Here is a 70,018-nt window from a genome sequence, read left to right on the forward strand (position 1 = left end):
CCCAAGGTCCCTAACAGTGTGTCTTCTCTCAACCTTTCAGTGTCTTCTTATGCTTGTTTTATAACATCCAGGGATCCAGGGTTTTTAGTTGTTCTTAGCAAAAGAAATAGGGAAGAATACACCTTCCCAGAACATCGCTATTTTTTGAACAAGCTGTTCTTTCCCTTTTCTGTTTCCTTCTCAATGGCTGGCAGTCAGTAGAGTTTGGTGATGCCAGGGTACAAATTTCTCAGAGACTTCACTGTTCAAATCCCTGTAGGATCTGAATGGCTTTAGCTGATGTCTGGTTCTGGTCTCAAGACACTCACTGACTAGAAGCCTGACCAAGTGGTAAGGTTCCGGTCTCATGACTTGCCCATTCAATAACACTTCATGAAGTTATCGTTTTTCTTCCTGATATCTGTGTGCTCTTTCCTTGACCCTTGTGAGCTGCTGAAGTATCAGTGTAAGTGACCAGACTCCCCACCAGTCTTGCCTTTGGAGGAAAAGTATGGGAATGAGAATAACTGGATGGTAACACTAAACTACAAGTACTTTCAGATTGCCTTGTGCCTTTTTCAGCAGGCTGGCAGTTCTAAACTGCTTGGCTTTAATTATCAGCATTTCCTGAGAGCTGGATAGAGGGGAAGTTGTGGAGGAACTAACTATCTGATGTATAAGTCCATATACCGAAACTAAAAACTGACCGTGGGTACTCGAGTGTTCCCTCCAATCTGCCTCTGAGCCCACATTGTCCTTGTTCCCTCTTTTCCCAACTCTCCACTTTGCCATGCCTCTTGGTTGCCCTGTGAGTCACCGAGGGGCAGGGGGTGTGGCCGAGGAGGGTGAAAATCCTTCGCTGTGTTTCCCCTTTCACTCTCAGACGCTGCCAGGGTCCCTGAAGAAGGAAGACACGAGGAAACAGGTAAAAACTATTTTGCTCTCTTTTGCATTCGGCAAGCTAGCGTGGAGCAACTGCTGTGTGCCAGGCACAATTCTTGGGCCTGGGAGCACAGTGGGAAGCCCCCCACCTCTCTTGCCTGTGTTATAACAGGATACAGACCCCTGTCTTCGAGCATGCCCCTTGATGGGCTTGATGAGTCTTCTGAGAGTAAGATGGGTCACCAGATGCCCAGGAGGGAAGAATGGACTCAGGGAGGCTGGCTCTGAGGTCTTGTAAGGTCCTAAACAGGCCTGTGTTGAGCAGGCCACAGGTCTGGATAGCGTGGCCTTGTCCTGAGCCTTTGTGCCCAATGCCTATTGTTCCCCACCTCCACGCCCTACCCTGTCTCAGCAGCCTTCCAATTCCAGGCCCATGCTTCCACTTCTTATGTCCTGGAGACTGCCTGAGCTGCTGGGGGTGAGCACACAGCCCTGCTCTCAGAAGTGCCCTTTCCCACTCGTCCTGGTGTCCTCAAGCCATTCCCCCAAGAGGGCGGCTGGTGGCAGAGGGGGCACAAGGGTCCAGCTACTGGAGGCTAGTCTTTACCACAAAGAATGGAATCTAGCCCTTGCCACAGCTCTTATAGAAACTCAAAGGGGACCCACAGCACATCCCTCAAAACACTGACCCTGCAACCCTGCCAAGTTTTTCACGAGAAATGTAAAATCAGTTCCGTGGCTAAAGAAGTGTGAGCAATGGACTGTACTTTAGCCCCCATGTTAGGAGATGTTTGATGCGCACCCAGCTGATTAAAGGGATCAAAAGGACTCACAGTTGGGAATCTATTTACTTTTTTTAAAAAAATATTTTATTTATTTGACAGAGAGAGACACAGCGAGAGAGGGAACACAAGCAGGGGGAGTGGGAGAGGGAGAAGCAGGCTTCCCGCCGAGCAGGGAGCCCAATGTGGGGCTCGATCCCAGGACCCTGGGATCATGACCCGAGCCGAAGGCAGATGCTTAACGACTGAGCCACCCAGGCGCCCTTCTATTTACCTTTTTTAACCCAGTTTTTTTCAAGTGGATGTGGCCTTGAAGACGTTTTTGTGTGTAGCACTATTAGCACCTGCAGAGCTGGTGTCAGTTCTGCCTGGAAAGTCTGTCCCCATTCACAGCCCTCATCCCTAACCCAGGCCCGGCCCAGGCCAGCACAGGCACTACTCCTGGGGACAGACCCCCTTCCTGCTCAGCAAGCAGTCTAGCTTTCCCCACGCCGGGTACTGGACACCCAACAGCATTTGGCATGAGCCACGCAGCCTGAGGAGAGAAACAGCCCAAGGGGGTGAGGGGCCCTTGCTGGTGGGAAATGTTGGCTGGGCAGGTGGGAGGGGTGCAGGTCTGTGCTGAGACCGGAGACACACTCTGTCACACATCCTGCTAACTCTAGAGGGACCAGCACAGAGAGGCCCAGCCATGCAAATTGGGACTTAAATTTAACTCTCTGTAAATGTAACTCTATGTAAAAGTCTAGTAAGGTGGCGGATAAGCTCACTGATGTCTCCAGGAGAGACAGACGGGCCGTGGCTGCACATTGGGGGCCCTTGGACTGCCTCCAGCCTGTAGACAGGTTTGGTTTGGCCAGCACCATGTTTGTTGGTTTGTTCATTTCTGAAAGCAGGGCATTTCACATGAAAATCTGGCTTCTTACTTCTCCAAAAACAGTGGAAGGTCAGGCAGTGCTGAGCTCATGTTCCCAATTGGCAACAATTGGCTGGGACTGAGAGCATCATTGCCTTTACCTAAGACATGACCTCTGTCCCCACCTGGCCAATTTATGTTTTCTTCCCAACCCCCGGGCTTCTCTGAGTGGGATCCTTGGACCACATTCTCCTAAGTTCTTCCAGACCCCTCTAAATGCTCTCCTAGATTCACACTTAATTATTAGTTTCAGAGTAATTTTGTTCCTGGTCTTTAAAATCAAGTTTTGACCATGGCTCTGCCCTACATAAAACCCTTCACTAGTTGCCTCAAGGGGAGCTTCAAGTTACCCTGGGCCTGGGATTCATGGCACTCAGTGGTCTGGTGCCACTCAAAGCCTGAGAGCTGGCCAGGAAGTTTGTAAAATTATGGATGGATGGATGGATGGATGGATGGAAGGATGGGATGGATGGATGGATGGATGGATGGATGGATGGATGGATGGAATGAAGGGTGGATGGGTGGATGGATGGATGGATGGTTGGATGGATGGAAGGATGGATGGAAGGATGGAATGAAGCGTGGATGGGTGGATGGATGGATGGATGGATGGAAGGAAGAATGGATGGATGGATGGATGGATGGATGGAAGGATGGATGGAAGAAAGGAAGAAGGGCTAGGAAGAGAGGCAGGTTCGCTGTACAGAGTTCTTAGGCTGACAGAATAGACATGGCATTCCCATAAAAGGCCCCATGAACATCCAGAATTCACATCTTGCAATGCAACCAGATGTGGTCCTCCTGGGATCAGGGAAGAGGGGTTGGAGCTTGGTGGGTGAGCAAGAAAAGCCATCTGAAAGAAGTAAGCGACCAGATGGCTCAAAGACAAATTCTTCCCGGCCCAGGCTCCTGCCTAGACACAGCACCATGCATCTCCTCGGCCCCTCGCTCCTGCTCCTTGGTAAGGACTGTGGTCTAGGTTTGGGTTCTGGGATGTCTGTGGGAGCTGGAGGAGGAGGAGAGCTCTGGAGCAAAGAGTTAAGTGTTGGGGAGGGTGGGGACAAGCAGGGTATGTGTGTGCGTATACACCTCTCTTTGTGTACCTTCCTCTCTCCCTCTATCTTCAGAGGGGATTCTTTATTCATTTGAAAGCTCTTTATGTCCTTCAATAATGTTTTTTGATCACTGTGGTGGGTTCCAGAATACTTGACCTTCTCTGACTCATCTAAATGGAAGTTTGAGCACCCCCACACTCTCTACAGCTGGGATGGGGCCTGCGTCTGGATTCCCTGTCAATATGCAATTCAAGGGCCTAAGGATGATCTGGAAAACCTGATCTTGTACAGCAACCATGAATATGATGAAACCACCAAGAACTTCAACGGGCGCATTCTCTATGAGAAAACAAAGCCTTGGGGGGATCCTCATACCCCGGAGAGGGTTCAGTTCCTGGGAGACCAAAGATCCAACTGCACCATACGCATCAACCCTGTGTTTGAACAAGACAATGGCTGGCTGGGGCTGAGGTTGATAACGAAGACTGACAAATGGATGGAGAAAATAGACCTCAACGTCTCTAGTAAGGCCCTGGGGGATGGGGTCCTCTGCCTTGGCTTCAGGCAAGGAGGAAGGTGGGAAACACCCAACTCCTGGGACAGGGGTCGCAAACCAGACTGCTTGTAGAGGCCAGGCAGGAGGTGCCAGTAAGTGACCGGGGCATAACGAGACAATGGGGCCTGCAGCCCGAGTACTTGTTTCTCCTCAAGCATTGCACCTGCCCCTCAGCTTCCACCCATGCTGGAATCTGGGTTCCAGGTTGCCTGATTTTTCTTTCTTTTTTTTTTTTTTAAGATTTTATTTATTTATTTGACAGAGAGACAGCGAGAGAGGGAACACAAGCAGGGGGAGTGGGAGAGGGAGAAGCAGGCTTCCCGCCGAGCAGGGAGCCCGATGTGGGGCTCGATCCCAGGACCCTGAGATCATGACCTGAGCCGAAGGCAGACACTTAATGACTGAGCCACCCAGGCGCCCCCCTTTCTTTTTTTTAAAGATTTTATTTATTTATTAGAGGGAGAGAGGGAGCACAAGCACAGGGAGTGGCAGGCAGTAGGAGAAGGAGAAGCAGGTTTCCCACTGAGCAGGGAGGCTGATGAGGGGCTGATCCCAGGATCCTGGGATCATGACCTGAGCCGACTGAGCCACCCAGGTGCCCCCGGTTGCCTGATTTTTCAAAAGAAGATGGAAATCTTTGATTTGAGTGAAATCTCCCAATGCCTTAATGTTGGCGATTGATTCTAATTAGGCCTTCATGTCTAAAAGAGACAGGTAGGGGATGGCGTAGGGGGTGAATGAAACCTAGGCCTGGGACCTCCACCCCACAGCCTGTTTCTTCAGTGCGGGGGTTGGAGGGGTCTAAGCTAAGCAGCCCTACACTGCAATGAGAGATGTAGCTTCAGACCTGCAGTCCTAGGGTGGCCCAGCCCCGGGGATCCCTAAAGGAATGCCATGCTGGATGGCTCCCAGCACTGAGGCCATTACAAATGCAGGTTTGTCATCAAAGCCAAGAAAGGCATGGTGACCTAACCTGGTAAAATTCCCTCGGGGTGGGGCAGCGATCTTGAAAATGTTTAGAGAGCAAACATCAGGGAAGGAGAACGAGGTAAGTATAAAATATAAAATCCGATTCCTAAGGAGCATCAGCATTCACTAGACCTTTTAGAGAGTGCTTTGGCGGAGCAAAAGTGATTCAAAGCAGAGAAAGGCAGGCCCAGAGAGAGGTGGAAGGGACTGGCGAGGGGCTCCTGAGGGCTTCTTTGGGGGTGGAGCATCTACAGCCAGGTGTGAGAGGCTGGCACAGGCCCCTGGTCTCCCAGGCCTCCAGCTTGGCCCCTACTCTTTTGCAGAGACGCCCCTGTCACCTCACATTCAGCTCCCTCCAGAAATCCAGGAGTCCCAGGAAGTCACTCTGACTTGCTTGCTGAATTTCTCCTGCCCTGGGTACCAGATCCAGCTGCAGTGGTCCCTGGAGGAGCCTGCCGTCACCTCGACCTCCCTGACCACCAAGACTGTCTCCACCCAGAGCAAGCTCACCTTCCAGCCACAGTGGACGCACCACGGCAAGAATCTGACCTGCCAACTCTGGGACCCCAAAGCAGAGCGGATCCTCTCTGAGGAAACGGTGTTGCTGGATGTGAAGCGTGAGTGTCTCCCAGTGCCCCCAGCGAGGGACGAGGGTCTTGTCTCTTCTCCCCAACCCCTCAGAGCGCACCAAGGGTAGCGGGCACCTCCACGGAAGGATACATAATCGGTCCATGAACACCCATGGCTGAGAAAGGTCGAGCCGGGGCTGCGTCCCTCCACCACCCCTGTTGTCAGCCCCAGTGTTTCAGGGAACAGATTCATCTTAGCATCTGCTTTGGTCTAGAAGAATAACATAATTTAATATCCTCGAGCCACGATGTGAATTTGAGATCATGTGGTTAGGTTTACTTTTCCCCCTGGGTGGAGGGCTTGGGGTAAGAAATGTTTTCACATCATTGTTTGTGCCCCTTTCATTCATTCAGTAAATATTTACTACGAGCCTCCTGGGTGCCAGGCCTGTTCTTGCCCACTGAGGAGCTGGCACTGCCGCTGGGGAAGACAAACAATGACTAGATTAATAAAGAAATACCGAACTTAAGGGTAGGCAGTGATAAGTGTATTAGGAAGACGTAAAGCTGGGCTCAGAAAGAGGGAGGGAGGGAAGGATGGAGGCTTCTCTGAGGACAGTGAACTTGGGTGAAGGGAAAGATTGAGGCAGGCAGCTATTTGCCAGAAGATCCCAGGAAGAGAAAAGAGCAAGGACAAAGGCCTGGGGGTAGGAACTTTGTGCGCCTGCACGAGAGCAAGGGGCCGGAGAGCCTCAGCCCTGCGTCTGAGGGGCCCAATGATAGGAAAGGAGGGCCAAGGCCAGACCTCATGGGTGGCAGCAGGGTTTTGGATTTTATTCTGGGTGTGGAATCCACGAAACGGTTTCAAGCAGGGGAGTGGCAAAGGCTGATTGACGGTATCAGGAAGACAGCTGACTGCTGGTGGAGACCAGAACTCTGGGAACAGGTGGGGGGTGGTGCGTAGAGCAGAGAGACAAGTTAGGGGTCCGTGACCATCACCCAGGTGCTTGGACCAGCCCACCCTTGTTGATAAGGGGGACAGCAAGTGGCTGCCCACACTCCCACGCTATGTGTAGGCTGCTGCTTTATCTGAATCAAAGCCCAGCAACTTCCCCCCAGGTGACACCCCCTGAGAAGTCCCTACCCCCTCTCCTGCTGCCCCTCTGCTCCTCTAGATGTCCCAAAGTTGAAGATTGAGGTCAATCCCGAAGGAGCCAATGTAACAGAGGGAGAGTCTGTGACCATGACCTGCCAGGTCATCAGCAGCAACCCAGAGTTCCGGAGTATAGCCTGGCTCAAGGATGGGACCCGGCTGAGGGAGCAGGAGACACCCACGTTAACTCTGTCCTCTGTGACCAAGAAGATGAGTGGAGAGTACCAGTGTGAGGCCTTCAATGATCTAGGCTCAGGAAAGTCGGATGAAGTGGTCCTCCAAGTGTACTGTGAGCCTCCTGGGAGCTGGGAGGGGGGCAGGCAGGGAGTTAGCAGGGGGTGGAACCAAGGCCCTTGAGAGGTGAACAGAGGCCTCTGCTCACCTTCCTCCTCTGCCTCTGCACCTTTTTCCAGATGCTCCGGAACCTTCCAGGGTTGTGATCCTCTCCTCGCCAGTGAAGGAGGGAAATAAAGTAGAGATGACTTGTATGTCACTGGCCGATCCTCCTCCAACCAATTACACCTGGTATCACAATGAGATAGAAGTGCCAGGAAGGACAAGCATGACCTTCCAGATCCCAGTGGTCCTCCTCAGCCATGCTGGGCAGTATTCCTGCTTGGCAGAAAACAGACTTGGTCCTGGACAAATTGGCCAAGAGACTGAGTTAGATGTCCAATGTGAGTAGTCACAGGGCCTCTGGGTTCTAGCGGGAGAAGGAGGCAGTCAGACGGGGCACAGGAGATTCCTGGGTCCTAGCATGGGCGGCAGGCAGGGGGGTCTCCCAACATGTATGCTCCCTGGGCGGGTGCTTTGCTGCTGTTTCCGGTTGTATACCCAGCACCAGGACAGGGTCTGGCTCTTGGCAGGTGCTCAGTAGATGTCTGTTGAATGAATGAACTGCAAGCCGCCAGTGCCCCGTGAGGGACGCAGAGAACATGGTGCCACTAGGCAGTGGCTGAGTCTCAGAAGGGGGCCTGAAGTTTTCGAGAACTGGAGCAAAATGTCTCACTGCCTCTCCCTCAGAGGTCGGACCCTGTTTAACATAGTGAATCTTGTCTGTCAGTCGAGCCCAGGACCAAGAGAATCCCTAAGTTTGAGCCTTGGACCCTGGGATGTCAGAGTCTGAGCCAGATACTCTGATGGGGATGCTCGAATCCCGAACATCTAGACAGTGGGTGTGTGATGCAGCAGCAGCAGCAGGAATATTTCTGGAGCGTTTACTCCACTCTGAGTGCTTCATCTCATTTCCTCCTGGCTTTGAATCTATCAGGTTAGGTGCTCTTAGGAGCCCATCTGATGGTGAAGCAAACTGAGTCCCACGGCCCACGATCACTCAGCTCTCAGCCCATCTGGCTCCAGAGCTGTGCTTTTCCCTCCACCCCCCCATGAATGCCTGCACTACAGCAAACTAGCTCTGCGCCCCAGGGCCCTGCGGAGACCCACAGACAGGGTGCCTCTGCCGTGCATACACCACGCATTCTCTGCTTGAGCTCTGCTCTGACCTGTCGCCTCCTCCTGCCTCAAACCACAGCCATGGCTCCTGTCCTCACACAGATGCGAGAGGGAAGCCCGAGCCTTCCTTTGGTTAATTTAGGAATTGTGTGAACCCAGGGGATACGTTGGGGCGGGGGGCGGGGGTGTGGGTGGAGGAGTAAGCACTGGGAAAGGTAGTCTGGACAGCTGACTTTCCCTTGCCCATCTGTCTGGTTTCCTCCCAGATGCCCCCAAGGAGGTAACCACGGTGATTCAAAACCCCAGGCGGATTCAAGAAGGAGACACTGTGACCCTGTCCTGTAACTACAGTTCCAGTAATCCCAGAGTTACCCGATATGAATGGAACCTCCAAGGCTCCTGGAAGGAACAATCACCCGGGGTGCTGATAATTCAGAAAGTTGCCTGGGACGCCAGGCCGATCGCCTGCGCAGCCTGTAACCAGTGGTGCTCATGGGCTCCCTCTGTCAACCTGGATGTGCAGCGTGAGTGACTGGGCAAGGGGACCCAAGAGGTAGCCCAGCCGGGATACGGGCTCTCAGGGCGAGGGGACTGGGGCCTGGGCTGGAACCTTCACAGAGAATTGAGGGCTGAGAGTCTGGCCTTAGGGCCAGGAAGAGGGAAAGGGACCCAAGAGGTCAGCCTGAGGCCCTTGCTCTCCAGATGCCCCCAAGGATGTCAGGGTCCAGCAGATCACCCCCCCTTCTGAGATTCACTCCGGGCACCGAGTCCTCCTTGGATGTAACTTCTCAAGTAGCCGCCCCAGAGATGTCCACTTCTTCTGGAAGAAAAATGGAATCTTTCTGAAGGAAGGAAAAGAACTGAGCTTTGACTCCATCTCTCCAGAAGATGCCGGCAATTACAACTGCCTCATCAACAACTCCGTAGGACAGACCATGTCTGAGGCCAGGAGGCTCCAAGTGCTGTGTGAGTGAGTGGCTGGGGCTGGACACAGACAGAAGAGCCCGTGACCAGCTACCTGGATCCTGATTTTTCTTCTCCTTGTAGATGCACCAAGGATGCTGCGTGTGGCCATCAGCCCAAAGGACCAAGTGGTGGAGGGGAAGAAGGCAGTCCTGACATGTGAGAGCGATGCCAACCCTCCCATCTTCCAGTACACCTGGTTTGACTGGAATAACCAAAACCTCCACCATTATGATCAGATGCTGAGATTGGATCCTGTGAAGATCCAGCACTCAGGCGCCTATTGGTGCGAGGCGACCAACCAGCTCGGCAGGGTCCAGTCGCCCCCCAGCACCCTCACTGTCTACTGTAAGGCTCCTTCCCTCTCCTTCTCTGGCCCCTCCTTCTCCTTCCCTCCCTCCCCTGTCCTGTCGGGCAGCCCAGCCGGTCACTCTCAGGCACAGCGCCTGCTCCACACAGGCTCACCTGTCTTCCTCCTTCTCGAAGTCTCTCCGGACTCTCTCTAGGGCAGTTCCCTCGCAGGCCTCCTTGCCTGCCAGACATCCTGAGCTCCTGCTGGGTCCCTCTCTGTGTCTCTCTGTCTCACCCTTGGTAGCCTGTTTATCTTTATCTTTTGAGATTTCTGTATTTTTTTTTTAAGACAAGGCAAAATAAAATAGCACAAAAGGGTAAATAGTAGAAAGACACCTCTCCTTTCTTTCTCCCTGAGGACTCTACCCCTCCCTGAAGGCCTTCACTGCCAGCAGCTGTCTGCATCTCTTTACAGAGCTATTCTGCACACGCACAATACAATAAGTAGGTCTATGTCTGTACTCCCTTCATCACGCAAATCGCAGGAGAGCTTACATGTTGTCCTGGACGTTCTTTTTTCCCATGTAACAATACCACTCAGAGACTGTGCTATATCCGTGCATGCACAGGGTGTCTGAAGGGTCTGGAAACAATGGGGAAGTTATTTAATTGATTTATTGTACTTTTTCAGATTAAACTTGGAGCCATGGCTTTAGATTTAGAGGATCATGGCCTGCAAAGCTGGATGCCTGAACGCATTATTTGGAAATGCAACATATTGTATAAAAACCTGTGTCTGGGGTCTCCACTTTTGCAGACACCCTGGCAACCTGCCCCTTTCCCTCAGGGCTGCATTGTCGTCTTCCCGTGCATGGACGCAGCAAACCCGACCTACCCGGTGCTTCCCCACAGCCCTGCGCTGTCTCTGGCTCCGGTACCCCTGAAGGGCAGCTGCAGGATCAATTCCTACATGGAATTGCTGCATCAAAGGACACGTGATTTTAAGTTCTGATGAGGATGGCCGAGCGGCCTCTAAGGAAGTTGTAGCTTTTACTGCATGTCCTGTGTGTGCCTGTGTCTGTCACAAAACAGGTGCTTTCCTGAGAGTTAGCCCTTTCCTCCCAACGGGGTCCCAGTGGGCAGGGGCCGGCTTCTCCCTTTCTGTGCATCACAGCCCCTACGTGTGGAGAAGTTGCCCAGGCAAGGAGAGCGGCCGTGCAGAGAAGTTGAGGATGCCTCCCCGGAAAATGCTGCAAGGCAATGCTGGCCCGTGACCTGAGAGAGGCGGTATCCCCAACTCACGGTCGCTCCTTCCCCCACCAGACAGCCCGGAGACCATCGGCAGGCGAGTGGCTGTGGGAGTGGGGTTCTGCCTGGCCACCCTACTCCTGGCGTTCTGGGGAGTCAAACTTCAGCGAAGGTGAGCTCCTCCCAAGGCTCATGTCCCTTGGCTCTTCCTGATTCCTTCCCCGGAGTGACTCCAGTTGACCATCCTGGAGCCCCCAGCATGCCCACTGCACAGGGTCCTGTCCCCACTCCCCTGATCCTCACGAGTGGGGCTTTATTTCTTAGCTGGAAGAGGATACGGAGCCAGCAGGGGCTCCAGGAAAGTTCCAGTGGGCAGAGCTTCTTTGTGAGGAAGCAAAAGGTAAGATGGAAAAAGACCTGGAGGCAGACCCGGAAGTCAAGGGGAGACAAAGGGGGGTGCAGAGCACTGTGCGGGAGGTCGGAGGTCAGAGGCCAGGGGAAGGGGCCTCAGGTGGAGAAAGGAGTGGCGAGAACTGAGGCCTTGTCTCTCTCCCAGGTTAGAAGGGCCCCGCTCTCTGAATACCCCCACTCCCTGGGGTGCTACAATCCTGTGATGGAAGATGCCATCAGTTACGCCACCTTGCGCTTTCCTTTCGGCGAGACTGACACACCAAGAACTGGGTACCTAGTGAGGGTCTTGGGAGGGTGACGCGTGCACCCGGGGAGAGCTGCAGGAGGAAGGGCTCGGCTCCTGTCCCGCCTGCCCTCTTTGTGGCAGGCCCGTGAGCCAGGCTCCGCTCTGGGGTGCTCTCAGGGGCTAGGGGAGTTGGAAATAGGAAGAGAGTTCACGTGAAAGGCTTCATCTGCGGTCATCCATCTACCCTCCCTCAGAGATGCAGGGACCCTGGAGACAGAGGGACCTTCTCCAAACAGGGATGACACCGTCACTTACTCTGTTTTGCAGACGTGTCGAGCGGTAAGGGGGCAGGGCTGTGGAAGGAGGGGGTGCGGAGGACCTGGCCTCAGCTGTGAGTCCCAGATGGGAAGGACTTGGTGGCCTCCATGGTGGCAAGGGCTGGTGGGGGGGTTTTGCTCAGACACGGGTGTGGTCGGAGCCAGGGCAGCACGGCCCAGTCCGAGATGCTGACTGCAGCCAGCGTGGGGACAAGAGGACTCCTGCTCGGGCTCTTGGCCCCCCAGGAGGAGCCAGGGAGGGAACAGGCAGGGAACGCAGACCGGGAGGCCCGTGGCCTCACACAACGTGGCTTTCTCAGGGAGACTATGAGAACGTGCTTCCAGACAGTCCGGAAGACGAGGGGATACATTACTCAGAGCTGGTTCATCTTGGGTTGGGGAAGCGGCCTCTGGCCCAGGAAGCCGTGGAATACGTGACCCTCAAGCACTGACAGGCCAAACCCGCTGGAGCAGAGGCGCCGAGGGAGGGACTGCAGGGGCCGGGTGGTCGTGGAGATTGCCCCACCCCCCCGCTCAGTCGCAAAGCCACTCGGCCTCCCCTCCACATGCAGGCACACGCACGCATGCACATGCACATCACCAGTGATGCCTCAGTCAGCGCCCAGAACTTCGTATGTGGCCCAGAGGCAGGCTTCCTTCTCAACGATGGTAACCCTGACCCTCCCAAAGGCCTGCTCCCCGTCCGCTCTCTTTCCCATGGGGAAGGTCGTCTAAATACTGACCCTGCACTGCACACATCCCCCTGCCCCTCCCCGGCCACCTGCCACCGCCCACCCCCTCAAAACCCGTCCCCAGTGGGCCAGCGTCCCTGCTGGGATCAGCTTGTTACTGTATTTTTTTCTTTCCCTCTCCATTCCTATGGCCCCCTCACCCCTGCTCTGAAAGCCCCACTCACTCGTCCTGTGCCTAATTTCTGCCTCTGGGGCAAAGCTCAGGGAGAAGAGGGGCTGTCCTGCGCTGGGTTCTCCTCTGCGCATCAGTGAGGCATTCCATTACGCTGCTGCAGCCCCTGCCCTTGGGGGTCTTGTGGGCTGAGACACACACTGGTGTGGACAGATGTGTAACACACACAGAACTGCATAATAAAAATGGCTCAGATACCACTTCAAAGAACCCGTGAACGATTTCCAGTTTGTGGGGTCAGAGTGACAATGGGGAGATTTAGGAGGGCCTCGTGGGGCTTGGGGAGAAGGGAAAGGGGTTGGGGCAACCTCAGGGTCAAATCAGCAGACTGGGGAGTCCAGTGTCTTGTTGCAAAGGGTGCATGGCCCTGCAGCTGGACCAGCACAAGTCTGAGTCCTGACCCTTCTGCTAATGAGCTCAGTGACCAGCTCATCTGAGCCTCAGTTTCTTCATCTGCAAAATGGAGGTGCCACCGCCTCTGGTGCAGGCGGCTCAAGATAAGAAGTGAGGGACAGGGGCACCTGGGTGGCTCAGTCGGTTAAGTGTCTGCCTTCATCTCAGGTCATGATCCCAGGGTCCTGGGATCGAGCCCCGCATCGGGCTCCCTGCTCTGTGGGAAGCCTGCTTCTCCCTCTCCCACTCTCCCTGCTTGTGTTCTCTCTCTCGCTGTGTCTCTGTCAAATAAATAAATAAAATACAAAAAAAAAAAAGGAGAAGTGAGGGACAGTAGTACATATGCTGGAGTCACATTATCAGAAACCTGACACAACAGCCAAAAGTCCCTAAAAACCAGACTGCCATCTTGTCTGCCGCTCTTGAACAATATAAGAAGGGGAAGCCGATTCGTTCTCAAAAGTCCCGCTGCCAAGTTTGGTCACAACCCACAGTTGCCCAAGAACTTCTCGAAAGCCAACTGCCTTGAGAAACCTCACCGCTTTCCTCTCACCTACCGTCACATCACCCGTTCCCTGTCACGTTCGCTAACTCAGACTTTCCAGTTAAGTCCTCCCAGCTTCCCCGCCACGTCTCAGGTTTGACCTTTCCCCACCTATGCTTAGAAGCAGAAACACATGGTTAGTCCATCAGCAAGGGGATGTAAGTTCCTGGACCGTGGTGGGCGCTCCACACGTGCCACCTTCCTTCCCTGCCCTCCCTTCCCATCTGCTCGAGACCGGAATCTGCTTTCTGAGAAGACGATGTTCTGGTCATCCTTGGAATTATGCCAGAGTGAGGCACTTATTTCCCCACCAATCCACTTTGTCCCCAGTGTGAAGTTAGCATTTTTGGAGGAAGGGGGGACAGCAAGAACTGTCTCACGGAGAGGGTAAGGGTTTGGGCTTTCTGTCTCAAGAATGAGGTCCAGGATCATTCACCCATTCAACTGTTTATTCAGCAAACACTTACCAAGCACACGTCAATGCATCCAGCATAGGACATTTGTTGGGGTACAAAAAAGGAATGACATCATCCTCATCTTGGTGATCTCTAGTCTAGGGTGCCCAAAAGGTTTTAGGGCAGGGTCCCCTCTAAAGACCTGAAGGCAGCCCTGAACCTGGTGAGGCCTGGCCCGGGCTCCCTGGCAACCAGCAGGGGCCCTGCCATCCTGTCCGAGCCCAGCTGCCAACATAAACCTACTTCGTGACCAAATGACCGAGAGATGTGACTGTTAACAGGCCAACAGAGTTCAAACAACTCTGAAGCCAGGGCCTCCAGAATCCAGGCAGCCCTCCATGCAGCCCCAGATCTCAAGGTCCTCCCGTGGCCCAGACATCCGGCGGTTCATTCAACTACTGAGCCCCTACTATGGATGCAACAAGCAGAGGACAAAGCAGACAGAAATCTTGGGCCTCACTGACCAACATTTTAGCAGAGGGGCCAGCAAATCTGATGTCACGGGCTCGTGAGTGCTTAGGAATAAACACCATGCAAGATGAAGGCAGACTGGAGCAGGGGAGGGGCCCATTTGGAGAGGGTTCGAGGAAGGCCCTCGGCGGAGGTGACACTGGGCAGAGACCTGAACCACCAGAGGCGTGGGCCAAAGCAGGGATCTTGAAGATCCAACGTCTCCCTTCACGCCCTGCTTTTCTCCTCTTCCAAATGCTGGTTACAGGAGGTGAAATGGCCCTCCTTTTAACTTTTCCTCGGTTCTGTCAGTTTCTCAAAGATAAAATACTAAACAACAGATGGAAAGTTCTTCTACACTCCAAGGGAGGTGCTAGACGACATAGGTAGGACAGGGAAGGGAGGCAACCAAGAATTAGTTGAGCGACTGAAGTAGAAAAGGGGGATCCAATTATTTCTTTGGAGGCAATGGTTGATATGCTGAGAATCCCACACTGCCCTCACCGGAAGCCTGGTGGGGAGCACTTCTGGGAAACCACCAGCAAAGCTTGTTCGGGGTGACTTGGAATTTGGAAGGACATAGCGGCCTGATGACTGACACACGCACCCCAAAACAGAGAAGTCTGAAGTCCAGAGAGAGGCTGTGTTGTCTGTTTGAGGCAGAGACAGACAGGCAGACAGACAGACACAGGCATAGTCAGAGAGAGAGAGACAGAATCACAGAGACAGCCTGTGGCCATTTTAAATCTCACTTAAGTCTTCCTAGAGGGGCAGGGTGACCCCAGCAGGGAGGTAAACGGCTGACTTCTCAGAGGCCGAGAAGAAAGCTAAGCAGCCAGCTGGAGTCTTGCACCATCTGTGCTTTAGGAAGAGCTGCTCAGTGTCCCTCCAAGTGCCCCAGAGAGAAGCCCAGCACTTCAGCGCCACCAAAGGAGACCCGTCCCTTGTCTGTCCTCCTCCCCACTCCTGCCAGCACCAGAAGGTAGGGTCAGAAATTATTGTCTTCGAGCCAGAGGGGAAAGGAGAGGGAAAACCTTCTCCTCCCAAAACGTGCCCACAGCCTGTCATAGAGACAACACCTTGAAATGATGACTTCATCGTCCCACATGTATCAGTCACCAAATGGACATGGTGTGGGCCACCATAGTGTGTTATCTATGAGCAAGCGCGTAAGGCCAGGGCCTGCCCACAGGCTCATCCAGGAGGAGAGAAGACAGTGCCCAGAGCAGGTCTGAACAGGCTGGGGTGGGGTGGGATTGAGCTGTGTTCTGGTCGTCCCCCGACAACCCTGCTCCTTTAAGGGACTAGCTACACACTCCTCACGCTCACTGCCTAGGAAAAAACCCTCAGTGCTACCCTGTCCCCTTCCTGTGTTTGCATCATCTGTTTGGACCCTCACCTCCTGGCCTCAGCTCCTGCTTGAGATGCCCCATTAGCTGCTCACCCAGGCTACTGATGGCTCAGGCTAATGGCCCTGCCACCCCGCCCTCCTCTCTCTTCCAGCTCATTGCCCATCCCGGACACCCTCCCTCAGCCCAGCCAGGGGGACTCCTGAGCCTCAGAGACAGCAGGCAGCGCCAGGAGGTGAGTCCCCCTTTCTGTGGCTCCTCTCTTCATGGCAATTATTCCCACAAACTCCTCAGCTTACCCGCTTAGGGTGCCCCCTGGAGTTGGTTAAGGTCATTCCTTATGGCACTGATGGGACCTGGGTTACCCTTGGACTCTGCCCTGGCACCCCCCCCCCCTTCGCCTGCCCTTGGCCACAGCCTCCACCTTACCCAAATTCTGACATCCCTCTCCCCCCGCCCGGCTAGGAGTTGCCACCAACCCTCCACCAGCTGCTCTGCAGGCTTTCGGCTGTCCCTGTTGGGGGGAGGGGGGCAGCTGCTTCCCTTCCAGGCAATTGGGGGAGGGGAGTGGACGCAGTACTCTAACTTCCAGGCCTAGGAAAAACACACACACCATGGGGCCCAACTCTGTGCTAATTTTCTACCCTTTCTCTCCCCAGTCTCAGAAATCAGGAGGCCTTTCCTCTAACGGGACGTGCCCACTTCCGTTGTATTCTAAGAGAGGATATGGTGGAAAGAAAGCAAAGGACGGAGGGCTAGCCATCCTCACTTCGAACCCAGACTCACCTGCTCACTGGTACCACCTCCCCAGTGGGCCTCTCTGGTTGAGATAGTTGGTATCTCACTAGATGGCTTCTAATACCCCGAGCAGTCTGTGACCCCAGGAGCCCCTGACCCCCTCTCCAACCCCGCCCCAGGCCGAAGGGTGGGGAGCGAGTGGAGCTCAGGAGCGTGGAGGCCAGCCCCGGCCCCATGGACCTGCCCCCGCAGCTCTCCTTCGCTCTCTACGCAGCTGCCTTTGCGCTGGGCTTCCCGCTCAACGCCCTGGCCATTGGGGGCGCCGTGTCCCACGCCCGGCTCCGCCTCACCCCCAGCCTTGTCTATGCCCTCCACCTGGGCTGCTCTGACCTCCTGCTGGCAGCCTCTCTGCCCCTGAAGGCGGTGGAGGCCCTGGCCTTGGGCGCCTGGCCTCTGCCAGCCCCGCTCTGTCCTGCCTTTGCCCTGGCCCACTTCGCTCCGCTCTATGCTGGCGGGGGCTTCCTGGCTGCCCTGAGTGTCGGCCGCTACCTAGGGGCTGCCTTCCCCTTGGGCTACCAAGCGGCCCGGAGGCCACGCTATTCCTGGGGGGTGTGTGCGGCCATATGGGCCCTTGTCCTCTGTCACCTGGGGCTGGTATTTGGGCTGGAGGCTCCGGGAGGCTGGATGGACAATACCACCAGCTCCCTGGGGATCAACACGCCAGTCAACGGCTCTCCAGTCTGCCTGGAGGCCTGGGACCCAGCCTCAGCGGGCCCTGCTCGCCTCAGCCTCTCTCTCCTGCTCTTCTTCCTGCCCCTCAGCATTACAGCCTTCTGCTACGTGGGCTGCCTCCGGGCACTGGTCCGCTCAGGCCTGAGCCACAGACGGAAGCTAAGGGCAGCCTGGGTGGCCGGCGGGGCTCTGCTCACGCTGCTGCTCTGCTTAGGACCTTACAACGCCTCCAATGTGGCTGGCTTCCTGCACCCCAACATGGGAGGCTACTGGCGGAAACTGGGGCTCATCACAGGGGCTTGGAGTGTGGTGCTCAACCCGCTGGTGACTGGCTACTTGGGAGGGGGTGCTGGGCGGGTAACAAGTGTGGCAAGAACAAAAGGAGGGACATCCCAGAAGTAGTAGCCACTGCTGGGGAGAAGGGGCATGGAGCAGGAGAGCCTGGCTGCTTGTCCGGGCCCCTGGAGCCCGGAGCCAAAGGAACTGCAGGGCAGCCTGGCCTGGGAGCATCCTTGGACCTGCTTATAGAAAGAACTGAGCCTGGCAGAAGACTGCATCCCAGCTGGAGGGAAGAACAGAGGCCAGCGGCTAGGTCACAGAAGGAAGGTAAGCTTGCCTCTGTAGGCATCAGCACAACTCCCCACCTCTGCCTGTCCCTCTTCTCCTCCTGCCCCACCTGCCAGGGCTATGGAAGTTTTCTTCCAATCTAGAGGAAATGCCACTCTGATGATACACTTTGGGGGATGCTACTCCCAAAATGTTTCCTAGGAAAGAACAGTTTGATTTCTGCGTAAGAGAAGAGGCAGGAGGCAAGATACTGATGCTGTTATGCCATGTGGAACTCACAAGAGGGCAGCATTGGAACTGTGAACAGGAAGTTGGTAGGAAAAGCTGCTTCAGCAGGGAGAAAAAACACCAGCAACACCAGAAATAGTCACCAACAAATACAGAGTCTCTAAGATGTGACAGTCAACACATCAAGCGCTTTAAAAGTGTTGTCCCATTTCACACAATCCTTTGATTTGGCCATGCAGCTGCTGTACAGATGGGCAGGTGGTTCACTGCACAAGCGTGCCAGGCAGAGGGGCAAACGTTGCCTAAATTCTAACCTGTGCTTTGCTCGCCAAGCCATGTACCTGGCATGGGGCTGCTTCCATCCAGAGAAGGAACATGTTATCCTAATTTGAACAAAGATACCGCTCACTCCTCAAGCAGTGCATCCTGGTGGAGGGTGCTGCCTCCACCGCCCAAGGCCAAGGGGGGTGCCTTTTCCTAATTTGTACAGAGGCACTGCATAAGTTAGCTACAGTCCCTGACCAAGTATTATCACCATCTTTGCAGGTTAAGAAATTTTCCCGAGGCTCTACAGCAAGGAAGGGTGGGATGTGGGATGCGATCCTTCAAGGCAAGACCCCCAAGGGTTAGGGGGCACTTGAAACACTTGGGGTATCAGGGTGAACGCCTGTCCTTGTGGTCCACTTTGCAAAGGTGAATGGTGGCACCCTGAACCCCGAGAGAGTGGGTAGAGGAGAGTGGCCATGGAGGAGACAAACATCTGGGCATGTGCTCTGATGAAGCGAGGTGCAGGAAACCGACTTGTTCCTCTAAAGACGATAATGCCATGAGCACATAAGACACAGAAAGGCTGGCTACGTGCCTGGCGTGCACGAACCGGTTTATACAAGCTATCTCTTTTTATGCATAAATGTCTACGAGGGCAAGGAATTTTATTTGCTGATATATTCCCAGCACCTAGAGGGGAGCTTGGCACATAGTAGGCTCTCAACAAATGTATGCTACAGGAATGAATGTTCACAATAGCCCTCCAAGGAAAATGTTATTTCCTGTTTTATAATTAAATGAAAACAGACCAGAGAAGTTACGTAACTTGCCTGAGGCTCCACAGAAGCGAGAAACAAGTTTATTCCCTGCACAGTGGTGAGACCAGAGAATTTCAGGGTAAGCCGACCTCCAGCCCAAGTGGCCTCACTGCCCCCCTCCCAGAAAGCCAGGGACCGCTCTCTCTCCCACTGCTCGGGAGCACCTGCTGCTGCTGGACCACTTCTTCTGGTGAATTGTGCCTGCTCCTAGGGGTGGAATTTAGTTCCTCCTTAGGGTCCCTGAAGCCCCACACGATCTGCCGCCAGCACCCTCATGACCCTTGCCCCTTAAGCCCGAAGCCTTCTACAAGGTCCCCCCAGCAGGTCAGCCTGTGCACCTGCCATTCTTTTGCCTTAAGTGCTTCCCCAGTGGTTCTCTGCCTCTGTGCTGAGGCTTTATTACCCTCCGACCACTCCATCCCCCGAGACCTCACTCCACCAAACCCATGACGGCAAAAACTGTTTTTAACAACTTATTTGAGATAAAATAGATATCTCATAAAATTCACCCATTTTAAGTGTACAAGTCAATGCTTTTTAGCAAATTTACTAAGGTGTGCAACTCTCACTATCATCCAGTTTAGAACATTTTCATCAGCCCAGTAAGACCCCCTCCTGCTCATTTACAGTTTATCCCCCTAAGTCCCTGGGGCAACCAGTAATTTACTTTCTGTAGATACAAACTGGCCTGTTCTGGATATTTCATATAAATGGAAACATACAGTGTACGGCCTTTTATGTCTGGCCTGTTTCACTTGGCATGTTTTTGAGGTTCTAGCAGTCATAGGTATTTCATTCCATTTTACTGGCAAATAGTAATCCATTGTATGGACATGCCACACGATCCATCCATTCACCAGCTGATGGACCACCGGGGGCGTGGGTTTCTACTTTTTGGCTATTATGAATAATGCTATTACGAACATTGCTGAAGTACATACCTATGGTGGAGCTGGATCACATGGTAAATTGATATTAACTGTTTTAAGAAACTACTTTCCAAAGTCACTCTACCATTTTATATTCTTACCAGCAACGTATGAGAGGAGTCCCATTCCTTCACCTCCCGCCCACCATTTGGCATTGTCCAATTTTTTGCCCATAGCCATCCCAGCGGGTATAAAATGGTTATCTCACTGTGCTCCATAAATATTTGAATGAATAAATCCATAATCTCTGAGGTCGGACAGGGGTTTGAACCCTGGTGGTGATTCTTAACGAGCTGTGTTGCCCGGAGTGAGTCACTTCCCCATGGGGAAGCCCAAGGACAGAACAGCAATGCCCTCAGAGGCGGAGTGTCTGCTATGGATTATGTGCCCCCTAAATCGTCATTGTCATCATTAAGTCTTATTATTACCATCACCCCGGAGACAAGCCCACACCAGTGACTGGGATGATGGCAGCTAACATCTGTTAAGTACTCACCACAACATGCCAGGTTCCTTTCTCAGCCCTTGACAGGTATTAATGCTTTCATCTAATGACAACCCCATGAAATTGGTACTGTGATGGTCCCTGCTTTGCAGATGAGGAAGCGGAGATAGAGAGTTTAGGTCACTTGCCCCAGATCACAGAGTCAGTGACAGAGCCGGCAGCGTACCCAGACCACTGGCTCCAGGTCCCAGGCTCTCCATCACTGCCGCATGCTTCCTGCCCTTACAAGGCAAATTGGATGACTGCCATCCCAGAGAAGCAGATAAAAATCAAGTGGAGGATCCGGGAGGGGAAGGTGAAGTCGGCTCAGGGCTGGCTCGAGCATCCCCTCCGAGACAGCCCAAGAGCAAGGCACATAGTCGTGGAATTTGCTCCTCATTTTGCATACTGGCACGGTGCTGGTAAAGGAGCTAAAGGCATCTTTTGTGCAACTGCTCAACTGTGAATGATGTCATGGGTCTTTATCAGTTCTGCCAGATAAATAGCTAACCTACACTGTTCTGCGGGAGTCGGCAAAGTGCTGCGGGCAGAGCAGTTGGGTTCTCAAATAAGCAGGTGAGCAAAGGGCCATGAGGGACTTGGAAGGGGGTGAGGCTGACCCTGCTGGAGAAAGCATCAGGTGGCATGAGGTGGTCAGGGGTGGGGGGGATGACTGTTCCCTGCCAATGGTTGAGATGCTGCTGGCATGGGGAATGAAGGTCCCCCTCCCCAGACTGCCCCCTCCATCTAGCTGTCTCTTTCTCCAGTGGCCATCACCATGGGCAAAAGCCCGAACTTATACTTCTTCCCCGGCAATCACTGGCTCTACTTCTCCGTGTACCTCTTCACCTTCCTCGTGGGGCTCCCCCTCAACGTGGTGGCCTTGGTGATCTTCGTGGGCAAGCTGCGGCGGCGCCCAGTGGCCGTGGACGTGATCTTGCTCAACCTGACCCTCTCAGACCTGCTCCTGCTGCTCTTCCTGCCATTCCGCATGGTGGAGGCTGCCAATGACATGCACTGGCCCCTGCCCTTCATCTTCTGCCCCCTCTCCGGATTCCTCTTCTTCACCACCATCTATCTGACCTCCCTCTTCCTGGCAGCTGTAAGCATCGAGCGCTTCCTGAGCGTGGCCTATCCGCTATGGTACAAGGCCCGGCCCAGGCCTGGACAGGCCAGCCTGGTCAGCGGGGCCTGTTGGCTCCTGGCCAGCGCTCACTGCAGCGTGGTCTACATCATCGAATTCTCAGGGAACTCCTCCTACAGCCAGACTAACAATAGCACCTGCTACTTGGAATTCCAGGAGAACCAGCTGACTATTCTCCTGCCCGTCAGGCTGGAGATGGCTGTGGTCCTTTTTGGGGTGCCCCTGCTCATCACCAGCTACTGCTATGGCCACCTGGTATGGGTGCTCAGCAGGGGAGCCAGCCACCGGAGGTGGAGGAGGGTGGTTGGGCTTGTGGCAGCCACCCTGCTCAACTTCCTCGTCTGCTTTGGGCCCTACAACGTGTCTCATGTCGTGGGCTACGTCCAGCGTGAAAGCCCGGCGTGGAGAACTCATGCGCTGCTTCTTAGCACCCTGAATTCCTGTGTCGACCCCCTTGTCTACTACTTCTCATCATCTGGATTCCAGACTGACTTTCATGGGCTGCTGAGACGGCTGACTGGGGGCTGGGGCCCTTGGAGGCGGGAGGGCAGCGTGAAGCTGAAGGAGAAGAATGAGGAGGGGGCAGCCGCGGGAGCTGTCCGACATAGAGAACAGGGAGTAGACTCCAGGAGGGCTTTGGAGCCAGCAGCTGAATGACCGGGCAGTTCCTAGCTCGAGTCAGGCAGGACCGGGGAGTAGGGGCCTGGGGGCTGATGCAGCCGGAGCGGAGCAGGCACCCAGACTTCCCAAGGACGTGCTCACCCAAGCCCAGCTCTCGATCTTACCCAACTGCCCTCCTTTCCCATCTCCCTCTGCCCCGGCCCCCCCAACGCCGTGGATTTGGCCCTGGGAGATAGTCAGGATGAGAGCATACGCTGGAGAAAAATGAGCTCCCATGGCAGCAGGCCAGCTCCTGTGCTTTTCAGAAGGTAAAGGAGGAGCTGAGAGCAGTGACCAGGGACTGAGGGAGCTGCCTGGTGGCCTGGGACAGGAAGGGGAAGAAGCCATCCTTCAGAGCTGCTCCTACCCAGCAGGTCAAGAGTGGGTACACAGGACCCTAGGCTTGAGGGAGCATCCTGCTTTCATGTGGATTTTTCCAAAAAGTTTCCATTGTTCAGTAAATTCAGATTTTCAGGGACATTTATGAAAAATGACAGAAGAAAAATTACCTAAATAAATCTGGTAGCAAGTAAAAGAGAACGGTCTTTCCTTATTCTGTGTGGTTTTTTTGTTTGTTTTGTTTTGTTTTGTTTTAGAAAGAGAGAGAGCGTGCACGTGTGAGTGGGGGGGGGGCGGTACAGAGGGAGAGGGAGAGAGAGAATCCCTCCCTGGCTCCACACCCAGCCCAGAGCCCAACACAGGGCTCCATCTCACGACCCTGAGATCATGACCTGAGCTGAAATCAAGAAATCAAGAGTTGGATGCTCAACCAACTGAGCCACCCAGGTGCCCCTATCTTTTTCTTATGGTATATCTGGGCCAAATGGGATTGGTGGATGGAAGGATAAAACACCCAGACTCCGAAGGAAAAGGGCTAAAATGCCTAGATGTTGGGAGAGGATCTGGATTGGAGGAATAAAAGTAACAGCTAACCTATGTGAAGGACTTGGCCTCACCCACTATCTTCTTTGATCCTCTCAGTAACCATGTGGCGGGTACTATCATTATTCCCGCTTTGCAGATGAGGGGATGGGCCCAGAAGGTGAAGTCTCCTACCTGAGATCCTCCGTCAGTAAGTGACTACAGCAGGATTGGAGGCCGGAATTAGCTGACTCCTAATCCCATGCCCCTCATCCACTCTGCTCTTCTGCCTCCAGCTGTGTATCATCCACAGAGAGGGGGCCAAGTCTGGCTTCCAGAGCCAGCGAGACAGTCTGGCCGGGACAGATGTAAACAGGCCATGAGGACAACTGGAATGGCATGCAAAGCAGCTCGGCTCTCAGTGTTGCTAAGTCCTCTTCCCTTATTATTAGAAACCCGCTCGAAAAAACAAAGCTAATCAGTCAGCACAGTTGACTTCAAAGACAGTTGTATGTTCTTAAGAGCTATTTTTTCGAGATGTGATCATTTAGTAAGCTTTCCTTTCCTACTGAAGGGTGGTGCATGAGAAAGCATGGGTTAGAGCCTCCACTCCCAGCAAGGCAACCAGAGAAATGCGGGCACCTGTCTGTACTTACTTAGCTTTAGTTCAAAAACATTTGTTGTGCACCTACTGTGTGCAGGTGGCTGGGCTGAGAACTGCAAAGACTTTGAATATGAACGTGTTTAGCATCGGCTTTCTTCCTGGGTGAGGGTCACTGGAGAACCAGGGCTGGCAGTGGGTGGGGGACTGGATTTCAGATGGAAGGGGAGAGACATCATCTCGGTACAGAGATGGGAGCATGAGCTGTCTCTCTTACTTGTGACTCATCTTCTGTCCCAAGGCACTCAGCCCTGGTGACAGCTAAGAAGTTAATATAAACATGAGTCTACATGGTTCAGAAAGGGAACAAAGGTGACACTGAGTCTTGTGACTCCAGAATTGGTAACAAGGACCCAACTCAGAACAAAAAGGAGCTGCAAACCCCACATTCTAGAGAGAGCCATGAAGGACAGGAGCCTGACTCCTCTCCCAGGGTTTATAATGAGGGAGGAGAGGTGGCTCAGAGGGCTTTGCTGCTTCCAACTATCAGCCAGCACTACCCCCTCCCCGGTCTGTATAAGGAGAAGGCTGGGGGTGGGGAGGGTGAAAAGTCATCAGAGGCTGGACCTTTGTCTGGGCCGTGGTGAGGGGACTGTGGCAGCGTTTTCCATATCTTGCGGAAGCCAAGGGAAAGGGGTGCTCAGGGAATGGCAGGTGTATTCTGCGACCATTGCCCTGTGCCCATCTAGGCAGAGAAATGAGACCGGCAGACAGGTGGCGTGGGAGCGTCTGTGTGCGTGACGAGCATCATGCTCTCTCACCAGTTGGCCGAGCAAGCAGGTGGGAGCTCCCCATGGGTGAGGTGGAAATTCTAGACGCTGGAAGAGGTCAAACCAGGTTGGCTCTCCCAAGAGAGAGGTCAGAAGAACTCAATTCTAGCTGCAACAGAGAGCCAATAAGTGGGCATCTGACGCACAATGGACACCAAAAGCTACTCAATATTTAGCTAAAGCAATGTTTCTCAAAACTTTTTTGTCTCTGTCCCCTCAAGGAGCCTTTTTGGGTATTTTTTTTTCCTATTCATCACCTTCTTCTCCCCTGCCCGTGAAATTTTAATACAACAGATACACTAGATACCTGTTTATGGGTACAGCCCTTTGGAAGGCCACAAACCATCGCTCCCCTGCAACTCATTTCACCTCTCTGGGGGGCAATGTTGGCCCTGCTGAGAATGCATGAGCTAGAGAAGTGGTCTTGCATCACAGAGTGATAAAGCTCATCTCACACAATGGCAGCCCGTTTATTAGGCTGCTGGAGCAAAGGAGACCACATTCCAAAGGAAGCGTGGGTGTCTCACGAGAGAAGAGACAGGGTTATTTTAGGATTTGGGGTGAGGGGAATGTCTGGGTGAACTTTCAGCGAAGCAGTGCTTGACCGGCTCAGAGCAAAGAGACCTGTATGCAAAGAGGTCAATGTCAGGCCCGGGCTGAGAAGTGGACTCGGGGTCCTGTTCCTTTGGAAAATACGAAGAGAAGATAAAGGCAGAATCCTGGGTCTGAAAACTCTTTTTCCGAAGCTCTGGGGGTTGAAAAGCTAGGCTGCTTCTCGGTGTCACATGCGCCCGCTCAGATCATCTGAGCAGCAGCGGGATGTTCCATTCTTCACTGACCAGATTTCAAATAGCCGAGTTTCTGACAGCGGGATTTTAGAAAGCAAGGGTTCTCAGAAATATAATTTTGTTAAGTAACAAAACAAGTTTTTCAAGATTTACGAAAGGAACTCATCGATGGCCATTATGGAGGAGATTTTTCCCTCCTAGAAGGAAGGGTCCCCCTTTCAGCAAGCCCGAAGGCAGCACAACACAGAAGGACGGGAGGCAGGGCAGACATGACCCATCCCTGCCGCAGGTACCCTGGGCCAGAAGTCAGGTTTCAGCGTATAAGGAACAGAGAGGAGGCCAGAAGTTTTAAATCTCCACATGTGACCAGAAACTGAGGGAGGCTACTCACAAAGTCATTAAGAAACTGACAGAGAGGGGTGCCGGGGTGGCTCAGTCGGTTAAAGCGGTTACCTTCGGCTCGGGTCATGATCCCAGGGTCCTGGGATTGAGCCCTGCATCGGGCTCCCTGCTCCACGGGAAGCCTGCTTTTCCCTCTCCCTCTGCCTGCCACTCCCCCTGCTTGTGCTTGTGCTCTCTCTCTCTCTCTCCCTCTCTGTCAAATAAATAAATAAATAAATAAATAAATAAATAAATAAATAATCTTTAAAAAAAAGAAAGAAACTGGCAGAGACTGTTCGATATGGCTTGGCCAATAGCAGTGACTGTCACAGGGTTGTGCAGCAATAAGTTCACAGTATTTGTAGACCAGTGCCCACCAGAGGAGGGCAGAGGAGCAGGAAGGAAAGCAGCGAGAAAACTAGGTAAGGTGAGGCAGGCTGACTTGCTGACTTTTGAATACACCACCTGTGACCAGAGCCTTTGGCTGTTTTAGCAAGTGGCCTCTCAGCCTGGGAATGTGCCTGGCGGGGCAAAGAAGCTGTGATGCAGAGCAGGAGAGGTCAGTATGCCTCAACTGGATGCTGGGGAGGGGGCGAAAACTAGACCAGGTCAGGGTTGGCGGAGCAGGAAGGGAGGTGAAGAACAGATGGGGGTGAGCAAGAAGGCTGGGACTCTGCAAAATTAGTTGCAATAATCATCTCAAAGCAGGAAGCAGAGCAGCAATAAAGGTAAAAGAATGTGGAAGACGTCAGGCCATAGATTCTGGGAGAGGAGAACTGTAAGTGGGACACAGAGTCTGCTGTGGAGGGAAAAAAAAAGTGAACTAGTGTGTGAAAGTGCTCAACTTTTTACCTTCCTCTCTCTGACATGACCTCTTTGGTTAAAAAAAAAAGAATCCAAGGCAATATAGGTAGTTGTGGCCCCTAAAATTCTGCAGAGTCTGTGAGACGCCTGCTGACTTCCTTTTAAGGCCAGTTCTGAAAAACATCCGAACGGAGGGAGATCAAGGCACCAAGATGGCGGCCTGAGATCTAGCAAAAGGATGCTGGGATCACATTCCAGAAAAGAATGGGAGAGAAGAAATGAAGTTTGAGGAACCTGGTGGGCGTGGGATGGTGCACAGAGCTCACCCCCCCCCCCATGGAAGCGTGGAGTGAGGGGACAGAAAATGTTGCAGAAGAGGAAATGGGTCAGAAATATATTTGGAAGGGAGGTGATTTTACCAAATTTAGACTCATTTCACTGAATTTAGACAACCAAATCAATCATCCCCTCATGCAAACCCCCTAGTCCCAGGGTCAAATTGTAATTGGCACTAACCACAACAATATCGTTCCCCTTTATTGGTGACTGCTGTCAGAATGTACACACAATGACCCAATTCTAGACAGTAAAAGGTAAGAAGTCTGCTGGGGGAGGGGGGTGTCTGGGAAAGATTTTTCTCCATACTGAAAGAGATAGATGTGTGAGGAGCTGCCCTCTCCCTTCCTGGTTTGGAAACTTTTACATGAGGATGTGATACTTGGAGCTGTAGCAGACACTTGGGGGCCATAAGGCCACAAACTTGAGGAAGGAAGCTAACAAGCTAAGGGAGCCAGAGGAGAAGGATAAAAAAGGCCTTGCTGAGCTGGGATCCCCACCTCCACACTCACTGTCAATAAACATTCCTATAACTGACTCCCTATTAGCCAGAGAGTCTCTAACTTGTAGCAAATGCATCTTAACTGTAACAGATAAGCCTCTATCTAAGCATCCTATATCCGACTAGAATCCACTTGGTGACATCTTCTCATCTTCTAACTAATTTTATGATCCTGGAATTTCTAAATTCTGACTATTCGCTTTGGAGGAACTATGAAATCCTAGTGTTTATCTTACCTATCATAGCTAGACTCAAGGGAGATTTCTTATGGGTCCCGTCAAGTAGCTCTGGCACCAAGATGTCGGGACTCCCCTCATTTGAAGGCTTTTGAGAGCTGATTGGCTGGGTCCCTGCATGGACACAGCATTACAAGACAAAAACAGAACAAAACAAAACAAAAAAACAAAACCTACTGGATGGGACCCTCTTTGAGGCTGAATATCATCTGACTGACAGTCTGCTGCAGGCGTGTCTCGTTTTATTGATAAAAATTCCCATGCTTATTATGGGACACATTGCCATGGAAACAAGAGAAGGTTGAACAAATGGGGATCATGAACGATGTCCTCAGTGTTCTTAGAAACAGGAGAGCTACGCAGTCTTCTGGCCTGTGGAGTCACCGTCACATACAAAAACGGCTACATGAAGATGACAAGATGTGTTCCTGGATGCCTAATTCACCACTTAACAATGTGTGCACACAATTAGGGGCTTGCGGCTTACCTTGTCCCTGGCCTCCCCCACCCTTTCTGATAATCGTTGCCTAGTGGTTCTCAGCACTCAGAGCACAACCCTCATCTTTCTGACACCCTAGAAACCTCCTTTAGAATAACTCCTTGTTTGCTCATCCTTTGGAAAACAATCAAATTATATGCTGTGAATCAAAAGGTCAGCCGGAAAAGACATATACAGGAAAGTTCACTGCAGAGTGGACTGAACAAACAGGCCAGCAAGCTTGGGCCCTGGTTGGGGGTGCTGGCAGTGTTCCTGCTGTTACACGCGTGCCCGCCGTACCCCAGCCAGCCTGGTGAGGCATCGGGCCAGGCTCTGGGACAAGAGAAACACACGAGGTCTTGGGAGGCATCGCTTCTGACCTCACAACGCAGCAATGTCCTCCTAGGTGTTACTCGGGAGGATGAGAGCAACCCTGTACACACAGACCATACACCAATATTCACAGCGGCTTTAATCACCATAGCCCCAAACGGAAAATGGTGCAGGTGTCCATCAGGAGAGAATGGATTTAAAAACTGTGATGTAGCCATGCAACAGAATACCTCCAGGCAATAAAAGTAACGAACTGCTGACCTAGGTAACCATATCCTCTGACTCTGATACGTGATTTATAATAACAAATATATTTGGACTTCAGCCAAGGGTCTTAGTTGCTCCTCGGCCCATTCCTGCCATAGAGCTCCTAAAACCCTTGGGATTTCCTAAGTGATGAGAGCAACAAAGGTGTCTTTTGTTATGCTGAGGTGACTCTGGGACCTCCACCTAAGGATGGGGCTGGCTGGTTGCCAAGGGAACCAACTGAGGGATCAGAGGTTTAGAGAGGGGACAGGGGCTGGAGGCTGAATCAATCCTGATGGCCAGTGATTTAATCAACCTTGCCTAGGTAATGAAGCCTCCATATAAACTCAAAAGGGTGGGGAGCAGAATGTTTCCAGTTGGTGAACACGTGGAGATTTGGGGAGAGCAGTGCGCTAGGAGAGGGCATGGAAGCTCCGCACCCCTTCCCCATCCTGTACCTTGCCCTATGTGTCTCTTCCATCCGGCTATCCCTGAGTTATAGCCGTTTACAATAGATGAGTAATCTAGCAAGTAAAATTTTTCGGTGAGTTCTGCGAGCCGCTCTAGCAAATTAATCGAGAAGGGGGTCATGGGAAACTCCAATCTGGAGCCATTGGGTCAGAAGCACAGGTGGACAAACTGGACCAAGTGTCTCAAGTGATGGTGGGGCGTGACTGTGGGGCGGGGGGGTGAGGGTAGGGGGGAGGGTAGTCTTGTAGGGCTGAGCCCCGTAACCTGTGGAACGTGACACTATCTCTAGGGAGATAGCGTCGGAATTAAGTTGAATCACAAGACACCCAGCTAGTGTCCAGAGAATTGCTTGGTGGTGTGGGGGGAGCCAGCCCTGCCCCTGGTTAGAATTGGTACCAGAATCCCTGCACTGACAGAAAGCAGAAGAGTGGTTGCCAGAAGCCAGGGATGAAAAGGGGAGGGGACTGACGGGGAAGATGACAGAGGGGCACTTGAGGGGGATAGTATTCTATAACTTGATTAGGGTGGGGGTGACACAGATTTCTACATTTGCCAAAACTAATGCAACTCTAGGCTTAAAATGGACGCATTTTATTGTGTGTAAATTTAGCCTTTCTAAAAACAGTTGATTACAAAAGTCACGTCACCTTGCCTCTCTGGGTCACCTCATATTGTGTGTACAGAATGTCGGCCGTTCACCCCCCGTTTCGACAAGCCACGCAGGTCTCTGCCTTCGCTGTGCCACTCTGCAGATGTGACAGCTGCAGGACGACCCAGGTTGCAGGAAAGGGCCGACAACATGGTGCAAACAGGTGAGAAACGGCAACCGGCCTTCATCTTGGTGCTGGAGACCCACGGGGCGTAGCGGGGATGAGGCCAACGGGGGAATGCACAGCTCGTCACAACACAGCCGTCTTGTTGCTGAGAAGGGTTGTGGGTTTGGGGCTGCCCTACCTTCCGATTCTTCTAGTTGAAAACCCAGCTGTTGCTGCTGGCTTTGAAATCTTACCTTTTTTTAAGCAGATACAATGTTAACGTTACTGTTGTGTGTGGTGAACACGAGTCAGGCCTGAGGGCTGTGGTCTGGTGCCCAGGCTTGGATCCAGGGGCTTGGATCCAGGGTGTGGCCTCTGCAGCAGCAGAGGCTGAGGAGTGTTCAGCTACTGGGAACGGGTGGGGAAAGAAGTGGGAGGAAGTGTCGTTTTGCTACAAGTGCAGCTCCGAGATAACTTTGCCCACATCAGCTGGCAAACAGTTGCAGAGACCTGCTGACTTTCTAAAATCATTCTTAGCATTTCCAAGTTCCCGGCCGCCCCAGCAGCCCGGCTCTGAGAGCTGTGCCTCCTGCCCCGCCCCCACACCCCCGCCCTTGAGGGAGGTCTCTGGAGAACATAGGCAGAGGGGAGCAGAGGAGCCCCATGGAGGAGCTCCCACAATCTCCGGGGCCCTCTATCTCGACCCTGGCCCCTCCTTCTGCCCCCAAGCTCTGGAAGCCGTTGTTCTGGAAGGCTGTCCCCTTTTGCTGTTGCTCTCCACCCGCTCTCCTCGGGTGTTCTCATCCAGGACCACAGCCTTTGTCATGGATGGCTCCCAAATTTCCATCGCCAGCCCAACTCTCGTGTACTCAACTGTGAACATCTCAACTTCACACGTCCCAACCAAGCTCTTCATTCCCTCCCCCAGAGCTGTCCCCCGTCCGAGCCTAGGCCACGCCAGTGAGTAGCGGCAACATCATCTACCTATCTGCCCATGCCAGAAACCCAGGAATGGCTTTGGTTTTTTTAATTAAAGGTTTAATTCTTTTCTTATGTTTAAAATGATCATAGAATAAAAAGGACCTTTTTCAGGGAGGACTATACAGTTCTGTGAATTTTAACACTCATGGATTCCTGTAACCACCATCATAATCAAGATAAAGAACAGTTCTAGTCACATCCTCCCCTGGCTCCTAACCACTTGACAACCACAGATCTATCGGAGTTTTATCTTTTAAAATGCCACCTAAATGGAATCAAACAGTCGCTAACCTTTTGACACTGGCTTCTCTCACTGGGCACAATGTCCTTGAAATTCACCTCAGTTGCTGTGAGCCTCATGGTTTTTTCCATTATCTGGCTCTACCACGACGTGCCCATCCACACACCCGCCAATGGACACCTGCGTGCTTTCCGTTTAGGGCAGTTGTGGACAGAGCTGCTCGAAACATTCATGTACAGGTGTCCGTGTGGACTCAAGTTTTCATTTCTCTAGGTCAAATATCCAGGAGAGGGACAGCTGAGTCATCTGGCATCTTTAACTTTTAAAGAGACCTTCAGCCTGTGTGTCGGTGGTTGTACCGTTCTGCATTCCTTCCAGCAATATGAGAGATTCGGCTGCTGCACGACTTTGCAGCACATGGTGGGGTGGTGTTTCTATTTTGGCCATTCGGACAGGTGTCTCGTGGGCAGAAAGCCATTCTTGATGCCTGCTCCTTTACGGCCCACAGGCAATTTATTATCAAGTCCTACTGCTTCTATCTCCAAATCATGTCTTGCATGAATCTGCTTCTCGGCAGAATGCACAGCAACCATTATCTGTCACCTGGACTACAGAAGCTTCTAACCTGGTTTTTCTTCTTGTTCTTAACCCCGTAAGTCCACACCACAGCCAGAGGCACCACTGAAGAACACTAATTGGATCAGGTCATTGTCCACTGTCCATTCCTCTCCCCTCTTCCTGGCCTCCCAGGCCCTGTGCCATCTGGCCCCACCTCTCAGAGTTTCTAAGCTCCTGGGGGGCCATCCCACCTTCACTGACATCACTGTGCTGGCCCAGCCTCAAGCAGGCCAAGCTCTTGATCTCCACACACAGTCTCTTCCATGCTTGACCTGGCTGACTCACCTCTTCCTTCAGGTTTTCTCCCCAATGTCACTCTTTAGCGAGGTCTTCCCTGAGCACCCAATCTCAAATAGCCCTCCCCCACCTTGACATTATCTCACACTGTGCTATGACAGTTTGGTTTATGTATTTGTCTGTTCATTTGCTTAATATGTGATTTCTCCCTATAGACTGGGAAGCCCTTGACCGCAAGTCACCATGTCTATTTTACTCATTACTGCATACCCAGGTGCCTAAAACAGTACCTAGCACAGAGTAGGCATTTGGTATTTGATAAATGAATGAATAATAAAAAGTATCTCTGATTTTCCACTATTATAAATAATGCTACAAGGAATATCCTTTTCCATAAATGCTAGTGCATTTGTACATTTCCTAAAAGGGGTACTGCAATATTACATGGTATATATATTTAATTTTTTTATAAATATTGACAAATTATCCTCCCCAGCTGAATCAACTCTCTGTTCCCTAACCATCTGTAGGAGACTTCATAACCCTGCCAACAGGGGAAATAGCAAATTTTTATTTTTTTAAGTTGACATTTTTTTTTTTAAGTAGGCTCCACACCCAGGGTGGAGCCCAACGCAGGGGCTCAAATTCATAACCCCAAGATCAAGACCTGAGCTGAGATTCAGAGTCGGACGCTTAACCAACTGAGCTACCCAGGTGCCCCTTTTAAATTGACATTTAAAATTTAGTAACTCAGTGTATTAGGGTGCTCCAGAGAAAGAGCTAATAGAATGCGCGTATACATACAAAGAGATTTATTGGGCGCCTGGGTGGCTCAGTTGGTTAAGCGATTGCCTTCAGCTCAGGTCATGATCCTGGAGTCCCTGGATCGAGTCCCGCATCGGGCTCCCTGCTCGGCAGGTAGTCTGCTTCTTCCTCTGACTCTCCCCCCTCTCATGTGCTCTCTCTCTCTCAAATAAATAAATAAAATCTTTAAAAAAAAAAAAGAGAGAGATTTATTTCAGAAATTGGCTCATGTGATTGTGGTGATTTGTGAGCCCAAAATCTGATGGAGGAGGCTGGCAGGCTGGAGACTCAGGTCCAAAGGGTTGCAGTTCAAGTCCAAAGGCAGTCTTGGCTGGGAGACAGGAGGAGTCAATGTTGCAACTGAAATCTGAAGGCAGTCTGCTGGAGAATTCCCTCTGGCTCAGGGAAGGTCAGCTTTCCATTCAGGTCAACTGATTGGATGAGACCCACCCACATTAGGGAGAGAAATCTGCTTTACTCAGTCTACCAACTGAAATGCAAGTATCATCCAAAAACATCCTCACAGAAACATCTGGAGTAACAGTTGACCAGATATATGGGCACTATGGCCCAGCCAAGCTGATGCATAAAATTAAACATCCATTCAGTACTATTTTAACTTTAAGTTCTCTGATAAAAAGTGAGGTAGCCAATATTTGCGTATTGAATATAGTCATTTATGTTTCTTCCTATAGTTGCCTTTTTCTTATTTAGTTTGCAGGATATTTGCATATCTTTGAATATCTGCATAGAAACCCTTTATCAGTTATAGATGTAGAAAGAGGGTCTTTTAGTTTGTTAATAACTTTTTCCATAGCTTTATATTTTTTTAAGATTTATTTATTTATTTTAGAGAGACAGAGAGCATGTGCACGTGGCACAAACAGTGGGAGGGGCAGAGGGAGAGAGAAAATTCTGAAGCAGACTCCCTGCTAAGCATGGAGCCCGATGTGGGACCTCAGCATGACCTGAGCGGAAATCAAGAGTCGGCCGCTTAACCAACTGAGCCACCCAGGCACCCCCATAGTTTTATATTTTTATGTGCTAAAATTTATCATTTCTTCTAAGACTTCTACATTTATGTCATGCTAGAAAAAAGCCTTCTCATTTACAAGGCTTAAAAATGATCTCATATAATACCTATACATATACAACTTCTATAGTCTTTGAAGACATATTTGATCTTTGATACACCTGGATTTTACTTTTGTTATCTAATTGCAACTCTTCCAAACTCTTCCAACTATCCCAACATAATTTACTGAATAGCCCATCCTTTCCCACTGACTTGAAATGGGTTTCAATCACTTAATTAGAAAGAATTCTCCACATACGATCAATGCAATACATACATTGTAATCAATTCCAATACATTATAAACAGTAAGATATCATCATTTTTACCCATCTTCTTAGCAAAAAATATTAAAGATTCAAAATATCCAGCATTGGAGAAGGTACACAGAAATGGATACCCTCATACCCAGTTGGTAGGAATGTAAATTGCTGAACATTTTCAGGAAGTTAATACAGAAATATCTATCAAAAATTTTAAAGAACATCTCTTTGACCCAGTAATGATATCAATTACATATCAAAAAATCCACCTAACCCAAATATTCACACATATTTACATAGATAGACAGATAGACAGATAGATATTCACTGTAGCACTGTTTGTCATAACAAAAGCACTGGAAACTATGATGACATGGAAGGTCACCAGGCGTATTAAATAGTGAAAAATGAAGTTTCAGAGCAATATGTATAGTATTACTCCATCTATGCACTTTTTAAAACTATACGTTTATATATGTACATATATGGGTATAAACCAACGAGAGATTGCCTCTGGTAAGGAAGAAGTATCAGGGAGAAGTGAAGTTGCCCTTACATTTCACTTCTGTATTGTTGAATTCTCTTACAGTAAGAATATATATAAGTATATAAATATATATTTATATATATCTTAATATATATAAAATATATTACTTTTTAAAAAATTTTTTAAGATTTTATTTATTTATTTGACAGAGAGAGACACAGTGAGAGAGGGAACACAAGCAGGGGGAGTGGGAGAGGGAGAAGCAGGCTTCCCGTGGAGCAGAGAGCCCAATGCGGGGGCTCGATCCCAGAACACTGGGATCATGACGCGAGCCGAAGGCCGACACTTAATGACTGAGCCACCCAGGTGCCCCATATTCTCACATTATTACTCCATTTTTTAAATTAAAAAAATAATAGTAGTGGAAAAACATTCACTACCTTGATTGTGACCAAGCTAGAAGAGAGAATAGGGCACAGAAATTCCAGTTACCGAAAAGTCACAAGGCCATTGTAAGGTTAGCTAGGATAACAGGGATAAATCATTTCACACAGTCAGGCCTCCCCGTCACCACCCCCGGGAGCTGGGGAGGGGTTAAATTTCTCTCAAACCTCAGGCATTAAAAACAGGTGGAGGGTTTTCTCTAAGAAAACTGAGTGTGCTGTCCCTGAGAACTGCAGAAATGTGAGGACAGGCCATCCAGAAATGACCCGGGAGACACGTGTGGGAGTCTCAGTACCTACCCTCCGTGTGGGGCCAGCATGTGCCCTTGGGACACTACCACTTCTCCCACTGATATGATGTGGACAAGGTACCAGCAGCAGTGGAATCACCTGCTGCGGAATCAGCAGCAGTGAATTTAAGAAGTAATCGGATTGCTCTGTGTCTCTGCAGACTGGTCTCCAGACACCCCCTCCAAAAGCAGGCATGGGATTTTCCCCAAATTAGAGGGCTCCTGGGAGCTCCTGGAACACTCAGCAACAGCCTCTGAGGTACAAACAGTGCCACACCCTTTTGGGAAAAGCCTCCAATCACACCAGCTAGAGAGAGGAACTTAAAAATGGTAACTTAGGGGTGGGGGGGGTGGGCAAAATGGGTGAAGGGGAGCAGGAGGTACAAGCTTCCAATTAGGGAATGAGTAAGTCATGAGGATAAAAAGCACAGCATAGGGAATATAGCCAATGACATTATAACAGTGATGTAGAGTCAATGACATCGTAACAGCGACACATTGATGTATTGACGTATGAGCACAGGACAGACAGTAGCTACGCGTGTAGTGAACAGAGCATAATGTATAAACCTGTGGAATTACCATGCTGTACATCTGAAACTAATATCATATTGTGTGTCAACTATCCTCAAACAAAATAAATAATAAAATAAAAATTAAAAGGGTAACTTAGAAAAAAGATCAGCAGATACCAAGTGTCACCACATCCTGACCTCATGGGAGGCGTTAGACCATCCATACAGACTCTAAAAACTGGTTTTATCAGCACTGGCTCAAGACCCACCTCTATGCCAAATCTGAGGAGCTGGGAAGTAGAAGAGGAGACACTGAGGACTGCTCTGGAGCACTGAAACCCCAGTGGGAAGAAAATGGGGAGCTTACCGCTCACAGATAATGCACAATAGAGGGACTTGAAGAAAGCCGCCAGCAGGGCTGGGCATGTCCCTGAAGTTTAAAGGGCCAAGGGCTGGTGCCAGAAGCTTGCTGGGTGACAAGGGTGAGCTGCTGTCCCACTGACAATGGTATTAATAAGGTCCATGGCCCCCCTCTACTGACAAGCCAGCCTAGAGTTATTTCATGAATGACTCCACCCAGGAGTCAGCCTGGAGGCATAGTGGGATCCCACAGAGAGGAGGCCCAGGGACAGAGACTGGACTGAGTGACTGGGCCGAGGAGGCACTCCACATCCAAAGGTTCCAGCTGAGGAGGTCCAAGAACCTGCAAAAGGTCCCCTTGGGAGAATGAGTCAGCACTAGATGTGTCCCACCCAGAGGGCATCAAACCCTAGGTCATAACTGTACCAGGCCAGCTAGACATTCCTGGCCCCTCATGCATCCCGTCTGCCCACAGGGCAGGGCTGAAAGCCATGGCTAATGAGTGGGAGAGCACGGGAGACAAGGTGGAACAAAGAAAGAGAAATGGTACCGTGTGCACCCTGCCATGCGCCCCTCCTCTGCAGGCCGGGAGTCCGAGGCATTGCAGACCTGGGAGGGAGAAGTACTCCTTGGAACAGAATTGCGAATTTTGATATTATGCTGGGCTGGAGCGATATGTGATCATTACACTGACTGGACTTTTATTATCTAAGAGTACCCAAAGAGGCCATGCGCTACCATAGGAAGAAGAAACGGGGTTTAACCTGTATCTGCCAAATCCAGTTCATTCCGTAACATAGTTATATTCCATCCTAGGTGGCCTCAGGGTGTAGTAATTTACCTTCCTGGCATTCAGCCTTGGCACAATGTTTAGGGCAATTCCTGGCTCTTGTGTAAGTAGATTTTTTTTTCTGTGCAGGGCGGGGCTGCTGCCCAGGGCAGATCCTGACTCAGAGCAAAGGAGCCTTGGACCATCTGCTCACACCAGGCTCACCCCAGTGCCTGCCTGCAGGGCATGTGGCCCAGGCCTCACATTTACTCTCAGGACACGATCCCCAGATGAGGTCACAGAGAGATCCTTTTTTTTTTTTTTTTTTAAGATTTTATTTATCTATTTGACAGAGAGAGAGAGAGCACAAGCAGGCTGAGCCACAGGCAGAGGGAGAGGGAGAAGCAGGCTCCCCGCTGAGCAGAGAGCCGGGACCCCCTGGGATCATGACCTGAGCCGAAGGCAGACGCTCAACCAACTGAGTCACCCAGGCACCCCTCATACAGAGATCTTGACAGGACCTAACTTTCAAACCCATGGCTCATTTCTGGTTCTACACTTAAGTGAATTCTGCCAAAAAGCAAATAAATAACAGCCTAAAACTATTCTGTGAACGGTACAATTACATGTCTTATTTCATGCTAAGATGCTGCTCTACCATTACGATCCCACTTGGGTATGGCATCCCTTTTCTTTTTCATATACTGGGAACCTCAAAAAATGGAAGTGGTCTGGGCTGTCCTGACGCTGAGGGGTCCTGCCGTAAGAATATGGGATGTCCTTCCGTTTCCTAGCATCTGAACCCCTTCCCATGCTTAGGGAACTGCCCACGTACGAATCTTTAATCTGGGTGGGAAGCAGAGGCTCCCACCAGAGAAGCTGATAATGCTGGACCTTGTTTTCTGTGCATCCTTCCTATGTTTAGCTAATCAGGTTCGCCTGCCCAAATTCAGAATCAGGGGCTCCATATACACAGAAGGAGGACAGCAGGGATTACTTCTGGTGGTGCCAACAGTCGTGGCAAACAGAACATGGCTCTTGGGTCCAGTGTTGAGGGGCTTGCGGGGAGGGGCTCCCCTCACCGGACTGGGTCAGTGGCATGACTTAACGTGGTCCTGGCTGCACGGCTCCCTTTCTTCTCCAAGCCTGGTTCCCCAGCCTTCCTGGGAGATCTCTGAGCTACCCATGTTATCATATAATCCCTAAATTAGCAGAGTTGGCCTCTGGTATTGCAATTAAGAGCCATCACTGAGACACTGTCCAGCACAGTGATTATGGGCTAAGAAAGCCCGCCTTCTGTTGAGAGATGCGAAACCCATTAGTAATCCGTAAAATGCGGCTGCATTAAAACAGCAAAGAGACACTGCTTGATACCCATTCGACTGGCCAAAAACCTGGAGGGAAGCTGGATAATGGCCAAGCATGAGTGGGGACGTGGCTCAGAGATCTAATGGCTGTGAGACCCGTAGCTCTGTCCTTTTTCTTATGTCTACTTTGGTCCTATCCACTCTCCCAGCTGGGGCGGCCCCACAGAAGAGAAGGCTGGGGCTGGGTGGGGTTGGGTGGGCTGCTCTCTGGACCCACCTCTGCTTAATCATGGGTGTTCACGGGGTGCACAGCATGGCTCATGATGAATGCTCAATGAACGTTAGCTGCCAATGTTTTTTCTTGCTTTTAAATTACTTTTTGAGTAAGATTCCACACGCTCAGAAAAAGGTTTTTTTGTTTTGGTTTTTTTTTAACAGCACAAAAGGATACATGGAGAAAACTAAGTCTGCTTCCCACCAGAACACCCAGTTCTCCCTCCCAGAGACAGACCACTGCTACCAGTCTCATGGGTGTCCCGTCCCCAATCCACTCCCCACCCAGCATCCAGAGGGATCCTTTAGAAATGTGAAACAGATTACATCACGCCTTTGCCCATCATACTTCAGATGTCACTCCACATCCTGACCACGGCCGCAAGGCCCCACGGGGTCGGGGAGGGGTTGGGGGGAGGTGGGCCTGCTGACCACCTGACCTCATTATCACAGCTCTGCCCTCACGAGGTCCCCTCGCTGCCACTCTGGCCTCCCTGACCTCTTCCAACACACTGGCTCACCTCGGGGCTTGCTGTCCCTGTATCTGGAACACCACGACAGTCTCGCACCTCATTCTCTTCACCTGCATGTCTCTGCTCAAACATCACCTCCTCAGAGAGGCCTTCACAGACTACCCTACCACTCTGCCCCTTACTCTGCTTTTCCAGTCTCTGCCTTCCTTCTGAACCCCAGCCTAGCCCCTGGCTTGCTGTTATCAATCTGCTGCCTGTCTTACCCCAGCAGAATGTCAGCTGCACGAAGCAAGGCCCGTTCGCTGCTGATTCTTCCCCAGCGCCTGCAAGTGTTGGACCGTGGGGGCTGCTCAAGAAATCCTCACTGAACGAACGTGTGGCTTGTATGTTCCCTTTTCTAGTACAACTTGCTATTCTTATAACATGTTTTTCTCTTTTGACAATACACCTCAGAGTCTGATCTACACTGGCCCATGTAGATCTGCCTCATTTTTTGTAACAGATGTGTACTATTTCTACTGACTGGATGCCCCATAGTTTTTATTTAACCAGATCCTTACTGGAGGACATAGATTGTCCCAGTCTTTTATTATCACAGAACAAACAAACAAAAAACACTGCGAGGAATATACTTCTTCGTGCACACGGGAAAGTATATCCATATAATAAACTCACGTCAACTTGTTGGATGAGATTAATGTTGAAAAGTATCGTCAAACTGCACACCCCAGAGAAGTGTCCCAAGTAACAAGGGGAGAGAGAGGAGCAGGGGATGAGGCCAGAGAGTGACAGGGACAGGAAGCCAACACAGGAGAGCATGTAGGCCACTGTAAGGACTATGGTCTCGAAAAGAGATGGGACGACCATGGGGTTTTGCGTAGAGGAGGGATGTGACCTACTTAGGTTTTAAAAGGACCACTCTGGCTGCTGTGTGGAGAAAAGACTGAAGAGGGCATCAAGAGAAGCGGAGGGACCAGAGACGACATTGCTCAGTAATACAAGCGAGCGATGGGGATGAGAGCTTCAACCCGGGTGGCGGCAGTGGATGTGGTGAGACGTGGTGGTCGGGGATATACTTTGAAAATAGAGCGGAAGACATTTGGTGATGGAATAAATGTCAGAGTAAGAGTGAAGGCTCTCTCTCTTGGGGTTTTGGCTTGAGCAACTGGAAGGATGCGGTGGCCAAGTCTGTGTAAGCTGGCTCCCACCCCTGAGAGGTGGGGAGCCAAGGCTGCAGCAGCAGCAGCTGGTGGAGGGGAGGTGGCTGGAAAACCTTAATTTCCTAACAAGTGAGGTTTCTCAATCTTACGCCGTGTGGTTTCAAGGGGTAGAGCTGAACTGCGGTGGGCTGAGCTGCACAGGAGTCTAGTCAAGGGCAAGTGAGAGCAGTCGCTACCTTGAGCCCCGCTCCCTGGATGGGCCCGTGCTCCATCTCTTCACTTCCTCTGGTGGCATGCCGCTGTGTGTGTGGCTGGGCACCTCTGTTCCCTAACCTCTTACGGTGTTTCCCAGTGACTCCATGTTTAGCCTATCTGACCTTTCCCCAATCAGTGATTGCTGGATGCTGAAGAGGACAGTGGTCTGCGTTGTCAAGATGGCAGGAGGGCTCTGAGCCAGAAGGGGGCTGTCAGATTCTGCCTGGCACAGCAGCTTAGGGAGACATGCCAAAGAGCAGGAGAGAGAGAGAGATAAGATCAACGGATGAGAAAGCTGTCCTCTGAGGTCAGACTACTCCAGATGACAGTCAGCACTCTCAAGCTCACTCCTGTGTCCTCTCACTGCGGCCCACGGGCTGAGCGGCCTGACTTGTCTCCTATGCCCAGCCACCCTGGCCTCCTTTCTGTTCCTCCGACTCGGCAAGTCTGTTCCACCTCAGGGCTCTGTGCTGACTGTCCCCTCAACCTGCAGTGCTCTCCACATGGCTGACGCCTCGCCTCAGTTCAAACATCCCTGCTCAGCCTGGGCCTCTCCTGACGGCTCTCTCCCAAAAAAGGCCCACACCAGTCTCTCTCCAGATTTCCCTTTTTGCTTCCTTCCTTCACTTGAAATTCCCTGATGGTTTCCTAGTGTGCCATCTGTCTCGTTCACTCATGACCCCAGCACCTAGGGCACTGTGGATGCAGGGTCAGGGCTCAGGGCGTCTGGTCAGCAGGGAGCGCAGGGATGGTGAGAGGGAGGCATCGTGGAGGTAAGCCCATGGGCGTCATCGGTGTGAACCACTGGGCTTCGCCGAGTGAAGGTAAAGCTGGGATGTTGCATCGCCCACTCCCACGCTGCTGCTGTGTGTGCCGAAGGTCCATGAAGCCTGCTGGTTCTGTAAAACAGCTTAGTGGGCACCCCCTTTCTACCTCGGTGACCCCGGGACCTCAGCACCAAGGATCACCCAAAACTGCTGGCTGGGGTGACAGAATGGAGATAAAAGAGAAGTTCAAAAGTGCAGGTTCGGACCTCATCTTTGCTTGTATCAGCGGTTGGCAAACTCTTACAGGCACCCTCAACTCTTTTTTTTTTTTTTTTTTTTTAAAGATTTTATTTATTTATTTGAGAGAGAGAGAGAAAGAAACAGCATGAGAGGGGATAGGGTCAGAGGGAGAAGCAGGCTCCCCGCCGAGCCGTGAGCCCGAAGTGGGACTCGATCCCAGGACTCCGGGATCATGACCTGAGCCGAAGGCAGTCACTTAACCAACTGAGCCACCCAGGCGCCCCAGGCGCCCTCAACTCTTACCCCACAGGGACGCAGGTGCCCATGATATGCGAGGGACTATGTTGGTTTTTTTCCCTAAGGACAAATATCAAAACAGTCACTCGCAGAAGGGCCGATCTTACCTAGACTCAACTCCAACATCCATGGGAAGGAGTGGGGTCACCCCAGAAGGACCTGCCCTTCACCAAGCTGAAAGAAGGCTAATAGAGAGATCCCTGAGGTCTTGGACAGTGCCCACGGTGCTCGCACCTGCTAATCGATTCTGCAGCTCTGTTCCTGACTGGGGAATGGGCTCCGCATGGTTGCAGATGGGGATGCAGAAAAGAGGACCTTCCCCTGGCATTTTAGGATGAGAGCAGCTTTATGTGGCAATCTTTAAATTTCCAGTAAGTTTCTGTTGCTCAATGAAATGCAGATAGCAAAATGGTACAAGTTAACTTGGTGGAGAACAAAAGATAATTTTGTTGTCTTTGTCCCATGAGTTTCAAGCATCAAAACCAATTCCTGAGTGCCCTTTATAGGACAGGTACAGTGTGGGTTAGGGAAGGTCAGTCTACAGGGATATAGAGAGATCACCTGGCTACCAATGTGGGGAGCGATGAGTAAGAAGAGATCCTTTCTGGAGGAGAAACTAGGCTGAGGGTCTCTCTCCTGGGGTCAAGGGGAAAGGACAAGGGTCTCTGTCGGGAGGCTCAGGTGGCCAGTGGCAAGACACACAGTCCCTGAGGAGAGACAAAGCATCCCCAGTGAGTGTCCAAGTCTTCGTGGGTCTGCCTCAAGACACCCCCGGGGAGCAATGTGGACCAACACAGGTTGGTGAGAGAATAGTGAGAAGAAGACTGGCCCAGGAAGGGCACAGCCCACCAGGAGAGGGACTGAGGGGGGAGGAAGACTCAGAACCTGACTTGCCTGGCAGCAACATGGACTCGGGATAGTCCAAGTCCAAGGAAAAGCCTTTATAAGAAGGGACCTGATGGGCCAGAGGAAGTCAGGCAATGCTTTAGACACTAATGAGTTTCAGAGGAGCCTCCTAGAAAGAGAACAGGAAACTGATTAGGTCAGGGGCCTCGAGAGAAAAGATAGGGAACGAACGGGTGCTGAAAGAGCAGAGGGAGCAGGAAGTGAATGCGTGTGCAAAGCTGTTTGGAATAATTGCCTGTGGGAAAGAAAACAGAATGGATTATTTGAAATGCAGAAGGAGGAGGAAGCCCAAAAGAGCAGCTGTGATCTGGATTCTGGGAGAAACCAGTTTGGTGGGGACAGAATTTGGTGGGGAATTCAGACGGTCAAGCTGCCTTGGGAGAAGCTCAACTATTGACCTTCCTCTCTTTGACCTTGTGATGGCATTCAACTGTGTGAGTCCTAGAGATACCATTAGCAAAGTCCCCCTCAGCCCTCTCTGGTTTTCAAGTTCATGGTGGCGAAGGTGAGCTTCCACTGGAAAGGGACTCTGACGTGAAGTCAAGTCTATTGGTTTATGTAAACTTAGGTGAAAGCGTTCTCTTTGAGCTGGGCTCAAGAAACCGTACCCTCAGTGAGCACCTCACAAGTCTTTGAAGACGTGACTTTTTGACAGTAACAACAATAAACTGCTCATTGTCTGTAGTTTATGTTACATTAGATAAGTATTATTTGGCAGAGAGAAAATTCTATCAAACATGCACTTTGAATCCATCTACTCCATCCTGCTTACAAAACACCTGAGATGCGACTAGCTCACTTGGCAAAGGCTGGGCCCCAACCCTGACTTGGGTGGGGAGCTGATGGCTTACAGGAAGTCTACTGAGAGCCTCGCTCTGGCATTTACAGTATCAGTCCCATGAGGAAGCCCCACTACTGGGGCAGGGTGTAGAGTGGTGAGAGGCAGGTGGGGGGAAAGCAAACTGCTCCGTGGACCTAAAGACTACAGTTTTCTCACAACGTGCTCCGCAATGCCTTTTCGAAACTGACCCAGCGATCTGAGGTAAGCATTTATTTGTTGCTTTGGCCTTCTTGGCAGCCCCCCTTCACTGGTGACAGCACCCCACCCCCACCCCCTCAACTGTGATGTCCGGCAGAGCTGACGTCACTCCTCGCTTCGTGCTGTGGGGCAGAGGTGTGACCCAGGACCAGAGCCATCAGCCTAGCTCTCCTCTGACCAAGGTGATGGTTCACACCTGGGTGTGTGACCCAACCCAGGCCAAGCAAAGCCAGCCCAGTCCTTCTCTTTTAACCATTTAGGAGAAAGAACCCCTCTTCTGCTGGACTGACTCTGGATGTGAGTTTGAAGTCTGGGGGCCACTTTGAGGAGAGACCCTGAAGTTAACTTGAAGGCAGGCAGAACAGCAAGAAACCAAGTCCACACCTCTGAAATCCCAAAGCACACATACTCTGGAGCCAAAAAATTCTCCCTCTTTAGCTTAAGCCAGTTGGAATTGGGTTTCAGTCACTTGCAACCACAAGATATATTATTTCTCAACTGCTCACAGTGGCAGCCAGTCTTTCTTCAATTATTTGAGTCAAAAATTTAAGTATGGAGAATTAAAACCTAACAAATATGCATATACCCATCATGCAGAAGGAATGCTTGTTAACAGTCATATTTCTTCAGATGTTTTTAAATTTTATTTTTAAGTGCTCTCTATACCCAATGTGGGGCTTGAACCCACAACCCCAAGCTCAAGAGTTGCAAGCTCCACTGAAGGAGCCAGTCAGGCGCCCCAGTATTTCTTCAGATTTTTTAAGTTGATGTTCCTGTTATGTTTCTCCCTCACTGCATTCCTTCTCTTCTTTGCCAGAAGCAGCATTATTTTGGAATTTAAGTGTATCTTTCTGGTCCACAAAATGTACTTTGTACCTGAGTCCACAAACACGGTTTAGTATTCTCTTGGTTTTTTGTTAATGCCCATAAATATCACACAGTACAAGTCACTCTGGAACTCGCTGTTTTCCATCCAAATCATGTATTTGATATCCACGCCTTTGACATTCATCACTGAAGTTTACGGCTCTTTCATTTCTTTTGTCTGCTGAGTAATATGCCATCCTATTAAAAGCTGTCTTATTCTTTCCATTCTACTAGTTATAACCATTTAGATCATCTCCTGTGTTTCACCGGCAAAACAACGCTGCTTTGGACATCCCGCGCATCTCTTTGCACACGTGTAGGAAGGTTCCTCGAAGGAAGGATCCACTGGGTGGCATGGGATGTGCATTTTCCGTTTCAGCAGAAGTTGCCCAGCTACTCTCCAAAGTCATAGTGTAAATTCAGCTCTTCCTGAAAAACGGCTCGCAATATAGGAGCTCCCGAGTCCAGCCCTGCAGTGGACACAAGGTGACAAATGGGAGGGAATAGGCCAGGCACGCACTACCTGCCAATAGGAAAAGGGGTTCGAATGAGGCCGGAGACCTGCAAAGTAACCTGACATACACATGGACCATGTTGGGGTGCTGTGCGGCAGACAGCCTCTCCAGGACTCTAGGGGTACAGGTGACCCATATCCCCATTCTTCACCTTTCTTAACCAAATCCAGACTGTCATGAACACTCAACAAAAGTATGAATGTAAAATGATACAATGAAATGCAGCCGAGAGGGGTTTCTGTCCTCACCATGTAGTTTATACAGAAAGTGCACGTGGGCCAAGGAGAAACGGTGGCTGGAGGCTAGAAAACCTTGGGCCCGGAGGAAAGCGCAGACTGAAAATGGAGTGAAAGGAGAATAAGATGCTGGGATCCTGAGGATGAGAATGTGGCCTCTGTTGGCCCTGGGCCATGTAACAGGCCAAGACCAGACACAGTTCCTGCGGAAAGGCAAAGCATAATCTGTCATGTGTTCACGTGTCTGTGTCAAATGGCTTCCAAGCCAACTGGGGCCACCTTGGATCTATACGGTTGAAGCAGAGAAGAGGTAAGAAGAAGGCAGAGGGGTTGCAGAGGCAGAGAGACCGCCAGGATCCCGGGATCAGAGGCACTGTCTGCCGATGAATGGGCAGTGATGCACAGTGTGAGGCCCTACTTTCTTCTTGGGTGCTCATGTGTCCAGGGGTTCTAGAGAGGTCTTGTGAGGCAGGACTGAAGAAGAACCCATTCAACTGGATCCTCACTTGGAAAAACTGACCAAACAAGGAGCATGGCCAGGGGTGGGGATGGGAGTATATGAGAAAACTGGCCAAGTGCAAGTCCATCTGGACTAATGATGGACAGACATAAAATGAGATTCCTGAGTTTTGAAATCGGAACAAAACCTGAAAGAATAATCACAGCTTGAGATTGAGAGGAGGTCAATTAGATTTGTGTGAACAGATTTTTGGGGAAAACAGAGAGGGCTGAGTGGCCTGAGAGAGAGCTCAACTCTTGACCTTCCTCTTCCTGACCCACAGCAAGTTCAAGTTCAAATGCTCTTGACTCACTGGGGACCCTGAGAACGCAGAAGTACCTGCCTCTGCACCTTATGCCACAAGTTGGTAAAAGTCCGTCTCGGGCCAATCTCCAAGAGCGGTCTGCTTGGGAATGGGCTGAGGTTAGCTACCCAAAATACTGAGCAAGTCCTGGGAGAAGGTACCCTGAAGTCTGACCCAGAAAAGGAAAGGCAGGATGGACCCAAGTGACCACAGGGTCATAGCTGGAGAACAAGGCGAGGAGTTCATTCCCAGTGCAGGGGCAAAGCCAGAATGATAGAAGATCGAGAAAACTGAATGGAGACTCAAGAGGTAAAGTGGTGGAGGGATTATACACATTGGGGTGGGAGGCGCCAGGCAGAACTGGTCTTCCCCTTCAGACTAGTGAAATGCCCGTATTCAACTGGCCTAGGACATAACAGTCTTCACCTCTGTGCTGGCCCCATTTCCTGGGTGGCGACCTGAGGTTTTGCCGGCCAGCATCCATTCCTCCTCCTTCTGGTAACGACATCCCAATTCTCCGTTAGTCAACCACTCCTCCACCACTGTCAGTCCACGTGGCACAGGGAGAGGGGCAAAAGGCTAGCCCCACCCCCACTGCAGGGGAGGACATGTTATCCAGACTTGGGTCCATGTCCAAATCCGTCCATCCAGAGTCACCATTCCTAGACTCTTCTAGAATGATTTGGAAAGAAGCATACTCTTTCCATGGGGTGGTTAGGCTGGTAAAATGCAATCCTGGAGCTTGTGGGAGCTACCTTTGCCACCACTTGGAGAGGGCCTGCCTGAGAAGGAAGCTTGCGTAGGAAAACAGAACTGAGACATAGAGACAGGGGACCGACAGCTTCATTTAAGCACTTGATCTGACCACTCTTGAAGCCACTTTACCCTGTAACTACAAGACTCTAATTACATAACAAGTAAGTTCCCTTCTTTGTTTAATCAGCTGGGACAACTTTGTGTCACCCAGAATCAAGATATTAGTACAGTTGGTAAATCATTTGTCACTCCTAATAAAGAATCGATGTTTCTGAATTCTATCTTTTATGATATTTAAAAAACAAATTAGAACAGATTCAAGCGACCTGCATAATAATTTCACCAATTCATTTGCATTCTGACATGCAAGGGTTACGGTCACCATCCCTGGGCTGGGAATGGCACGCTCTGGGCATGAGGGGGACTGCCCTCCCTGCTCTCATAAATCAGACGCTTAGTTAATGATAATAACTTCTATCAGAACAAGTGTGTTCTGCAGTTGTAAAAGTGTTTCCACACGTATCATCACACTTGAATCATAAGACAATCCTATGAGGTTGGTTTCTTATGCCCTCTTTAGAAGCAGGGACTCTAAGAGAGCTCAGGGAGGCTAAATACCTTTCTCAAAGATACACAGCCAGTCAGAGGCCACAGCTGGACTGGAATCTGTGTTGGACCTCTGGGGCCAGTGCTCCTTCTCTTCCACAAGCTTCCTCAAAAGTCAGTATCCAGTGTGCGGAACTCAGGACTGCGGTTCCGAGGGGAGTCCAGGCTTGCCGGGTGAGGCACTCACAAGGGCTTTGAGGGAACAGAGAACAGAAATAGCACGGCTGAGGCTGGAAATTCTCTCTGGCTGTCCGGGAGTTTCCAAGCGCTACCACATATCCTTTCAAAAGAAAATTCCTTTCTGCTTAAACTAGAGAGAGGGCGGTCTACTGTCTGCACCAGGAAGGCTGACCGTTCTCTTCATTGACATCTTGTCTACGCCATGCGTCCCCCTGCCACCGTCCTGGCCATGTGTGACCTCCCGGGAAGAAGGGAGCCCCGCCCTGCTCCACTCATGGCCTCCTGCAGTGGCAACCGCCACTACACAAGACAGGTCAGGCTGTGGCCAGTGGCCTGCGCTTCTGCTGGTTCTGGCTTTCCCGTGGCACGCGTGGCTACCACCTTGGAAACTGACATGGGAACAGGGCTTTCCCTGCGGGAGAGGAGCAGCTCTGCTCGCCGGCATCTTGCCCCTACACCCGGGCAGCACTGTGGTCCTAGGTCCATAACAAATGTATCCAACAGCCCCTGTTTCTCTGTGAGAATTGTGTCCAACAGCAGCTGGGTGTGGTGCAGGGAACACCGCAGGGCTAACCGCCAGGATCCCGGGACGAGAGCTGAATCTGGGGGTGCATCTACCTGCGTCCTCCGGGAACAGGAAACACTACAGAGTACTTACTGCTCTAAATGTTTCCTACGCTCTAACCCACTCTTCTAGCTCTCCCAAAAGGCTCTCATTGCAGGGCTTCAGGCGGGCTTGTCCACTCATACAGACACGTGCCCGCACTCTTACTGTCTGTTGTTCATTCCTTCATTCAATGGCGTTCATGGGGTAGATACTCCATGTCAGGCCTTGCTCAAGCTGTGGAAAATACGATGGGGAACAAGACAGAGGAGCTACCAGCTCTCATGAAGTGCATCTTCCGGAAGGCACTGCGGTTGAGGGCCTAGCATTTGGGCTCCCCGGAAACAAGACAGTAAATTGACGATTACTTGTGACCAAACTAATAAAAGACCTGAGATGATTAACAATATTGTTTTGATAAGTTAAATGTCACTTCCTCCTCCCCGTTTCTGGGCCAAGTGGTGGTGAGAGGTAGCAAATAAAAAAATAATAATTGTTTGTTTCACCTGAAAGTCTGCCTAATTATTAGGCACAACCAAAAGTTTTTCCTGGAACAATGTCAAACCAAGCCTGTGACCTGAGCAGCACCTCCCAGTCACCAGGAACTGGTGATAAACAAAAGGTAAATAAACAATTTCCGGTTTTGGTAAAGTACAACGAAGGCAACAAAACAGAGCACTGTGATGAGGAGGACAGGGGCCTTCTGCAGATGGGGTTGCCAAGGGAGGGCTCTCTGAGGAAGAAAGACGTGGCCGACCACTGACTCTCTGCCAATGACACGGCCCATCTTGGTGAAAGCGGCCCGTGGAGCAGAGGCAGCTTCAGTCCTGCCTCTTCATTAAGGAGCCTGAAGACGTCCTTTTGGAGGCTGCCAGTCCCTTGCCCAATAAACAGTCAGAATAAGGCAAGGTCCCCAGGTGGCTGCACATGCTCTGAGAAAGGACCGTTGGTGGCATGGAACAGAAGGAATCGGGACAGGGCCACACTGCTGGGGACAAGGCAAGCGCTTCACGTCCAGGGGACAGACAGAAGCAGGGAAGGGAAAGAGTGTAGAGAGAGAGAAGGGGTGAAGAGACAGCAACAGAGAGACTGCGCCACGCTGAAATGGGCTACAGTGGGGGCGGAGGGGACGGAGCAGATCAGGTCACGGCCGCAAAGCAGGGACATGTCTCTTCTGCCCACTGGAACTTCTGACTCAGATGCTGTTGACACTCTCTCGGGAGAGAGCAGGAGAGGGGTGGGAGAAGTCACAGCTGGAATGTTTTGGGAGTCTGTTTAGTATGTCAGCATAATCAGTCCCATGTGTAACCCCTGGAAAAAAGTTGAGAATCGCTGCTGTGGAGAGTTTAGTTGTCTGGTGACAATTGACAGTAGAGAAGTATCTGCAGTTTTGCAAAGTGATTTCACATAAGTCACCTCATTTATTCCCCCAAACCATCCTGCTCTATTCCCAGAGGGCTATGACCCACAACGAAGCCCAGAGAGGTTACGTGACTCCCCCAAACCATGCAGCTGATCAGGACACAGTCCTTGTGGGAATCCAGGCTGTCTTCCCAACTGCCTGGCTGACATCCCTGAGCTCTGCCTTTGGGAGGTTTGGGAGGGAGCCAGGCCAGAAGACATTCAGAGTGGTCAGCTGGCTCCCCTTCTGCCTCTGGTCCCTGTCTTCACAACCGAGCTTTAGAGTTTCATGTGAGCACCAGCTGTCCAGAACAGGACTGTGAACTTGAACAACCCCCAAACAATCACTGGACGCACTCTTCTTATGTGATGGCAGCTCTCAAACCTTGGCATGCACCAAAGCCTCCTGATGGACTGGTTAAAACGCAGATCACTCGGCCCCATCCCCAGAGCCTCTGATTCAGCAGGTCCGGGGTAGGTGGTCAAGCACATGCGTTTCTAACAAGTTCCCAGGTGATGCTGACGCTGCTGGCCCAGGGGCCACACTTTGAGGACCACGGATCGGCATCTTCCCCTCCTTGAGGGGAGAGGGGTCACAGGCCTCTGGAATCCTTATGAGGCTAATTCTTCCTCAGGTGGAGAAGTAGAAAGGATGGGAGGGCCAGGTGGACAATTCAACAGAGATCTAAGGAGCTGCTTTGCCATGAGGCACGTGATAGAAAACCCAGTGAAGACAGGAAATCACAAATTAGATCAGAGGAAGTCAGGAGGAGCCTGTGAGATACGGAGCAGGGGACAGAACGCTGGGGACCTGGCTAACATTCACTTTAGTTATCGAAGAGCACTATCACAACATCTACGCTGTCCACACACCACCTGAGGTAGGATTTATTTGTGGGTTTTTTACAAATCAACATGTTTCTCACATATCATTAGCCTTGTCCTAAACAAAAGTAAAATAATGAGAGTAACAGCAGCCAACACTTGCACATGCTTGCAGGTACCAGACGTGCACGTACATACATGCGTATGTTTACACACACACGCACACACACGTGCGTGCATACATAAACACGGTCCTTTCAATCCTCACGGCAAGCCTGCAAGGTCAATCCTGTATCGTTATCTCCATTCTACAAGTAAAGAAACCGAGGCCTGGGTAAGGTAACCCTGCCCAAGGTTACACACACAACAAGCATGTGCTGGGTCCAGAGTCCATGCTCTTAGCCCCCGAAATTAGGGCTTTAGTGGCTTAACTTGGGTTAGGTAGCTCGCCAGAGAACACAGAGCTAGCACCGGGATGGGAACCAAGATGTGAATATGAATAGGACGTTAACACCAGAGTGTTAACCACCTACATGTTCCCACGGGCTGTGGCTGGTGGTGGTAACGAGTGGGTGCTGGGCTGGGATGGCATTGTGGAGAGGAGCTTGGACCTTGGCCTGAATAAATCCTAGAGACGGCTCCCTCCTTTGAGTTGGGCTTGAGATGCCCATCGTCTCCTCAGTACCTCTCAACCTTTAATAAAAATAACTCCAAAGCTGACCTTCACTAGTCTGTATCACGAAACAACTGTTTTCCATTTTGTTTTTCAAACATAAAAGTATATGAGATATGCTTTTTCAAAGTACTTAATCCACCCCATCCCACACCCTCTCTCCCCAAACACGCGCCCCCCCCCCCCCCGGAAAACCTTTGCTCTTCAGAGAGACTAAGGGGGCAGGTCAGCCGGGCTTCCCACACAGTATCAGAGGGACTGTTGGAACAGGGGGAAGGAAGTGAGGCCAGCTGGTGGAAAGCAGGGAGAACTCAGCTTTGCCCCACTTGGTTCCTCCCAGACCAGAAACTCTCCCTCCTCTTCCTGCTTCACCAGACTTAACACTGGGAGAGGAGCAGAATAGGAAGCTCCCCCCTTCCCCGACCCATCCCCAGCAACCCCAGGGCAGCAAGGAGGTCTCAGTAGGAGTCTGAGGCTCATGGGAACCCCTGTGGCTTGACATTTGCTCCAGAATGGAGATTCCTCAGTAATACTCGGAGGCTGCAGTCTCTGCTGTGGGGGCCAGGATGGGCAGCAATGAAGGCAAGACAATACTCAGGGAGAAAAGCAGCACTCTCCCTTCCCAACGTTTCCGGTGAGTTTCTGTCATTCACTCGAATCCAGAACATCAAGAGTATCTCTGTAAAATGATGCAAAGGACGCTGGGCAAGAGACAACAGCAAGTGGTCTCCTCCCTTCGCTCCTACTAGTCTGGAAAGTGGGCCGGTGTGGGAGGACAGCAAAGCCTGGACAGAGAGAATGGAGGGATAAGAGACAGACGCTAGGGCCCTGCAGAGATCCTGCGTCAAGAGGCCTCCCTCACCTCCCAAAAAACCTGGGGAAGAAGGAAGCTCTGCCAGACAGGAGGAAGGCACTCTTGCCCTCCAACAGGTAACTAGAGAGGTCTTCACAAACCATAAATCAGATTTCACTTCTCTGCCCAAAACCCTTCCACAGTTTCCTATTACTTTGAGCATAAAGTCTGAATCGGCCCGCTGGGCTAGAGCCCTGCGTGAGGAGCTTTCCCTGCTCAGTCCCCTCTCTGACCTCATTTCCCATCACTCTCCCTCATGCTCATGCCACCCCAGCCACACTGGCCTCCTTTCAGTTCCTCCACCACACCATACTCTGTGCAGCCCCTGGGCCTTTGCACAGACTGCCTTGCCTGCCTGGAGTGCTCTTCCCCCAGCTCTTCATAAGGAGCGTTCCTTCAGGCCTCTGCTCAATGTCACCCCTTCAAGGAACCCTTCCCTGCCACGCAGAGCACCTCCCTTGCATCCCAGGTGACTGTTACATCATCCTATTTTGTTTCCTTCAAGGAATGTGCCACGACAATAAATTATCTTCTATTTATGTAGATACTGTTCTATTCTCCTTGCCCCCAATAGCATGTAAATTCCATGAAGGCAAGAGCCATGTCTGTATTGTTTGATGCTCTATCCCCATTCATTCACAGAGAGATGAAATGCATGATCTGGTTGTCACCCTGCCCTCAGCTGCCTCATCCAAGAGACTTCCAGGAGTATCCAAGGAGCCTAGGGCTGTCCTGGGCCCACAGAGCTCAGAGAGAGGGCCCCGGAGAGAAGGGAGGAGGTGGTAGAGAATTTGGGGAAGAGAGATGTGTGGGAGCAACAGCGGAGCTGATTCCTCAAACAGCCAAGGACTTTGTGAGGCCAGGTGGTCTCAGACACTATTCTGGGCAGGCTGGGGCCCCTGGACCTGAAAGCCAGGAGTCCCCCAGAAATGTGCTCACACAAAATGTGCTCTGCTGGCCAGGGAATGCCAAATGATGCAAAACCGGAGATGAATCTGCTTTGGCTGGACCATGCCAGGAAGGGAACAGGAACTTGACAAACTTGACATTGTCCAGGGTGGGGGTGGAGAGGAAGAGAGTGAAGAAAGACCAGAAAGAAAGGGTGAAATACAGCTGACGACCTGAAAGAAGCCTCCCAAAGAGAAAGTATGGGCTGCACGGATTCTGGTTGGAAAGACAGGCCTGGGAGAACAGTCAGAACTTGGATTTGGAGAGAGAGGAATTTGACTGGCAGGGGCAGAGACGTGGGGAGAAGCAGAGAGGGCCCAACTGCCTCAGCAGGGTTCGGCGAGGGCTCTTCCCCTCTGACACGTGACTCCTTGGACGGGAGAGCTCTGCGGCCCTAGAAGTGAATAGTCATGAAGGTGCTTGCAGGCCCACACCCTCTCCCTGAAGCCCCGAAGCCTTCTCGGGGAACACCGTGGGAGCAACCCTACCACTATTTGCGCCTGGGGACGAGGGTGCTGGAGCCCATGCCACAGAAGCACTGAGACAGCTAGAGAGCTAAGTGGGGGGTGCCCCTCTTAGAAACAATGTGATGGTGTCAGGGGTGAAGGGCAGGTGGGTCTGAAGGTGAACATAGTCAGATGCTTGCTTACGCCGGTGCCCAGCCAGACAGGAGCCCCAGGTGGGTTGGTCCATCCCCAGACAGGCCAGGAGTGTCTCGGCTCATCTGGTCCTCTAACTCAACGGTTCTCAAAAGACGTGTTGAGACACACGGGTGTGTGGCAACCAGAGGCAAGAAATGCAGGTCAATGGTTCGTGGTAGTACTGAAAGGACCAGGGTTTGTGAAGTTAAGTAAACAAAGAAATGAGCACATACAAGGGAAGCCCTTATAATGTCACTGTCAGTTCCGGGCGTTCCATCATCCTTTCTGGAGTGAGCAGGAAAGGGGAACATCCCGGTGCAGACTGGAAACTGCTCTGGACATGGGCACAGCAGATTCTGACACAGTACTGCTTTCTTGGAGGGCTTTGAGAACGTGCCTTTCCCACCTCGCTTTCTGGGGTTCGAGCAGGGCCTACCCAAGCCCTCGGCTCCAGCCGCAGGCGTGTGCGGCCGGCCGAACCACCCTAAGCCTGCAGGGCCGGCCTCAACATCTCGGCTGGGACCCCTGGACAAGAGACGCTATCCGCACAGGCTGTCACCCTATGTTGCGCAGAATCATCTCACTGAGGAAAGAGTATTCAAACTCCTCTCTTCCCTCAAGCCACGTTCACCCTTCTCAGAAGGGCGCCAGGGGCCTCTGGGGGAGTGAGACAGAACAGGGCACAGCTCGAAGACGATGACGCTTGTCGCCTCTGTGTCTTCACGTGGTGGGAGGGCACTTCTGAAACTTCAGACTCCCGTAAGAACACATCTTGTCCAGCGAGGGTAGAGGAGGAAAGTCTGAGGTGTCGAGGAGAGGAATCGGGGCAAGTGAAGAGTCAGGCCCTCCTGAGACACAGGATGGGGAATCTTTACCCCATCGAGGAACTCCACGAATGGTTCTATTAGGAGGAGTGAAAGGAGGCACAGACGGACGTTCTAAAAAAGCCAATGGCAGACGAATAAGCAAAGAAGCAGCAGAAACAGACCCAGAAATACAGAGAACAAACCGATGGCTGCCAGAGGGCAGGGGAGGGGGAGGTACAGGCCTCCAGTTCTGGGATGAATAAGTCACACGCGGATAAAAGGTACAGCCTGGGGAAGACAGCCAATGGTACTGGAATGGCGTTGTGTGGTGACGGAAGGTAGCCTTATTTGTGGGGGGCGGAGCATAACATACAGACTTGTCCAATCACGACACTGTTCACCCTAAACTACTGCAACATTGTGTGTTAACCTATTTCCGTTATAAATAAATAAGGCAGATGGTAGAAGCTCAGTTGGTCAAGCGTGGGGAAAAGGAGCACAAAATCAGGGAGGTGACTTACCTTAATTTTTCTTAACTCGAGCAGAACATCTCAGACAGCCTCACCTGATTCCACAATTCTCTTCACCTGTGACAAGTCTAGCAACTTCCTTCCCCTCCTTGGCCGAATGCTGCCAGACCCGCCGCCGTCCACCCTTTCAAGGCAGCTAAGGCCATGGCCCCTGGCCCATTTCAGATGCCTCTGCACAAAGGAAAGCTCTGCCTTTCCCTAGTCTTGCCTCTGCTTCCAGAGCAGCCTCCGCTGGGCCCCGGGGCTCGTGGCTGCTTGGGCACCGAGGGATATGGCAGTGTGGCTTTCCTGGCCAGCAGGTGCTCTCCCTCTGTCCACCAGGTGGGTGCCGGGGCTCCTGCTCCTATCCCACAGCGCCGTGGTTGAGTTCTTTCATTGGGAGACATACGGCACTTGTGTCAAAGGAAACACAAAAGTAATCGAAATCCTGCCCAGAGATAGCTGGCTGAGATGCTCACAGAACGCTCACATCTGATTTTGTGTTCCTAAGACAAAACTGACCTCTGCAACCCGGCAGAATTATATTCATCCAACCCCAGGGACCACAGAACCACACACGTGAGGCAATGCTCCCTGTGGTACCTTCTTCCCCACGTGCTGAGGTCTTCCCTGAGATGTGCTCTTCCTTGGGCATATGCCAGGCCTTTGGGGACACAATGCAAAAGCTGCAGAACTGGGGGAGAGAGGGCTCATCTGCAAAAGTTGTACAAGTGCAATTTGGAAAAGACTACCAGTTTCTTCATTGAGTAAAAAAGTCTGTTTTTTATTTTTTGGGGTTTTTTTTTGAGAGAGAGAGCACGAGAGCGGGGAAGGACAGAAGGAAAGGGAAAGAGAGAATTTCAAGCAGGCTCCATGCCCGGCACGAAGCCCAATCCGGGGCCTGATCCCACAATCCTGAAATCAGGACTTGAGCTGAAACCAAGAGCCGGACACTCAACCAACTGAGCCACCCAGGAGCCCCCCAAAAGTCTGATTTTTAATAATACACTGAACCCAGCTAAAAGGCTGTTTCCCAGCCTTCTTCACAGGTAGGTGTGGTCATTTGACTAAGTTCTTGCCAGTGAGTTATTAGAAGTGTTGTGTGGACCAGGCAGAATGGCTAAAATTAACAAGTCAGGAAACGACAGATGTTGGCAAGGATGCGGAGAAAGGGGAACCCTCCTACACTGTTGGTGGGAATGCAAGCTGGTGCAGCCACTCTGGAACACAGTATGGAGGTTCCTCAGAAAGTTGAAAACAGAGCTACCCTACGACCCAGCAACTACACTACTGGGCATTTACCCCAAAAATACAAATGTAGTGATCCAAAGGGGCACCTGTACCCCAATGTTTATAGCAGCAATGTCCACAATAGCCAAACTATGGAAAGAGCCTAGATGTCCATCAACAGATGAATGCATAAAGAAGATGTGGTATATATATACAATGGAATATTATGCAGCCATCAAAAAAATGAAATCTTGCCATTTGCAACGACATGGATGGAACTAGAGGGTATTATGCTAAGCGGAATAAGTCAATCAGAGAAAGACAAGTATCGTATGATCTCACTGATATGAGGATTTTGAGAAACAAGACAGAGGATCATAGGGGAAGGGAGGGAAAAATGAAACAAGACGAAACCAGCAAGGGACACAAACCATAAGAGACTCTTAATCTCAGGAAACAAACTGAGGGTTGCTGGAGTGGAGGGAATGGGAGGGATGGGGTGGCTGGGTGATGGTCATTGGGGAGGGTATGTACTATGGGAGCTCTGTGAATTGTGTAAGACTGATGAATCACAGACCTGTACCCCTGAAACAAATAATACATTATATGTTAATAAAAATTTTTTTAAAAAGTATTGTGTGGAACTTCTAAGAAGTCTATTAAATTGAGAAGGGGTAAGCGCTTCTTTTTCCCTTCCTCTTAGTCTGCTGTCAGGAACACAGATGTGATGGCTGGAGCTTCAGCTTCTATGCTGGACCATGAGGACAAGGGCTAGTCTAGGATTGGTAGAGCAGACAGCTAGAAGAGGATGGGTCTCTTAAGTCTTCCTGCAGCTGTCAAAAACAATCCTGGCTGCTCTGGACTTCAAATCTTCAGGCTGCTCTTATATGACAGAGAAATAGAATTCTATCCTATTTACACAGCTATTACCTAGAGATGTTCTATTACACACGTAGAATCCAGTCCTGACTGATTGGAGTTTCAGCTTATAACAAACTAAAATGTCTATCTTCAGTTTTGATGACATTTTAAGAAGAAGGTTTTCAAAATGTAATTAGAATAATTTAAGAGGCAAAGGAGAACAGCAATATTACAAAAGCAACCATTAATTTGGGCTTCTCCTTCCCTTTTGTTCCTCTCTATCCATCATCTTTTTCCTTCCAAGATTTAGGATGGTTAATATCCCTCTTCTAGTGGTAGAAGTTGGAATAGTAGTTATGTCAGAGGTGGGAAGGTTGCTCTCTGAGCAGGGGCACGAAGAGTTCTTGTAGGACATTGAAAATGGTCTACATCTTGACCCACATGGTGGTCACACAAATATATATGTTAACAGTCATTAAGTTGTACCTCTAAGGTTAGTATATTTTATTGTATGTAAGTTACACTTCAATAAAAACAATTTATAAAAATCCTTTCTAAAGTCCCACACCTTTTTTGGGAGCTTTTAAAAAGATATTTATTTTTTCTAAATATTAACACAGTTGACACACAGTGTTATATTAGTTTCAAGTATACAACATAGTGATTTGACAATTCTATATATTACTCAGTACTCACCACGGTAAGGAGAGTCACCATCTGTCACCATACAACATTATTACAATATTAACTATATTCCCTGTGCTGTACTTTTCATCTCCGTGACTTGTTTATTTCATAACTGGAAGTTTGTACCTCTTAATCCCTTTTACCTATTTTGCCCATCCCCCACACCCACCTCCCCTCTGGCAACCACCAGTTTGTTCTCTGCATTTATGAGTCTGTTTCTCTTTGCTTTTGTTTTTTAGATTCCACATATAAGTGAAATCATAGATATTTATCTTTCTCTGTCTGACTTACTTCACTTAGCATAATGCCCTCTAGGTTCATTCTTTTTAATGTCTGAGTAACATTTCATCATACGTATATGCCACATCTTCATCCATTCATCTATCAATGGACACTTGGGTTGCTTCTATATCTTGGCTATTGTAAATAATGCTGCAGTAAACATCAGGGTGCATATATATTTTTGAATTAGTGTTTTCATTTTCTTTGGGTAAATACCCAGGAGTGGAAATACTGGATCATATGATATTTCTATTTATAATTTTTTGAGGAACCTCCATACTGTTTTCCATTGTGGCTGCACCAATTTACACTCCCACCAATAGTGCACGAGGGCTCCTTTTTCTCCACATCCTCGCCAACATTTGTCATCTTTTTAACACCAGCCATTCTGACTGGTGTGAAGTGATATCTCATTGTGGTTTTGATTTGATTTCTCTAATTATGAGTGATGGTGAACATCTTTTCATGTACCTGTTGGCCATCTGTATGCCTTCTTTGGAAACATGTCTGGTCAGGTCTCTGCCCATTTTCTAATTGGATTCTTTGTTTTGGTGTTGAGTTGTATAAGTTCTTTATATATTTTGAAAATTAACCTTTTATCAAATATATCATTTGCAAATATCTTCATCCGTGCACTAGGTTGCCTTTTTGTTTTGTTGATGGTTCCCTTTGTTGTACAAAAGCTTTTTATTTTGGTGTGGTCCCAATAGTTTATTTTTGTTTTTGTTTCCTCCCCTGAAGGGACATATCCATACATATGTTGCAAAGGATGATGTCCAAGAGATTACTGCCTGTGTTTTATTTTAGTTTTACAGTTTCAGGTCTCACAGTCAGGTCTTTCATCCATTTTGAATTTATTTTTGTGTATGGTGTCAGAAAGTGGTCCAATTTCATTCTTTTGCATGTAGCTGTCCAGTTTTCCCAGCACCGTTTGTTGAAGAGACTGTCTTTTCCCTGTTGAATATTCTTGCCTCCTTTGTTGTAGGTTAACTGACCATATAAGTATGGATTTATTTCTGGACTCTCCTGTTCCATTGATCTATGTGTCTATTTTTGTGCCAGTGTCATACTGTTTTGATTACTACACCTTTGTAGCAATCATGAAATATGGGATTGTGATACCTCCCACTTTGTTCTCTTTTCTCAAGGTTGCTTTAGTTATTTGGGGTCTTTTGTGGTTCCATACAAATTTTAGGATTATTTGTTCTAGTTCTGTGAAAAATATTGTTGGTATTTTGATAGGGATTGCACCGAATCTGTAGATTGCTTTGTAAAATCTTACCCCTTTTTACGGTCATCATAGGTATTTTAGTTTTAGAAGTACTTTTCCTCCCCGTATGTGCTATTCAAGATTTCTGTAATTTTGGCATTCTCCCCTCCCTCCTTACCCAACTTTGTCAGGTTGGGAAAATGCCCGGTTAATAATCCCTTTCCCAGACACCCTTGCAGCCAGGAGTTGTCATGAGATACAGTACTAGCCAATAAGAAATAAGAAGTCTGCTGAGTAGGGCTTCTAGAAAAGCTATCATTATCTTGATTAAGAAAGGGATAGATTTGGATGATAATGATGTGTCAACTTAAGTTCGTCAATGGTAATGAACATATCATTCTGGTGAGGGATGTGGATAATGCAGGAGGCTATGCGTGTGTGGGGCATAAGAGAAATCTCTGTGCCTTCTGCGTAATCTTGCTGTGGACCTAAAACTGCTCTACAAAATAAAGCCTCTCGAGGTTTTGATTCAGCTCACATGCCCCTTTGCTCTTTCTACTCTCCACCCCCCCTATTTTTCTGCTCAGAATGTAGATGCTTCTTAAGATCATGAAGCAGCAAGTCAACTCTAGGATGGTGGAGCAGAAAGCTAGAAGCCTGGGCTGTTGAGGGGCGCCCTGTCTCCTTCATGTGACATGATGAAAAGAAACCCATGTGTGTTTAAGCCTCTGTGGTTTGGGTTTCTAGGCTCATGTGAGATATAAGGTTTTTAGCTTTATATGTGGCAAAGACCTCTTGAGACACAAAGGGAGGCTCAGGTGTCAATTCACTGTGGCTTCCTATCACGGCAGAGCAAGGGCTCAGGGGAAAAGAGGGAAACCCTGAAAACCAAGATCCCATCTGCACGCTCCGTACTCTTCCCAACAGCCTCACTGCTCACTGAGGGATCTGAATTCCTCTGGCGAGGAATGGAAGGAGCTGGGGGGGGGGGGGGGGGGGGGAGGCGCTCAACATGCAGAGGATCTCAGTTCATATAAACTTCTCTGAGTGCTAGTAGTAAAGTATTACATCAATTGCATCACTGTTTCTCAATCTAGTTTTAACCAATTTCCGTTTTTGATAAACAGAAACTCTACTTTCTACAGTTTGCATTAAGAAAACCAGGGCTTTCCTTTCTCCTGGGAAATTCCAATTATCAAACCACATGTACTACCGCTTTCCCCACCCAAGAGTTTCTGACACTTTCCTCCAAGCCTCTGGAGCATCAGTGGTGTAATCTGAGTTTTCCTGAGATTCTGCAAACTGGACAGAAAGCCTGGCAGCCCCGGTGATGCCACATCTAGTGGGTGGAAGAGGAGTGGCCTATGTGACAGAGGCAGGTAAAGGGGAGGAAAGCAGAGGGAAAGCTGGGCTGGGAAAAGGAACATAGAGCATCAGTTTGGGCCCGGGTGAGCGCATCTTCTGCAAGATCAGCCAGCACCTGATTGCAACCACAGCCAGTTTTTACTGAGGAAATCTGTACCACTTTCATTTCTAAAGACTCTCTGCTCTTCCTCCTTGGCTCAGGGTCAACACTGAAAGGCAGTCCAAGCCAGCTGCCTTCTGCTGTTTCAAAGGAGGCCTGAGCCCCTGAAAGCTACCTGGTGTCTGGGCTAGAAGCTGTGTGTAGCCAAGGGGACCGAGGGTGGGGGGATTTTCAGTCCTGCTCTTGGTCTGAAGGTCAGTTTTGCAGGGACAGCAGATAGAGAAGAGGGGTGAGTGGGGGGGGGGGGAAGGTCAGACCACCTCTTCAAGATTCCAGGAATAAAGGAAGAGACTCCTTCCAAGTTCTTAGTCCTGTTTCACCATCAAATCCAGATCCTTATAAGCATTCATGCTCATAAGTGCTAAATGACACAGAAAATTAAGTAGAAAGCAACAGAAAATGCTCCCTCCCCTCTATTCCCCTGCGTTTCCAAAATCGTTAAAGACAGGGAAGAAGGGATGGATGAAAGACAACAGCGTCTGATGGGGGCCCCTGGGTGGCTCAACTGCCTGGGCATCTGACTTCGGCTCAGGTCATGATCTCAGGGTCCTGGGATCAAGCCCCGCATTGGGCTCTGTGCTCAACAGGGGAGTCTGCGTCTCCCTCTCCCTCTGACCCTCTATCCTGCTCATGCTAATAAATAAATAAAATCTTAAAAAAAAAAAAAAAAAAAAGATGACAGCGTCCAGGATCTGGGGTTAGAGCATGAACTAGAACATGTGAAAGGCTGAGAATTGCCGGGATCCTAGGAAACTGGGGTGGAAGGTCATTCCCTCGTGGGTTCAGGGAAAGAGTGAAGGCAAAAAGCAGGAAGGCTGGCGACCATACAGACACTTCTTGTGGGGAGCAGATGACATGATCTTACACCCTTACCTGTGCCCTTGTATCCTCCGGTGTGGGATCTACAGGACTTTCAGGGGCTGCTGGGGGAGCTGGTTCTCACCTGGATCCCCACCCCCACTCCCCGCACAAGGCGGAGCAGAATCCAGTGGTGAAGACAGTCTGGCTCCCAAGTTCGTAGTTCAGCCCTTCCATTTACCAGCTGACTTCAGGCAAATTATTTAACCCCTCTATACCTCAGTTTTCTCATCTACAGAAGGGGGCTGAGTGTGCCAAACTCACAGAATTTTCTTTATTGCCTATATTCCCTATGCTGTACTTTTCATCCCTGTGACTTATTTATTTTATAACTACATGCTCTTACATCTTAAGCCCCTTCACGTATTTCATCCATTGCCACACATCCTCCCCGCTCTGGCAACCACCAGTTTGTTCTCTGTGTTTGAGTCTGTTTCACAGAATGCTTTCAGGATTAAATGAGTTCATCTTTGTAAAGCTCTTAGCATGGTACCTGATACACAGGATCACAGAACGAGCAGTTAAATGTTGCTGGGTATGCATTGCCTATGTCCGTTATAACACATTGGCACAAACGTGGTGGCTCAACACAACCCAAATTAAGTCTCTCACAGTTCTGGAGGCCAGAAGTCCAAAACCAGTATCACTGGTCTGAGGAAAACCCATTCCTTGCCTCTTCCAGCTCCTGGTGGCTGCTGGCATTCCTTGGCTTGTGGCCACCTCATTCCAGTCTCTGCTTGGTGATCAGACCATCTTCCCCTCTTCTGTCTGTCCGAAATCTCCCTCTGCCTCCTTCTGACAAGAATATCTGTGATCACCTTTAAGGCCCACACAGATTATCCAGGATAACCTCCCCACTGTAAGCTTCTTCATCACACCCGGTAAGTCTTTTTCGCCACGTAGAGTAACATTCACAGGTTCCAGGGATTGGGACGCGGAGATCTTTTGGGGGGGGGGGGGGAGAACCATTATCCAGCCACCACTGCTGGTATTATTGGCCAGGAGTGGAATCTGATGAATAGCAAGCAGAGGGATAGAGTGAAGGAAGGAGAGGTCTCTGCAGAGGGAGGTTGGGGCATGGTTACCAGCAGTAGGCGGCAAAACCCACAATGCCCACTGAGGAGGCCAACAGGGACAGGCCTGAAGAACACTGCCCAGATGCTAGGCCTGGGCTGCTCCTCCTTGTTCCCCCTCTTCAGTGGTGCAACAGTGCTGAGGCTGGAGGCGGCAAGGCCACAGACCTGCAGGACACCGCTACTGACTGGAGCCGCAGGCAAGGCTGGGCCCATGGCAACTAAAAGAGGACACGCAAGGGGGTGGAGGGCATCGACTGTCACCTCCACACCTTCACAAGGCCACTGCAGGGGCTCAAAAAGGGTACCACACCAATGGAACGAGGGTGAACTGTGCTGGCACAGGAGAGCAATGACATCTCAAAGTCCACCTGGATGTAGACTACGGGTCTACAACCATCTCTCTCACTCTGCAGAAGAGTTCCCTGTGTCTCTGGCATCCTGTACTCTTCATGCAGTGGAATTTATTTAAAGTCACAGATCCCAAATCCCAGCCGATCTTCTCTGCCTACATGGCCACATTCTCCTAAATCCGTGCCATCATCAGTCCTCCCCTGGACGACTCCAATGCATTTCTATTCTCTCTCTCTCTGCTTCCAACTTCATCCCTCTGGAGACCACTCCCCACACAGCAGCACCTGTCCTCTCACATTCATAAATCTCATCACATCACTCTCCTCTTATGGCCCGGAAGTGACTTCCCATTGCTTACGGACAGAATCCCAAGTCCCTACTGAAACCCATCTGGTCTTCCACTGTCACGGCCCTGGCTTACCATGCTCCAGTCACGCCGGCCTTTCCGCACCCCCCCCCCCCCACAAAGGTGCTTTCTGCCTTCTTGCACACCTGCCAGCTCCCCAGCCCAGACCCCCTCCTCTGCGGGAACTTCTCAGTGGCCAGCCCCAGAATTCAGCCCAACCTCTCAGGTATCAGCTAACAGTAACTGCAGAGACGACTTCTCTGATGCCTCTGGCCGAAGAAGTCCCTGCCATGCGGTGACCACTCTCCCTGCCACCACCCAGCTTCATTTCCTTCAGCGTCTCTCTCTGCGTAATGACTCCCGTGTGCATATTTCCTCACTCTGGCCCATCTCTCTCCACCAGCATGTAACCACCCTCCATAAGTGTGAGCCCGTGTTTGTCTTTGTGACCCTGATATCCTGGTGCTTGGCACAGATCCCACCACGTTCGAGGGATCAGACACATTTGTTGAATGAATGAATGAAACAACAGCTCTTTATTTGCCATTAGCACCACTACTGGTGAAATACTGCATTCCCCTTCACTTTCGAATATTTTATATCCACACCACCCTCATACTTGCCAAGCAGGATCTAGGTCGTAAAGGTATATTAGCCTAATTTATCAATACTGGCGATGAGGGAAGATCCTGGCAGCTTCCCGCAAAGGTAGTGGGAGTGCCTTAATCTACGAAAGAGCTCTCAAGTGATTCCTGGCTGGGATTTCTTAGGACAGGCCCAGAAGATAAAATGAGGCAGCTGGAAACAAAGATCTCCGAGCTTTTTGAAAATCGATTTCTCTCCATTCCAATTCTTCCACTTATCCATCCACACGTCATCCAGGAAATAATTATCAAGTGTCTAGTATGTGCCAGGCTCTCTGTCAGACCCTGGGGATATAGTGGTGAGCAAAACAGCCATTTCCCCTGCCTTTGTGGAGAGTCTCTAAGGGAGATGCACATTAAGCATTTATTGTGAGGACACAATAAATGGATTATAACACACTGAGATATGTGCTGTGAAGGAATCATAAAAGATGCTATGATATAATAACTAGAAAATAAAGTTTTAAAAAAACCCTAAATCTGCAAGAGCACCAAAAATACTTAGGAAATCAATGTAAGAAAAGATGTGTAAAAGCTCTCTCCTGCTGAGAGAAATTAAACATCTAAATCATGGAGCTGTGTCATGTTCCCAATGGGGAAGGCTCAATGTGATCCCAGTGTCAACAGTTCCAAATTGACCTATGGATTCAACACAATCCCAATCAAAATTCCAGCAGGCTTCTCTGTAGAATGATTTCTATGGTAATGCAAATAAAACCTGGAAGAACCAAAGCGATCTTAGAAAAGAACAAAGTTGGAGAACTTACACTTCCTGATTTCGAGACTTATTATAAAATTACAGCCATCGAGACTGTGTGGAAATGCGGAAAGGAAAGACATAAGGATCACTAGAACAGAACAGAGACTCAAGAAACAGACCCATTCAGATACAATAAATTCATTTGCAATAAAGATATCAAGGTAATTCAGAAAGGAAAAGAAAGTTTGGAACTGGATAAGTAGGTAAAGATTTCTTAGGACTTTATAAAAGCACAAAACATAAAAGGAAAACTAAATGAGTTAGACTTTATCAAAGTTAGACTTTATCAAAATTCAAATTTTTTTTATTCCTCAAGAGACAATTAAGAAAATGGAAACACAAGTCATATAGTGGGAGAAAATAGAATACATATATGTAACAGATGAGCAGTACCCAGAACATAATAACGAACTCTCTGAACTCAGTAATATGAAAATAATCTCATTTTTTAAAAATGGGCAAAAGACTTAGACACTTCACAAAGACACACAGATGGCCAATAAGTACTTAAAAATATGCTCCACATCAACAGTCATCAGGGAAATACTAATTAAAACCACAATGAGATACCATGCCACATAATTAGAATGCCAAAAACTTAAGACTAACAAATACCAAGGGTTGGCAATGCTGTGGAGCAAGTGGAATACTCATACACTGCCGGTGGGAATAAAAATGGTACAGCCACCTTGGAAAACTGGCAGTTTCTCAAAAAGTTAAACAAAAAGCTGACCATACAGCCCAGCTAATGTAGGTATTTCCCCAAGAGAATTGAAAACACATATCTTCACAAAGACCTAAACAACAAAATACATAGCAGCTTTGTTTACACTAGCCAAAAACTGAAAAGCAAAAACAAAAACAAACCCCAAAAAAACAAATGTCTATTAACAGGTGAATGGATAAATAAAATAAAAAGTATCTATGAAACAGAATACTATTCAGCAACAGTGCTCTGAGAACATCCAATATGAGAATCTAACTGAACCTAGGAGGTCAGGGAGGGCTTTCTTAAGGAGGAAGTGGGTATCTGAAAGAAGGCTGGAGCCTGCCAGGGGAGGTAGAGTGGGTAATGAGAAATAAAGAGCACTGCAGGCAGAGGCTTGGTCAAGAGCCCCTGGCAGAGGAAAGGTGGCACATTCACGGAAGCAAGAGATGGTCTTGCTTAGAGAGCAAGGAGAGAGAAGAGAGATATGAGTTGAGGCTGGAAGTTGGCAAGGCCATAGACCTTGTTAAGAGTTTTGATGTTTGGGGCGCCTGGGTGGCTCAGTCTTAAGCGTCTGCCTTCGGCTCAGGTCATGATCTCAGGGTCCTGGGATCGAGCCCCGCATCGGGCTCCCTGCTCGGCAGGGAGCCTGCTTCTCCCTCTCCCACTCCCCCTGCTTGTGTTCCCTCTCTCGCTGTGTCTCTCTCTGTCAAATAAATAAATAAAAATCTTAAAAAAAAAAAAAAAAAAGAGTTTTGATGTTTATCCTCAAGGCAATAAGAAACCTCAGAAAGGGTTCTAAACAAGAGGGTGATATAACTGGCTGGACATTTTTAAGAGATCCCACTAAGTACAGTATGGAGAATTGACTGTCAGGGTGTGAGTGGCTGGGAAGGAACAGGTCACAGCCCCTGCCGACCTCCTCGTAACAGACTGTGGCTTACGATGGGATGGGATGATGGAGATGGGGAGAGATGGATGCCTTCAATGGGCTCTGAGAAGCATGTGGGACTGCACTGAGGATATAGGGAAGAAGACAGTAGTGGGACTGACTCCAAGATTATGGCTCAGGGGATGGAATGGGAAGAGATCCTATGCCCCAACACAGAGAATGCTGGAAGGAGGCCTCATTTGGTGGAGGTCTAAAGTCAGCTCTGGACACACTGAATTTGAGGTGCCTGGGAGACATCCGAATGACAATGTCTACCAGGCATTTGGACATGCGAATGTTAAAGCTCACAGGAGCCCAGATAGATTCAGAACTGGGGTTTATGAAGATGATAATTAACATTGCAGGAATGCATACAACAGATTAGAGAGAGTATAGGACCAGTATAAGAGAGAACCTGGAACCAAGCCTTAAGGGACTTGAACATTTAGAGGATGACCAGGGAAAGGTGGGCTAGTGAAGGTCACCAAGAAGTGACCTGGGAAAAGGCCAGGAAACCAGAAGAGCATAATATAGGAGAATTCATGGAAAGAGAATGTTTCAAGAAGGCTATGGAATCTGTGTTGGAGGCTAATAAAAGAGGAAGAAAATGTCCACTAAATTTAGTAGCAGAGAGGTCACTGTTAATCTTAGGATGAGCAGGTCCTATGGAAAAACAGGGATATAACCCAGATTAGAGTGGACAGGGGATGGGAGCAGTGACTGAGGACTAAGGAAGTTGAGAAAGTGATTATACATAACTTTAAATAACAGGCCCAACTTCCTTAAAGCTGGGTTGTAATGATGATGAAAGAAAACAACTTGGAAGAGATTGTGAAAGACATTGCCTTTGTGAAAGCTCAGCCCTTGAATTCAGGCCTAGAGGTTGCATTTCCTTTTCCTGTGACATAGGTGGGTGTTATGAGTCATGAGTTCAAAGTTTCCTTTATTATGTTACCTTCATAATGTGGAGGAGGGGGTTCACTGGGGCCCCTTCAACATAGGTGACGTGCCTCAGTGACAGGAGAAAGGCAGGGGCAGGGGGAGGACAGGCAGAGATAAAGCAGTGGTCCTACTCCTCAACACCTGTATGCCAGAAGTTTCTGCTTGGCCATTAAATCCAGATCCTCATGAATAGTTATAGAAAATCATAAAAGCAAAATGACACAATTATATTTGGTAGCAAGCAACAGAGACTGGTCTCTTCCTTAGTTCCCCTGTTTATCTGGGAAGTGCATGTGTGTGCCAGGAGAAGGAGATAAATGCAAAGATCAAACTCCTTGGTTCTAGTGGAGGGTAGAGCTGAAGAGAAAGAAAAGCTAAATATTAAGATCTCTGGACCCCATGGTTCTAGCCTAAAAAACTAATGACTGAGGAAATGACTGACTGAGCAAACAACAGGGGGTGAGTATACGTCCAGGGGAAAGAATTCTGAGAGCAGGGATCAGGCCACAGATGGCAAAACGGAGACCCATTCCCTAGGTCAAGAGGCAAATGTGTTCTGACTTTGTTTCCTCAGATGTGTGTACCCGGACAGGAATCCAGGAGCTTCTAACCTGGAGCTCCATAGAGGGGGAAAGGTGAGGAAGGAACAAGGGTGGCTCAGAGGTTGGACCCAGCCCACAGGGAGAGGGAACACATGGGGGAAAGACACGGGAGCCTGAGCACAACTCCCCTGTAAAGAGACACACAGGCATACCTCCTGAATCCCTGACACTCTCCCGAGTCGGACGGCATGTCGGTGCCCTCAGCCTCTGGATATTTTACCAAGTGACTTACTCTCTCCAAAGCTGCCAGCACACTTCCACTCACGGGCATCCACTCAGTGCTCAGCACTGGACTGTATGCTTTATACATGCCATCTCATCCACACCTCACCAAAAACCCTGGGAAGTAAGTATTCCCATCCTCACTTGACTGAAAAGGAAGCTAAAATTCAGAAAATTCATCTGCTCCAAGGTCCCAGTGAAGGGACTTGGGTTTGAGCCCACATCTGCATGACTCTAAATGCCATGCTATTTCCACCAGAACAAGATGCAGGCTAGGCGAAACCAATCTGTCTCAACCAAGAGGGCAAAAGTAACCTATTGAGGGCCGAGGACAGGAGACCACATAGGAAAGAAAAAATTGAAGACTAAAAGGAAAGAGGAAACTTCTTTTCCGAAAATGAGAAGAATTACAAAAGAAATTGCCTAGAAAAGAGAAGATAAGATCATCTGACTTGAGAAATGGGAAAAATGCCTGGGAATGAAAAAATAATTCAGGACCTAGGGACAGAGAAGCTGGGTTTGGAAGTCAGAGTGAGGATCTCTAGGGGGAGAATGAAGATGCCGGCGGGCGCCCCATCCTTCAGGTTTGAGAGGAGACAGTGTTCAATTACTGACCTTCCTCCCTCTGGTCACATGACTTGTGCTAGTATAAAAGCTTTCTACCAGCAGGTTCCTTACAATTTTTTCCTGTGTGAAATGGGCAGTAGCAGTGGCTAAAGCCCTGTTCCTCTTTCCCAGAAGCTTTCAGACTTCCCTTCAGGACTAATCCCAAGAAGCCATCTCTCTGGACTGAAGACAAGGCAAGGCAGCTGGCTCAGTGCTTGTGCTCTGGGAAGAGATGCTGGGATCTGGAGTGGAGGGGGAGGGGCTGGGGGGCTGCCGGAAGTCTGTGAGAAACGGGATGTGAGGCTCATACATGGAGACAGGAGCAAGTGGAGGTGGGATCGAGGAAACAGACCGGGACCTCAAGCCCAGAGAGAGGATGGAGGGGCTGGGCTGTGTTTGGGCAGCAAGGGTTATAAGCCAAGTAGAAACTGAGTGACCCCGTTGAGAGTTCTTCTGTTGATAGTCAAAACACTGAGCTTTCTTGAATATGGTCTAAAGTCTTTTAGGGGACAAGCCCCAAAAGATAATACAGGCTCACCCTTCCTTCCCACTGCCCCTCCTCCATACCTCGTTAGCTTCCTCTTTTCAGTAATAGTCCCAAAGTCCGGCATTGGTCCGGGGAGAAAAAGGTGGAGGAGAATCTGTGTTCTGCAAAAGGAGAGGAAGACAAGGTAGGGGGATGGGTTGGGGGGCCAGGCACCTGCTTCCTGGGCGTGTGGCGGGGTCCTGTGGAGAGCCGGCACTGGGTCTCACAGCCGAGAGAGAGCTCGCAGGCCTCCCCTCGTGAGATGAGGTTTGCCTTTTCTCTCCGTGGATCTTTGACTGAGTAAAGAACTTAAGGAAAGGTGGAAGCTGATAACAGTAACTTCCTGTATCTGTGAGGAGAGGAGAAAGCCAAGGGTTGGTCCCCCCCAGAGACACATGATGGCCAATGTAATAGCTACTGCTTAATATCCCGCCCCAGGCAAAGTCAATAATTGCTCTGGGCAGTTCTGGCAGGTGGTGTGAGCAAGCAGCGGCAGCAGCAGAAAGCTTTGGTCTGGGAAGGGGAGAGCACCAGGGAGGATGTCCCCATCCTGAACCA

At 50.1% G+C, this 70,018-nt stretch overlaps 4 protein-coding genes across 7 annotated transcripts in view; all 4 read left to right on the top strand.

Annotated features, from left to right (window-relative positions):
• Nucleotides 1-713: 713 nt before the first annotated feature.
• Nucleotides 714-12,473, top strand: CD22 (CD22 molecule). 2 transcript variants are annotated; one of them, XM_032390186.1, is made up of 14 exons: nt 714-904; nt 3,465-3,520; nt 3,761-4,138; nt 5,463-5,756; nt 6,884-7,150; nt 7,275-7,538; nt 8,580-8,837; nt 9,016-9,279; nt 9,361-9,624; nt 10,891-10,987; nt 11,140-11,215; nt 11,372-11,496; nt 11,707-11,791; nt 12,090-12,473. In XM_032390186.1, the coding sequence occupies exons 2-14, from the start codon at nt 3,487-3,489 to the stop codon at nt 12,219-12,221; spliced, it is 2,538 nt and encodes an 845-aa protein (XP_032246077.1). In that variant the 5' UTR covers nt 714-904; nt 3,465-3,486; the 3' UTR covers nt 12,222-12,473. The 2 variants fall into 2 exon arrangements, with proteins under 2 accessions (XP_032246077.1, XP_032246078.1); XM_032390187.1 differs by having other exon boundaries at nt 9,199-9,279.
• Nucleotides 12,474-16,856: 4,383 nt separating this feature from the next.
• On the top strand, nt 16,857-17,756 carry FFAR1 (free fatty acid receptor 1). Its single transcript, XM_032390366.1, has one exon. The coding sequence runs from the start codon at nt 16,857-16,859 to the stop codon at nt 17,754-17,756; it is 900 nt and encodes a 299-aa protein (XP_032246257.1).
• A 3,669-nt stretch (nt 17,757-21,425) lies between these two features.
• On the top strand, nt 21,426-22,448 carry FFAR3 (free fatty acid receptor 3). The gene has a single exon (XM_032390146.1). The coding sequence runs from the start codon at nt 21,426-21,428 to the stop codon at nt 22,446-22,448; it is 1,023 nt and encodes a 340-aa protein (XP_032246037.1).
• Nucleotides 22,449-69,032: 46,584 nt separating this feature from the next.
• FFAR2 (free fatty acid receptor 2) overlaps nt 69,033-70,018 on the top strand; it is a 2,773-nt gene continuing 1,787 nt past the window's right edge. Inside the window, exon 1 of one of the 3 annotated variants that reach the window (XM_032390357.1) lies at nt 69,033-69,128. The gene's annotated coding sequence lies outside the window, so the exon portion shown is untranslated. Of the gene's footprint in view, nt 69,129-69,544; nt 69,606-69,743; nt 69,835-70,018 lie in introns of those variants that run through there. The other 2 variants (XM_032390358.1, XM_032390359.1) reach the window with 2 other exon arrangements.

Source organism: Phoca vitulina, unplaced genomic scaffold, assembly GCF_004348235.1.
Source record: "Phoca vitulina isolate PV1807 unplaced genomic scaffold, GSC_HSeal_1.0 scaffold58, whole genome shotgun sequence".
Lineage (NCBI taxonomy): Eukaryota > Metazoa > Chordata > Mammalia > Carnivora > Phocidae > Phoca > Phoca vitulina.

Excerpts from the sequence above, each read along its gene's own strand:
- FFAR3 (XM_032390146.1), top strand. The coding sequence starts at position 21,426 with ATGGGCAAAAGCCCGAACTTATACTTCTTCCCCGGCAATCACTGGCTC.
- CD22 (XM_032390186.1), top strand. The coding sequence starts at position 3,487 with ATGCATCTCCTCGGCCCCTCGCTCCTGCTCCTTG. Across the intron at positions 3,521-3,760 it reads CCCCTCGCTCCTGCTCCTTG|AATACTTGACCTTCTCTGAC; the intron begins GTAAGGACTGTG and ends GGTGGGTTCCAG. Across the intron at positions 5,757-6,883 it reads GGTGTTGCTGGATGTGAAGC|ATGTCCCAAAGTTGAAGATT; the intron begins GTGAGTGTCTCC and ends CTGCTCCTCTAG.
- FFAR1 (XM_032390366.1), top strand. The coding sequence starts at position 16,857 with ATGGACCTGCCCCCGCAGCTCTCCTTCGCTCTCTACGCAGCTGCCTTT.